This window comes from Oreochromis niloticus, linkage group LG1 (genome assembly GCF_001858045.2).
Source record: "Oreochromis niloticus isolate F11D_XX linkage group LG1, O_niloticus_UMD_NMBU, whole genome shotgun sequence".
Taxonomy (NCBI): Eukaryota; Metazoa; Chordata; class Actinopteri; order Cichliformes; family Cichlidae; genus Oreochromis; species Oreochromis niloticus.
In genome coordinates, this window is record NC_031965.2 from 35,767,145 (window position 1) to 35,826,794 (window position 59,650).

General features: G+C 38.5%; 3 protein-coding genes across 11 annotated transcripts; all 3 read right to left on the reverse strand.

Annotated features, from left to right (window-relative positions):
* Window positions 1–2,862: 2,862 nt before the first annotated feature.
* LOC102077352 (adhesion G-protein coupled receptor G1) lies at window positions 2,863–24,720 on the reverse strand. Of its 8 annotated transcripts, none has more exons than XM_019361091.2 (14): window positions 24,445–24,720; window positions 23,065–23,110; window positions 22,534–22,622; window positions 22,141–22,192; window positions 15,288–15,375; window positions 14,949–15,077; window positions 13,745–13,894; window positions 13,498–13,552; window positions 13,326–13,417; window positions 12,549–12,667; window positions 8,647–8,927; window positions 4,312–4,405; window positions 3,285–3,613; window positions 2,863–3,198 (listed from the first exon to the last, which is right to left on the reverse strand). In XM_019361091.2, the coding sequence occupies exons 3-14, from the start codon at window positions 22,589–22,591 to the stop codon at window positions 3,074–3,076; spliced, it is 1,572 nt and encodes a 523-aa protein (XP_019216636.1). In that variant the 5' UTR covers window positions 22,592–22,622; window positions 23,065–23,110; window positions 24,445–24,720; the 3' UTR covers window positions 2,863–3,073. The 8 variants fall into 8 exon arrangements, with proteins under 8 accessions (XP_019216636.1, XP_025763887.1, XP_019216635.1 ...); XM_025908102.1 differs by having other exon boundaries at window positions 22,534–22,811; XM_019361090.2 differs by having other exon boundaries at window positions 23,268–24,720.
* A 687-nt stretch (window positions 24,721–25,407) lies between these two features.
* LOC102077445 (adhesion G protein-coupled receptor G3) lies at window positions 25,408–36,921 on the reverse strand. Of its 2 annotated transcripts, none has more exons than XM_013264194.3 (14): window positions 36,849–36,921; window positions 35,629–35,688; window positions 34,731–34,952; window positions 34,454–34,613; window positions 33,966–34,116; window positions 33,661–33,783; window positions 33,366–33,491; window positions 32,869–32,917; window positions 31,106–31,212; window positions 30,788–30,903; window positions 30,430–30,698; window positions 28,409–28,514; window positions 26,008–26,336; window positions 25,408–25,919 (listed from the first exon to the last, which is right to left on the reverse strand). In XM_013264194.3, the coding sequence occupies exons 2-14, from the start codon at window positions 35,678–35,680 to the stop codon at window positions 25,807–25,809; spliced, it is 1,923 nt and encodes a 640-aa protein (XP_013119648.1). In that variant the 5' UTR covers window positions 35,681–35,688; window positions 36,849–36,921; the 3' UTR covers window positions 25,408–25,806. The 2 variants fall into 2 exon arrangements, with proteins under 2 accessions (XP_013119648.1, XP_025763901.1); XM_025908116.1 differs by lacking the exon at window positions 36,849–36,921 and adding an exon at window positions 35,902–36,322.
* A 203-nt stretch (window positions 36,922–37,124) lies between these two features.
* LOC109203026 (adhesion G-protein coupled receptor G2-like) lies at window positions 37,125–48,671 on the reverse strand. The gene is made up of 14 exons (XM_019362064.1): window positions 48,482–48,671; window positions 47,682–47,803; window positions 44,432–44,495; window positions 44,053–44,194; window positions 43,526–43,639; window positions 42,458–42,583; window positions 41,625–41,670; window positions 41,371–41,465; window positions 41,161–41,276; window positions 40,589–40,857; window positions 40,424–40,508; window positions 40,077–40,206; window positions 38,683–38,839; window positions 37,125–37,933 (listed from the first exon to the last, which is right to left on the reverse strand). The coding sequence occupies exons 1-14, from the start codon at window positions 48,634–48,636 to the stop codon at window positions 37,839–37,841; spliced, it is 1,716 nt and encodes a 571-aa protein (XP_019217609.1). The 5' UTR covers window positions 48,637–48,671; the 3' UTR covers window positions 37,125–37,838.
* Between the last annotated feature and the right edge of the window lie 10,979 nt (window positions 48,672–59,650).

Here is a 59,650-nt window from a genome sequence, read left to right on the forward strand (position 1 = left end):
CCAGCCGAGGGGGCGGTGTGGCAGCAATTTTCAACACCAGCCTATTAATTAACGAAAGACCAAGACAGACTTTTTATTCATTTGAAAGCCTGATGCTTAGCCTCGTCCACCCCAGCTGTAAAACTCAGAAACCAGTCTTACTTGTTATCATCTATCGTCCACCTGGGCCTTACACAGAGTTTCTCTCTGATTTCTCAGACTTTTTATCTGATTTAGTGCTCCGCTCAGATAAAATAATTATTGTGGGTGATTTTAACATCCATGTAGATGCTAAAACTGACAGCCTCAACATGGCATTTAATCTGTTATTAGACTCAATTTGCTTCTCTCAAAATGTAAAAGAACCCATCCACCACTTAATATAAATCACCTTGAGGCGCTAGTCTTGATCATTTATACAATTACACTTTTAAAAAAATGAAATAACAGTCACACAGAAACAAAAGTTAATTACTTGTAACTAAATAACTATTATTAGATGATGTTTTGAAGAAAAAGGAAGTACTCATATGTTACTGCTTTCCATATACGCAACAGATAAGAAGAAGTTAAGCCATAACTGTCAGGAACTGTTGAGAATTATAGGTTATCAAGGAAGTGAAACCTGAACCGGCATCTTATTGTTTTTCTAAAAATGGCAACCAGAGTGTGCAGCAGTAGGTCAGAGGGCTCTCAATATGTCTATCGCTCCACCATCGAGAGCCTTCTGACTCACTGCTGCACACTCTGTTTCAACTGCTGCACCGCGGAGGACAAGAGGAAACTGCACCGGGTGGTGAGGGCAGCAGAGTGGGCAATTGGCACCTTACTAACCCCCCTCAGAGAAATTTATACTGGTAGACTTCAGCAGAAAGCCAGCATCATTGTCAAAGACCCCTCGCACCCTGGACACTTGCAAAATAAAACTCTATATTTAGTATTTCCTGTTATTTATGCTTAGCTAGATTATTGCAATGGTGTTGTTTATTATGTTGCTCTCTTTTTTGCTTGTTTTCTCTTTTTATTCTTCTCTCAACAGGTGATCCAGGTGATTTGTTTTTTTTAAGTGCCCTTTCCCACTGTCCCTCTTCCCCTCTGCTTTTCTTTCTTTCTTTCGTTCTCCCTTTCCTATCCCCCAGTCATGTCTGTCCTATCTGTAACAACTGGAAATAAAATAAAATAAATAAATAACAACCAAGGTCAATCAAATGCACCAATATGGCAAGGCTGCGATGATCCACTTGGTAAAGTAAATTCGTTGGGCATCCTTCTTTGCCTTTGGACAGTAATTCTGATGGCTAAAGAAACAAACGGGACAGGCAAAAAAAAAAAGAAAAAAAAGAATTAATAAATCGTCTTATAGACAAGACAGTCCAGTGAGGGAAAGTCAGTGGAGTCCGTTCAGTCTTGTAAATATTGCGGAAGAATTCATGATTCAAATCTGAACTTTAAAAACTAGCATCTGTCATATTTCGGAAAAATTTCTACACTGATAAAAATGTGAGTATTCTATTTTATTATGCTTTTATTGAATGTGTTTTGTCCTTTCCCCTGGTATCAGGGCTCGGATACTTACAGTAGTGGTCAGAAGTTTACATACGCTCATCACTGGCATGAATGTCAGTGGTAAGTCTTTTAATTATTTCTTTGATTGTTCTTACAGTTATTCTTCAAGGTAAGTTATTCAGATGTGTCACCACTTTCCCGAGGTCTGAGAATACCTAATCTATCACCCTCATATGACAGGAAATTGGTCTAGATGATCACACCAGGAATCCTCACACAATAACATGCATACAGAGTGACATGTCAAAGATTATACTCAAGAGACAACCAGCACATGTAAGATTTCATTTCTAATACATGATGTGAATCATATTATGATATTTCTAAAAGATTTGATGAAAGCCCACAGTCAGTGTAGAAAACCATCTCAGAAGATGTGGACAGGGTCCTGTGTAAGAGAGACTGCAGGCTTTCTAGCAAACTGTTTCCTCTATTTCCACATATAACCTGAGACGTGTTTCTTGGTATTTCCTGTCCTAAGCTTAAACAGCATCATACACTGTTTGATCCAAACAGCATGTAGTATATACCAAGTGATGTTGCACTACTCCAGACAGTTTCAGGAGCTAGGGGTTTACAGTGGGTGATAAACACCTTCATCAGGAGGAGACAGAAGTGCATCAGAGGCCATCCAGGGAAAAAGCAGAGCAAGGAGTCATGCATGACATGCATGAGCAATTCATAAGAGTAATGCATAAAAAAAGAAGAAGAGTGTCTCCTGTGGTATTGCTGCCACCTGGTGACCAATGTTAAGCTTCTTATGTCGGGTCATGATGGTGCAGTTCAATATTAACAGCCTTGTCTCTTACTGAGTACTGCATTTTAGGAGTTCTTCATCTCTGTGCCCTCGTTCAAGACCGCTCTAAAGTAAATATTAATAAGCCATGAAAACCCTAACACACAAATTTTAACAGTAAATAAAGTAAATGCTTGTTTTATAAGAAAATCAGTTGAAAGTTGATTTTCAACTGACTAACTTTTAGAGATTTACTTTATCAATATCGGGGAAGAACTAACAAGATTAAATATAATGTATTTTAAAATACTGTTAGTGAATATAAATCATTCAGAGATTACTCTAGTTAGTTTCTCCTTTTACCTGAAAAGTGCTAAAAATATTAACTTAAATATAAATAGGTATAGGTAGGGTAGGTAGGTATGATGTTTTGGCAATGTCATCTCAAAGAGCCACTCATTGTAACCAAGTTATACAGAAGAGCATCTCTAAATGTACATCAAAACATGAAGAAGCCCACACTGGTATTACTCCTGTCAGAAAGTATAAAGAATTCAAAACTGCTACTCATTTTTTATCGAGTGGTTTTTATTGATGTTTGCGTGTTCATATCTCAAACAGGAAATCACAAGAATCTCTGTATTTTTTTTTTTTTACTTTCTGCATAGAAAAAGGAAGAAATAAAACATCTCTCACTCCCCCTCTCTCTATATATATATATTAGTTATACTGAACTACATATCAATAGAAGCCTATCACCTAATATAGGTCATAGATAGTACATTTGTCTTTTCAGTATCCGCTGTTGAAACTAGTAGTCACCATTTTCTGAGAGGAAGAGTCTCTGGTTGATGAGTTATTTGCAGCTTGAGACTTTGACCAGGCCAAAGCCACAGACCACAGGAAAATAAATAGACCTGCGAAGAGAAAAACATAGTTTGTCAGTTCTTCTAGTAAATGATCAAAGTTCAGTTCATCCTTGACATGAAGATCACATACTAACCTTGAAGGGAGTTCAATACGGTGAATACATAGATCCCAGGGAGTGAAACGTATGTAGTGCTGGCTAACCCCCAAGGTAACCCCAGCACACAGCTGAGGCCCAGCACTGTGACACAGTCCTTCCATAACCTCTTTCTTTTCTCTTTGTTTATCTTCTTCCAGTCACTGCTGCTTCCAAAGTTTCTATCACCTCTTCTTAGATCCCACATCTTAAACACCACCAGCCCCAGCATGCAGGCATTGAACAATACCACCAAGAAAGGAAAGGCCACGGTAGTGATGTAGCTGACTATGAGGAGCTTTTGTTCAGACTCGTTGCTCATCCAGCATCTGCTCATTATTAAAGACATGAAAAATGAATTTGCTTAGAAATAAAATCTCCTGAGGTTAGATTTGTATTGTTGATTGTCATTTATGCTTAGAAATATCTACTCATATATGCTTAGAGTTGTATAATCAATGTCATGTTGGTAGAGGGTTGATCCTTAATAGTCTGTGGAGACTCTGTGTGCCTCCCAGAGCACTCTGGCATGCACACACAACTTAAGGTCAGGAGAGAGGTTATATCTGCTTTTACATATGGTATAGCAAACACATGTATATCTGTTTAAGTCTAAGTGCCCTTTGTTTAGATGAACTGCTGAACTTCCAGACCAGCAGGTTTAGGGAAGTCCTTTATGGGGTCACATCTTGACCCCCCCCCCCACACACACACTTACACAACGCACAGGCAAGGTACTCTTTGTGTGTATGTATACATCCTATGTTAATGAACCTATGTATATTCATGTAACCTCAATAAAAGAGCAGTGTTACGGGGGAGCGGACGAGAGAAACTGGGGTCAAGCGAAGGAACGGCGTTTGTCCAGTTCTCTTCCGTGCACGAGAAACATAAAGAACCTTGCCTACTCGTGTCTTGCTTTGCTGTGTAATTACATTGTTTTCAACGTTCCAGCGAATAGGTTTAAGCTACAAACCTATCACCTGGCTCACTCTAATATAAAATGATACCAAAGATAGGTTCTTACATGTGTTGTGTTAAATTGCTGTTGCTGTAATTCAGAGTGTATTTGCCATAAACACGTGAAATCCCACAAACAGCTGCAACCACTGTAGGAAAACCTGAAAACATGGAAGACAGAATTAATGTCAGCTGAATGTTCTTTAGGACAGCGGAGGCATTATTATCACTGTAACTGCTTCTCAATGCTGCTGCTAGAGTCCAGAATGGTACATTAAACATGAACATATTCAACCATCTTTGTTAAGCTAACTACCTCTGTAAATCAAGGTTCACTGAAATGAGCTCATTTCTGAGTTTCGGACTCCTTAAAATTTTGTGCCCCATGCTGAATTCCCAGGCAATCTTACCAACAGCTGTTAATTCTAAACAACAGAATAAATTAGAATGACTAAAGCTGAACAATATACGATCGTCCAAATCAGATCGTCTGTTTCACGGTATTATTATCTGAACTTAAAACACATCTCTCTTAGACAGCCTTTTCAATTAAGGCCTAATTTATAACCGTGTCATTTAATTACTTTAAAAATACATTTTAAGAAATTTCGTGATTCATGATTTTTGTAAGTAGTTTTGTACCTATTTCAATTCAATTCAATTCAATTTTATTTATATAGCGCCAAATCACAACAAAAGTCGCCTCAAGGCGCTTTATATTGTACAGTAGATAGCACAATAATAAATACAGAGAAAAACCCAACAATCATATGACCCCCTATGAGCAAGCACTTTGGCGACAGTGGGAAGGAAAAACTCCCTTTTAACAGGAAGAAACCTCCGGCAGAACCAGGCTCAGGGAGGGGCGGCCATCTGCTGCGACCGGTTGGGGTGAAAGAAGGAAAACAGGATGAAAGACATGCTGTGGAAGAGAGACAGAGATTAATAACAGATATGATTCGATGCAGAGAGGTCTATTAGCACATAGTGAGTGAGAAAGGTGACTGGAAGGGAAAAACTCAATGCATCATGGGAATCCCCGGCAGCCTACGTCTATTGCAGCATAACTAAGGGAGGATTCAGGGTCACCTGGTCCAGCCCTAACTATATGCTTTAGCAAAAAGGAAAGTTTTAAGCCTAATCTTGAAAGTAGAGATAGTGTCTGTCTCCCGAATCCAAACTGGAAGTTGGTTCCACAGAAGAGGGGCCTGAAAACTGAAGGCTCTGCCTCCCATTCTACTTTTAAATACTCTAGGAACAACAAGTAGGCCTGCAGTGCAAGAGCGAAGTGCTCTAATAGGGTGATATGGTACTACAAGGTCATTAAGATAAGATGGGGCCTGATTATTTAAGACCTTGTATGTGAGGAGCAGGATTTTGAAATCAATTCTGGATTTAACAGGAAGCCAATGAAGGGAAGCCAAAACAGGAGAAATATGCTCTCTCTTTCTAGTCCCTGTCAGTACTCTTGCTGCAGCATTTTGGATTAGCTGAAGGCTTCTCAGCGAGTTTTTAGGACTTCCTGATAATAGTGAATTACAGTAGTCCAGCCTGGAAGTAATAAATGCATGAACTAGTTTTTCAGCATCACTCTGAGACAGGATATTTCTAATTTTAGAGATGTTGCGCAAATGGAAGAAAGCAGTCTTACATATTTGTTTAATATGTGCATTGAAGGACATGTCCTGGTCAAAAATGACTCCAAGGTTTCTCACAGTGTTACTGGAGGCCAAGGTAATGCCATCCAGAGTAAGAATCTGCTTAGATACCATATTTCTAAGATTTTCAGGGCCGAGTACAATAACCTCAGTTTTATCTGAATTAAGAAGCAGAAAGTTAGCGGCCATCCAGGTCTTTATGTCTTTAAGACATTCCTGCAGTTTAACTAATTGGTGTGTGTTACCTGGCTTCATGGATAGATAGAGCTGCGTGTCATCTGCATAGCAGTGAAAATTTATGCTATGTCTTCTAATGATGTTGCCTAGGGGAAGCATGTATAATGTAAATAGAATTGGTCCTAGCACTGAACCCTGTGGAACACCATAATTGACCTTAGTGTCTGAAGAGGACTCTCCATTTACATGTACAAACTGGAGTCTATTAGATAGATATGATACAAACCACTGCAGTGCAGTACCTGTAATACCTACAGCATGTTCTAATCGCTCTAATAGGATATTATGGTCAACAGTATCGAACGCAGCACTGAGGTCTAGCAGGACAAGCACAGAGATGAGTCCACTGTCAGAGGCCATAAGAAGATCATTTGTAACCTTCACTAAAGCTGTTTCTGTGCTGTGATGAGCTCTGAAACCTGACTGAAACTCTTCAAATAAGCCATTCCTCTGCAGATGATCTGTTAGCTGTTTGACAACTACTCTTTCAAGGATTTTTGATATGAAAGGAAGGTTGGAGATTGGCCTATAATTAGCTAAGACAGCTGGGTCTAGAGATGGCTTTTTAAGTAAAGGTTTAACTACAGCCAGCTTGAAGGCCTGTGGTACATAGCCGATTATTAGAGATAGGTTGATCATATTTAAGATCGAAGAATTAATTAATGGCAGGACTTCTTTGAGCAGTTTTGTAGGAATGGGGTCTAAAAGACACGTTGATGGTTTGGAGGAATTAATTATTGAAGTTAACTCAGAAAGATCAATTGGAGAAAAAGAGTCTAACTTAACATCGATGGTACTAAGAGTAGCTGTAGATAATATTACATCTGTGGGATGATTATTGGTAATTTTTTCTCTAATGATAAAAATTTTATTTGTGAAGAAGTTCATGAAGTCATTACTAGTTAACGTTAAAGGGATGGTTGGCTCAGTAGAGCTCTGACTTTTTGTCAGCCTGGCTACAGTGCTGAAGAGAAACCTGGGGTTGTTCTTATTTTCTTCAATCAGTGACGAATAGTAAGATGTTCTGGCTTTGCGGAGGGCTTTCTTATAAAGCAGCAAACTATTTCTCCAGGCTAAATGATGATCCTCTAAATTTGTGACACGCCATTTCCTCTCCAGCTTACGAGTTATCTGCTTTAGGCTACGTGTTTGAGAATTATACCACGGAGTCAGGGACTTTGGATTTGAGGCCTTAGTTTTCACAGGAGCTACAGTATCCAGAGTCGTACGTAGTGAGGAGGTAAAATTATTAACAAGATAATCGACCTCTGTTGGAGTAGCGTTCAGATAGCTGCTCTGCTCTATGTTGGTACAGGGCATTGAAGATGATAACAGTGGGTGGATTATATTCTTAAACTTAGTTACAGCACTTTCAGAAAGACATCTACTTTGATAAAGTCTACTCTCCACTGCTGTGTAATCAATTATTGTAAATGTAAATGTTATCAGGAAATGATCAGACAGCAGAGGGTTTTCAGGAAACACTGTTAAATATTCAGTTTCAATGCCATATGTTAAAACAAGATCTAGAGTGTGATTAAAGTGGTGGGTGGGTTCTTTTACATTTTGAGAGAAGCCAATTGAGTCTAGTAACAGATTAAATGCGATGTTGAGGCTGTCATTTTTAGCATCTACATGGATGTTAAAATCACCCACAATAATTATTTTATCTGAGCTGAGCACTAAATCAGATAAAAAGTCTGAGAAATCAGAGAGAAACTCTGTGTAAGGCCCAGGTGGACGATAGATGATAACAAGTAAGACTGGTTTCTGAGTTTTACAGCTGGGGTGGACGAGGCTAAGCATCAGGCTTTCAAATGAATTAAAAGTCTGTCTTGGTCTTTCGTTAATTAATAGGCTGGTGTGAAAAATTGCTGCCACACCGCCCCTCGGCCTGTGCTTCGGGATTTCTGGTAGTTAGAATGACTCGGGGGTGTTGATTCATTTAAACTAACATACTCATCCTGCTGCAACCAGGTTTCTGTAAGGCAGAGTAAATCGATTTGTTGATCAATTATTAAGTCATGTACTAACAGAGACTTGGAGGAGAGAGACCTAATATTTAATAATCCACATTTCACTGTTTTACTCTTTGGTTCAGATGTGGATACTGTATTGTTCTTTCTTTGTGATTTTTTATGTTTAAGTTGTTTATTGCTGGTTTTTAGTTTGTTTTTTGTCTTTTTGGGAGCTGACACAGTCTCAATGGAGATGGGTTTTTGGGGGGGTAGCAGGAGGAGAGAAGCTGCAGAGAGGCGTGTAAGACTGCAACTCTGCTTCCTGGTCCCAACTCTGGATAGTCATATTTTGGGGGGTTTAAGGCAAGGCAAACACTATTTGCCTTAGTGTTTGGTCAGTCTGTTGTGCTTAAATACGTTATGCAAATGAAGCGACTTTACTTGACCTTAAACCCTTTATTGTGATGTAGCACTTCTGCACAATACACTTTCATTTAAAGATTTGTGACAGTGTATTGCAGAGCAGCGTCCCACCTAAATGACACTCACCCCATCCAATCAGGCTGAGTTTGAGCAGGTACCTCCTCACATAGATATTAAAGACCCGGATGAGCAGAAGGTAGAGGTGGAACCCCTCCAGAGCACTCCAGGTCAGGGTGGCCAGCAGGGACCAGTGTAAAACCAGACCCAGTACCAGGCAAGATGAGCTGTCCTCTTTTTCCTTCAGTAGTTGGACCAGGAGACTGGACAGCAGGAAGGTGAGATGGAGGCAGAACATCGCCACTGTTAGCTGCATGTGCAGACTTATGGATTTCTCAGGATGCCGCCGACTAAAACAGAAACAGAATTATTCTCTTGTTGACAACTGTGGAGATAGTGGGCATTATTTTGCCTTTTTAGATGTTAGATCATGGTAACTCCACAATAATGCAGCAGATAAAACTATATGTAAGAAAGGCCATGAGGCTGTAGCCTCACTTCTCTAATGATCTCTTAACTAGATGTAACCGGCCAGTGAGCACAAAGTTGACTTAATAGCACACTTTGAGTGGCAGTCGCTTCATTTGCATAATATAATGTTAGAAATGTAACAGAATATGGGTCGAACACTGAAATGGGAAAATCAACAAATTCATTGAACAGGACATAGCAAACAAATTACAACAACAAACATGACAGAATCATTCTCAGACAGATATATTAATGTGCACGACATTTCTTTAATGAATTACTTTACAAATTTCAATCACAATCACATTTTTTTTTACCATTAATATTATGGATTTTGTTTATTGTTTTGAATGTTTTGGGAGGTTTTATGGCATTTCCAGGCCCTGGTAGCAGTGCTTCTTTGAGGCTACTTGACAGAAGATGTCTCTGGGGAAGTGGCTACATTTTGTTTATACCAGTATCAACATGTTAAAAAAATAGTTCCCAAAATGTAAGCAGCAACTGAGCTTTTGTGACGCAATCTCTGCAACCTCACACGCTCATCGTTCTTTGCAGAGACAACTGTTAGAGGAAGAGGAACGTTTCCTTATATAGGCCACCCTGACAAAAGTTAGCAAATACATCTATAGCAAAAGTTCGACCCTTTAGTTCATAAACAGCACAGTAGGCTCTCACAGTATTTGTGTCCTTAGAGGTTTTTGCCACAAACCACACTCAGATATATTTTGTCAGTGTATTACAGGGTATTATCCAGTGCTTTGGTGATGCAGAATATGAGTGCACTCTATTTTATTTTATGTAATTAGGCTGCTGTGGATACACACAGTGCACATAGGAATTAGTCTGAGTCAGGAGTTTCTTCTTTCCCTACAGAACTCTACAGATACCAGCTGTTTATGTAAATGGAAGCGGTGTAATACTGCGAACATCAGGATATGTACTGCTGAAGTGGAACTGTGGATAAATTCACTCCATGTATTCTATTTACAAAACAAATTTAAACTGTTGTTTTATACAGCAGTGTTTAATCATCCACAAGTCAACATGTCAGCTACTCCTCAGATAATCACTGACCTAATGCACAAACTGGACTCTGTTTGCTCACAAGGATCTAAATTCCTCCTTGTGAGACTTTAATCGTTGCAATTTAAAGAAGAGTCTGCAGTTAGCAGTACAGCTATGGTTTCATTTCATCAGAGTACTTAGGAAGAACAAACTGAGTCGAAAACAGCTCACGACTTTTTACAGAATGTTCTGTATCACAGTGTGCAACAGGAATTATGGCCTCTCTACAAGACTTACTCAACTCAGCAGGGTTGAGTAAATAATCTTGGATCTCACTTTTGACCTGTTGCCCCTGAGAAAGAGTGTCAAAAACAGTTTACTGAACCTCAATATATACTGCCTCGCCCCACCCTCTACTACCACCACCTTTTCCCACTCCTCTTCTTCCTGCAATAAGTTGTTTTCTGTATAATATCATAGCCAAAACTAATATTGTGAAAAAATGTGAAATACTTGCACAATGATGCTACTCCATTACATTTTATTAAATGTATGTATATTAACTGTATGAGTTCCCTTTGTTTGTCTTTGCCTGAAGGGCCACTGTGCACCTGGTGTCATGCCAAGCTAGTTTTCCCAGACAGAATTTGTTTCTCCTCCGCAGTGAGCGCAGGGTAAGCAAATGCTGTCTGAGATAACTCCCTTGGCGCGACAGGTGTCCAAGCACTGACAGCAGCCTATTTGTTCATTTTTTAACCCTAGAACACTATCGCTGGGTGATTTTCACCCGAGCAAATACATTTACATGATTTCTCTCTCCTGCCGCTGTTAGCGTGTCGAGGAGAGTGTGCCTTCACCAGGGAAGTCTCAAATGTCCCAAGATTGGGTGGACCAAAGACCAGCTTTCCAGTGTCATTATTTTTTTGTTTAGGAATTTTTGTTCTTGAATTCCTAATTTTTCTGTAATTTTGGAGCATTGTTTTAGGGTCCCCCCATGACACTTTTTTTCCATTTTGTTAGGCACGGCACAGTTGAAAATAAAAGAAGACCACTCTAATTTGTCCTGTGTTGTCATATTTTGATGACAAGTACTTCTTTTTGGTCATATTATATCGGGTAAAAATCACCCGGCATTAGTGATTGTGCTACTACGATAGTGTTCTAGGGTTAAATACTGGCACTGGATTGCCCAATCAAATTTCTTAATGCGACCGGCTCCTCCCCTACCTTCTCACGCACCTTGTGGGAAAGGTTTAGTGTGGAAGAAGTGGTGAAAAGGTGGAGCTGGAAAATTGAGAGGAAACAATACAAAATAAACTAAACATAAATGCAGCAAAATGTGTCTGTCATGGTCCGGGTGAGTGCGGGGCTTTTCCACTCTGCTGGGCTCCACCTTCAGGCGGAGACTCCAATCAGCCTTTACACCTGATTCCAATCAAGTCACCAGCATATAAGACCAGCGCTCACAACAGACCTCTGCCAGATCTACTGCTAGCTCACGACCCACCTGGCCATCATGCTTCACAAGCTGAACTACACGCATCTCTGTCTGGATGCTGGTTCTCTGTTATCAGGTTGCTCCCTTTTCATCGTAAGACTTCACCTGCCTGCCTCCCTGCCCTGGACCCTCTCTGGACACTTCTCACCCGGACCACCCTGGACACCCCCTCCTCGCATGACACTTTCACCTGCAATGCTGACTGTGTACCTGCCCCCTTTTTCCCTCCCCAGGACCCGTCTATGAAATCTTGCATCTAGTCATAGCACTCAGTCTGAGTTTCATGTTCATAGTTTGGCCTCATACTTCTCAGTTCATAGCTTTCACAGTTCACAGTTTATAGCATTCTCAGTTCATAGCCTTCATAGTTTCCTGGTTTGTAATTTAACTAGGCACTGTAAATAAAGCACTGTGTTCACGCCCGTTTTGCCTCCCTCTGTGTCTGCATTTGAGTCCTCACACACAGCCTGGCTCTCTCGGCCGTAACAGTGTCAAAGTAACGACATGTAAGCCGTCAGGGTTGCCTGACTGTGAACCAGCAACAAATAGTAACTAATCCTCACAGGTTGCTGGTGCTGCTGCTAACACCAGCTGTGGAGAAGTGAGGAAGCAATGGAGGAATGGGAATTTCTAATAAGGAAAAAAATGATTTTTCATACTAGTGAACCCTTCTCAGAATCATTTTGTCATATCACTAGAACAGGCTGAAACCATCTTGAAAAGGGTGAATATTAGGACAGCTGCATTGATATAGATGATGATAAGCTCATCGTTCTAGATCATGCAGCATATAAGCATTTAAAAAAACTAATGTGTGGGTGTTGTGGTCAGAGACGTTATCACTGAGCTGTCACTAACAAATTGAATGCTGAATATTAGACTATAGCTTTTATACAGTCACTTGCAAAGTGTATATTTTCTCTAGTTTCTTATTTTATCATAATTGGGAACTGAAAACAATAAAGTTTTAAATGTGAATAATATGACATCTACTCACTGTAGATAAATATAGATGAACAAACTGATCAGTGCGAAGGGGGCGGAGAGTCCTGATCCAATGTAAGTGATGTAGCTTAGCTTGTCGGCATCAGCTTTTGTCACCGATATTCCTGGATTCTGCAACATAAAAAGATGAAGTTGTTTTGAAATGTATTTTACATAATACATTTGTTTTTGTAATAGCCCAAAATTTGTTAATTGGTGAATCCCTAAATTTCCTCATCTCCATGTTAAAATGGCGAGATGTTTACATGTTGGTGCAATAAATGGTTGGGACTGTATCGGTTGGTTCACCTTTCATGACAATTATATGATGAGTGAATTATTTTATAAGTGATCCATGTGCTGGCAAAGCTTAAAATTAGAGCGACAGGTGTGCTGACATATGAACCCGTAGCCTTAAATTGTGACTTGATGCCATGATGGCTCCTGCGATCTTTTATACAGTCTATGTGTAATACACTAGTTTGCTTATAGAATAGAATATCCCTTTATTGTCATTGTACATGCACAATAAAATTATGGGTACAATGAAATTATAATTATAATTTAAATATCATAATTATTATCTTTGAGTGTATTGCTGACATTTCAGCTCTGGTCATTTGGTTGTGGAATGACTGGAATAAAAAACATCACCATATAAAGTATACATTTGAGACAGCCTCTCAATTTAAATTGTTTATCATCAGTAACAGTTGTTAAACAATAATTAGATTAAACATGGTGTTTGCCAAAGGATTTTATAATATGTAGGAAGAGATTTTCAGTTTACCACAAGCACAGCAAAGAAGCTCAGATGGTTGCAGCTGCAAATAAATTCATGTGCCGTGTAATTTGTTTCACAGCCTTGACCGCTCCAGTAACCTGTAAAGAAAACATTCTGAGTAACTGAGTCATTTTCATTTAGAAACAAACATACTGAAGGTTGACATCTCCAATAGTACCTGTTCCATCCTCTGCTGATGTTTCCTGCCAAAATACGCAAGTTCCACTTTCAACCTGGAATCAAAATGAAAGGTAAACAGATTTATTTTATTTAGGACAGTGCATGTTAATGAACATACATGTAAAAAAAAATTACATGAATGTAAACATACCAGATTATAGCCAAGGGCTAATTTCCATCTGTTACTGTAACAGGTTGTTACATTTTCTATTTAAGATGTTAGTCCAACAATTTTGTCTTTTTACCTCTTTGTTGTGTTTGAAGCTTAACGTGATGGGTTGTGAGAGATTCTCGACTGCACGGTTTCCTGCCCGCACACATACGACTGAGTCCCTAAACACTTTGCCATTTCTGCGGTAAATTTGTTGTATCCTATTTCTTGGGGGAGGACTCAGCTGAAAGAAGGACGGCACATAGCAGTTATGTTAAGGTGAGATTAATTTGAAAAAAATTATCTCAAATCTCAAAAATGAATCTAGCCTTTAATCCTGGCAGAGGACTTGTAGTTACATTTCCACATCACTTAAGATATTTTTTTTAATGTTGGTTGGTTGTAGCTACAGTATGTACAGCCACAAGTAGGGGGTTATGAAAAAGTATTTGCATTTTGAAGATTTCTTGTATATTTCTCGCACTTACATGTTTCAGACCATTAAACAAATTGTAATATTAGTTAAAGATAGCCAAAGAAAACACAACATTCAGTTCTTAAAAGTTGACTCCATTTATTAAAGCAGGTTTGCTATCCAAACCTACCTGCCCTAGGTGAAAAATCAATGCCCTCTTAACCTCATAACTGGTTGTACCATCCTTAATGCTTGGCTGCAGCAGAAACTGCAATCAAGCATTTGCAATAACTGTCAACATTTTTTTACATGACTGTGGAGGAATTTGTCCCAGTCTTCTTTGCAGAATTGTTTTCATTCAGTCACACAAGGATTTTTGAGGCTGAATTGTCTGTATAAGGTTATAAGTTAAAGGCACATTTCATTTCTATGTTCAGGCCTGTGAAACAGGCTCTGTAAGATTAGCAGACATCTGCGAAAGAACAAAACTAAACGCTCCAGAAACTGACATAATAATGCTTGTGAAGCATGTTGCTGTGAGTTGGCTGTACTGTAGACTTTTTATAGAACTGTAGTCAGAATGCATTACTTGGCTGAAATAAACATTTTAAAGTCTGATAAACTTGTTTGTTGACTGATTGAGGAATATATAATATAAGAGAAATATTTTTGATTAAATTAAAGCAAACATTTCTCATTGTGGCCCTTAGTGAAAACAACTCTTTATTAAAGGAGCAACTTTTAATCATTTTTCATAATAAGCAACAGCTGACTGAAGATACTCTGCTCGTGGAATGCAATGCACATCTGCATTAGAAAAAGAGCAACTTTCTGCGTATGAAATAATTAAGGTTTGTTTTCTGTTGCCTTTAGCATTACTGACCTTAAAATAACTGCTGTTAATTACAGAGGCCACCACCTGGACCTCCACCTCAGGCACATTTCCTCTGCTTCTCTGGAGAGCTGATGATGGGATGTGAACTCTATGTTCAAATGTAGGACTCACATCAACCTAAAAAGCATACATGAAAACATAACTTTAAATAATCTGATGTAGTTGGATATTAGAATTCGTTAATACAAAAAAACATTTTTACTTCTAAAAAGCAAAATAAAATAATCTATTGGTTGTACAGAAAAATTGAGAAAACACAACAATACAGAAACATAAAAATGTACTTATTTCACTTCTAACAAGCACTTCAGCCCCAAATGACCTCACCTCTTGACGCGAGTCTACTTTGAGTTGTTTAATGCCCGTCATGATGCGGCCTCTTGGTTTGCAGGTCATAATTCGATCTTCATAACAACTACCAACAGATATTTAACACAGTTCAGAAATATAAACATGCAAACAGGGATATAACTGAGGATGAAAATAACAAACTCATGGAAAGAGATCAGAAGTAAGACGAATTAATTATTTCATAGTGGGCATTTCTGTCTGATTTGATTACTTAATTTGTTCATAGCTATACATTTAAAGGAGAAAAAATGAAACTACAAGAATTTGAGGTGAACAGAAATAAATTCTGTTGTATTTGGTTTAAGCACCCTTCAGTGCTTTTCAATTTGCACAAAATAACACTGAGCTGTGAAAATCTCTGACGATAATTAAATAATAATGTCCATATTATCATAGTATCAAATTCTACAGCTTTGTCAATTCTTTTTGGCATCTCAGAATGTGACACTGTTATCTTTGGCATCAATGTTTATAAAATCTTGTTTTACATAGACTTTTCGCCATGAGCCCTCAGCATCACATTTCAATGCACTGTCTAACCTTAAGGGTTAGTTTTCAAAGTAAACTGGATTATTTTAACTTGAACAGTGAGAGAAAGAGGACACGCAGTCTTATGATTTACGTAATCTCCACCACTTCTGCCTATGTCTGAGCTCTTTAAATCAAGAAATATAAATACCAGCTAAAACTTTATCATTGTCATCCAAATAGTGTTTCTAGATGAATCATTAAGTATGTAACAAGTTTAACAAACACCAGCTTACACAATACACTTACACAATAATACAAAATTATGGTTACTCCAAAGTGTTACACTGTGTTCTTCTAGTTAATGTATTTGAACTGTGAATCAATCCTCCATTGTCCTCTCAAGTAAGACTGGTCTTGCTCTCAGCATTCAAGTATCAATTTGTGATTAATTTGTGAGAGGCTGTACACTAACACGCTAATGAGTACTACTACTGTACACTGTAAAATGTAATTCTAGATGTTTGTTATTTCAACATATTATTCTATATCAGTTTGACGATAGATGACTGAAGTTGTTGTTATAACATAGAATTACAAGTTAAAAACGTCCCAATTACACCAAAAAAAGCTAACTTGAAAACTCATGTCCAGCTAAATCAGCAACTTATGTGAACTTGACAATGTGGGTAAGCTGAGCACAGCAGGATTCAAAACTGCCTCACGTGACTGCTACCGAGGTGCATCATGAGGAATTGGCGGTTAACGACATGCTCACTTTACTTGGACGTTTTCTAATCGTCTTCTTTGGAATATGCTTTCAAGGTGAGTAACATTGGTTATAACTATAAGGAAAGAGAGCTACAAAAGTTGGAACATGTTTTGAATTTATGGCATGATGTGTGTTTTTCTCTTTTACCGAAATGTTTGCTTTAGCTAATGTAACTTTAGCCGACAAGGTCCAGCTTGTATGTCATGACCAAACTTGACCTAATAAACTGACATATGGCCTTTTTTATGGGTTTAATGTGGCACTGACCAAATCACAAGTATTGTGCCGCTAGCTTTAAGGTTGTGCACTCAACCACTGTTGCGATATTAGCAAGCTAACTCAGCTAATTAATAAAGCTTATTTCATATTGTCTCTGTACTTGTAAATTTCTTTCAAGTTCACAGGCTGTTGTATTTTGGTGGAAGTTCATTTTGGCAATATTTCCAATAACTGACTGGGTTCAAAAAGAACTTTTTGGCAGGACTCCGATGCTTGTTGTCATCTGTTTACCCCTATATAATTACTTAAGTTGTTATTAACTGCTGCATGCTAAGCTGCAAGAGTGCACTGAGGACTGAGACAAAATATGGTCTACAAACCAGCATTATATTAGTTTTTATCAGATAGTCCTCCAGTGTGTTTATTTTTTGCTTTAATTCTATTGTGCTGTTATTTGTTACCCTGAAATGCTTTATGCTTAACAACAGTTCACTATTTTGACTTATTTTTGAACTCTTGTGATCAGTATGACTAGATTGTGTGAGTTTCCATACTAAAAGAGCTGTAGTGATAAAATAATTGGCATCAGAGACACTGATTTTTGGCATGGTATACTGCAGAAGTTTTTTTTTTTTTTTTGCATAATTTACCTTTTAATTAAACTGCATTCTCTGTATTGTAACAAAACTAACATTGTTTATATGTCAGAAAATTAGCAAACATGAATAAATGGCGAAAACAATATAATTATAACATATATTTTTATTTTACTTATTTTAGGTCTGTGAAGCCAAACTTGATGCTGGGGATTTATTTTTGTCAGTGGAGTCAAATGGTAAGTTACAATTTGTGCATTTTGTCATACTGGAAACACCACAGATTATATTGTAACTTAATAGCTCTGTAGAACAAATGATATAAAGATTGTAGTGTCAGGGTACTTCTTAAGAAGTAATATGGCACTATTGATGATCACATGCAGGTGGCATAAACTAAATATTCAGACCTGTTACCAACAAGTGATTCATTAACAAAAGCAATGGAGCAGACTGTTTAGGTTCTTGTGGTTGTAATAACATCCATAACTGCAAGTTTGTCATTAATTTATTTTCACAGGTCTAGATGATCACATCTGTCTTTGTCATTTAAATGAGGTGGACTTGCAAACTTTGCACTCTTTTGGGTAAATTGCTGTCCACTACATATACACAGAATGTGCACAGTATTTCAGATCTAAAAAGGGAGTATGTAATGGACTTGCTGGCTTTAATGTAAAAAGCCTGTTGTGTAACTTTAATGAGGCAGTTGGACTAAAACAGTATTGCTCATCAAGGTAAACATCTGAGGAATAAGGAAACTGTTACTTGTCCTTTTAGTGTTCTTTTAATCGCATGTTTACTAAAGTTTTACATCACATAAGTCATTTTCACAATCATTCTACTTTAAAAGATTTCAAGACAGAGCTTATTGTTCTCTGAACTTCCTTGTTTGCTGAACGGCAGGTAAAGTGCATCTTTTTGTTTGTTTGCTTTTGTGTGTTTGTGTTTTCTCTAATGGGCCTCAGATGACTGTTTGCTTAAATTTGGGTCTCAAAGAATCTTTTTTTTATTCTGTCTGTACTCTCCACCCCTCTTCTTCTATTGCTCAGGTTGAAGCAGAATTTGCCCGTCTTACATCTGTTGACCTGAAAGGGTTCCTTTTTGCTGTGCTTGACCATTGTGGAGAGGTTCGTGGAGCTGTACAAAATCAAGAGCGGCATAGGAGGGCTAACTAGGCTCATAAGATGCTTCAATGATGATGTAAGTGTTCAACTGCGAAATCTAATCCTTTGTTTAAGTTTTAGGTTATCCAGTTCAACTGATGAACTCATTGAAAGAAAGCTGATAAGTAAAGTCTGTCATCATATTTCACAACTGGACATTTAGTGTGGTAACTTTTACAGAATCTATGTATATTGGTAGTAGGTTGGATATCATATTCTACTTGAATGTCCTGATAAGCCTGATTCAAAATCTCCAATGATAATCATATATTGATGGAATTATGTATCAAAAAGCTGTGAATTTGGAGCTGTCTACATGCTTCATAAACACTGTTTAAAAAGTGTTTTTGTTTTCTTTTTGACTTCTTTGACCAGAGCCCTACAAAAAGGAAGAGGACAGAGGACCTCATTTTCTAAAGGAAGATCCCTCACACACTTTCAAGACTGTGAAGGTTAGCATTGTTTCTTTTAGTAAATTTAATAATGACAGCACCACAGTGGATTTTAAATTAAAAAGTACATGTGTACTTTTTCCTCACCAAATGTATTATTACAAGATCTTTGACACTGGATTTGGTCTGGGTTTCAGAGAAACTAACTGGCAAGCTAGCATTGATATTATTAGTGTCTTGTGTTTATTCATGTCTTCACCAGGGTCTTTGACATTTCGCTGCTGTACTGTTCACTTCAGCTTTACGTTTGATTTCTCACATTGTATATTGTAATGGCAGAGATATTAGGATATTTAAGGGGCTGCAGTGGCTGCTACAGCTGTGGGGGGCAATACTTTGGTGAAATGTCCTGGACCCTGGAAAAGAGACTGTGTAGACTGGGTAAGCAATTAAAGGTTACTGGCCGAGAGTCATTGGGCAGCTGGGTAAAGGTGGATGTTGATATTCAGTGCCAATTATGCAACCTGTTCAGCCATGTCTATATGCTCTTTTTTCATGCTGTTAATATAGGGGGAAAAATAAACTTTAATCAATAAACTGATTAAAGAAGCATTGTCTATGGAGCCACAATCTGATCCTGTAGTGTAGCTGCAGTTTGCACATTTCATGTATTCTCAGCCAGATTTGGTTTAGAGCACAGCCAATATTTAGCATAAGTAGATTTAAATTCACACACTGGTGATGGCAAGCTACATTGTAGCCACAGCCGCCCTGGGGCGCACTGACAGAGGCGAGGCTGCCGGACACTGGCACCACCGGGCCCTCTGACCACCACCAGTAGGCAACAGGTGAAGTGTCTTGCCCAAGGACACAACGACTGAAACTGTCAGAGCCGGGGCTCGAACCGGCAACCTTCCAATTATAAGACGAACTGTCAACTCTTCAGCCACGATTCAGTCATCCACCCATGTGTGTGAATGACTGAATGTGTAAAGCGCTTTGGAGTCCTTAGGGGACTAGTAAAGCGCTATACAAATACAGGCCATTTACCATTTAAATTGAAAATTTTGTTTGAATTCTGCAATTGAAGACATGCTCAGTTATTTATGAACATGGTCTTTGTTTAAAGCAAGAAATGGATTTGTAACATGGGGGTGCATATCTCATTCTGAAAAAACTTTAACAACTAATAAGTGTTACCCAAAGCCAATCACCATCATCCAAAGCATCAGTATGGCTCTTCTTTGGAAAGACATGAATTGTTAAGCACAAGGGATATTGTGTAATTGTAATTGTGTAATTTTTTTTTTTTTTTTTTGTCTTTGAACCCTTTTATAGCCGACAGGTATTGAAGACACGTTTTCTAAGAGGACGAAAGTTGGCATTGCGATGGTGAAAGAAGAAGACATCATCGATGTGTTGGTTGTCCTTGAGGCGGCAGTAATCCTGTCTAATCTGAGGGATGTCTCAAGTGCCATTTCCATGCTGATGGGCCTTCTTTTTGCCCTCAACATAGACTATCCAAAGGAACTTAAGGACATCTTTGAAGTCATTCAGAACATCCTAATGAACATTGGTGGAAGGCAGTGCATCTCACTAGTGCATGGTCTAAGAAACAGACTCTTGCAGAAAGCCATGCAGAACTGTAATTGTATGCTCCTTAGTGTTAAGGACAGTTTTTATTTTACTGTTTGTTTTTTTATTTTTGCAAGTTCTCATTCTCACTTTTGTATGTCACTAAATGACTACACTTTACATTCCAGATTAGACAATTACTCATTTGTTCATGGTTTAAGAAACTTATGTGAACAACAATATGCTGGACTTTGCAGATGCTTATCTCATGCAAGTCAGTAGTTTTTCCTTTGTTTTGCAATTGAGCAGACTCAAACTGATGTTTCTGAAATATTCATATTATCAAATGTTTCAGAAGCATGCACTCATTTTCAGAGATATTGGTTCTGTGGAATTTGTTGCAATTGTAAACGAAGACAAATACAAGAGTTTGATGTCTTAGTTGTTATAAACTGATCTTTACTGTCACTTATCAAAGGTTTTGTACTATTTTAATATTTCAAGTTTTATGCTAACAGGTGTGACTGAGCACAATGAAGTTTAAAAATTTTGTAAATGTAAAGAATAACTTTTCTAAAATAGCAAGTGTTCCGTTGATACATTACATTAATGCAGACTTTATGTTGTTACTTCACAAGAATCACTACTGCTCCTAGAGTATTGGTCAGAATTTAATCTTCACCCAAACTGGGCTCAAGACCAAGTTCAAATTTATTGTTTCACAGGGAGCAGCCTTTGAGTTTTGATGGATTGTGAGCCTGATGAGCTACGTCACTGATTTTTCTGTTTCTCAGATGACTAAGATGGCACAATAAATGGTGAATGTTGGGTGCTCATGAGTAATTGTCTTGTCATGTTCTTAAAACAAACTTTCTGTATGAAATGATCAGATAGACTTTAATGGAATCTGTGGGGTTTTATTTTTTTTTCTGTAAACAACAGAAAATTAATTTAAAGGAATGTAGGTATTTAGACCTGAGCTCTAAGATGAACCTAACAGGTAGTTTTGCTGAAATGGATGTTAGAAAGCTAAAAAAAACAAAACAAAACTTAAGATGTTTAATACACATTTTTCTTTACATCCAGTCAATCAACTCTGATAATTAAAATGAAAATGATTTACAAGTTCACTCAGCTACCTTAAGGAGCTCAGTTAATTAATAAACTTAAATCAACTTAGCTAACAGATTATGTTAGTTAAGCTAAAATAGATTCCTAAGTTAAAAGAACTACTAAAGTATTTGAATTAACTAAAAAACCCAAGTCAACTGAACTAGGACAAGAGTTTAAACAATAGATTATTTTAATTTAGCTGAAAGGGTTTTCCCAAGTAAAAATGACAATTAAAGGAGTTGAACTGACTAACAAATCTCAGTCAACTAAACTAAGATGAAAGTTTAGACAACATGTGATTTTTCATTAAGATAACAATTGGTTGTGTTATAAGAACAAACTCTATTTCTTGACTTAACTTAAAATTTTAAGGCAGCCCTTTACCTCATATTTTTAAGTTGAAACAACAAGTTATATTTTACAGTGTAGAGATGAAAATATTTTAGCAAGTATTGACAGTATTTCATGTATCAGGGTTATACAATTTTTCAAAAACAGGAATGTGACATGTACAGTAAGTTGAATTACCCAATCCATGAGTCATGCTTTCGGCATTCATCTAGAACATTTTCACAAAAATCTGTCAGAGTGAAACACAGAGAAATGGAAACATCAAAATTAGCGTAATTAATACATTTAAATAAGACTTAAAGCTGATAAAATGTCTAAGTGGCATCTAACTCTAGAAACTCATGAGAGACAAGATGTTCTTTTACAAGTGTTTGATCAACACTTGATGAAACTGTATGAAGTTCTGTGAAACTTGTTGACTTAGAGTCCTTACTAGGTTTTGGTAACAAAGAAGCTGGGGTAATTTTACTTTTCTCAAGGATTCAATTACTTTGAGATATTTAGTGTGCTATTCACCTCACAAGCATACTCCTTTCAACATAAGAGTGATAACATGGTAGGTTTACTCACCACCAGCTTGCGACACAGAAAAACAGAGGGTTGTTGTGATAAAAAGTGTAGTCCACATCGCGTCTCACTCATCAACAGACACAGATTTGCTGTAAGAGATCCACAGGATATTTTTCTGCCTGGTTGATGTTTGCTGAATGAGATCAAATTGCAGTTTCACATCTACATATATCACATGCTTTAACAGACCTGTGGTTCACAGCTCAGATGAGGAAATGACTCACATCAGGCAATTTCTTTCAGTGCTATCACAATGATCAAGTACTTTGAAGCTTTTGCTGTAAATTTTCACAGAAATATTAACTGTGTAGAAAAACAGAGTCATTTAACAGTCTGTCTGTGAAGACAGTTCTAATATCGTATGTATTTTTAAAAATGAAAAAATAGAAACAGATACAAATTGTGTGCTGTAACTGAATGACTGACATTAGATGATATCTAGAGAAGGACCTTTCTAAAACATAGTTTTCCTATGTATGCAGAAGAAAACAAAAGGTCAAGTGACCGTGGTCAAGAAGTACTGATACTTACAACTTGCTGAGGAAGTGAAACAGGAACTTGCACCACACCAGTTGTTCTACAGGTTGCAGCACACATAGTAAAATAAAATGCAAATCTTTGAAAATAAAGTCTTTGAAGGTAACTGGACTCCAGTATTTCTTCTTTCCTCTATTTCATTTCTAATCAGAATAGCTAATGTGTTATTCCAAAAATTATTCCAATAATAAGCTTACCTTAGATCTAATGAGGTTTGGTGTGATGAACTTGTGGTATTACAGGTTTATCATTCTAAGTAATGGTAAGGAAAGTTTTCTGTGCATTCTCTGCTAGTGGGTAACCAGATCCACAAGAAGATGTGTCAGACACCTTCATAAAGACATGCACAAATTATTCAAAATTATTTTTTGAGGTCTAAGAACTTCAACAGATGTGTTGAAAAGTGTAGCACTCCACCTGTTATACTGAGTCTAAACCCTCCTACATCAGTTTAGACCCACTATGTTGGGTGTTGGGTTCGTTATTAGAACAGATTCCACAATGGTTTTGGTATGGACAGGAATCAGGGAAACTAACCGTAAACCCCTTGCCTGCAGGTTACACGTAAACACTAATGAAAGAATGGACCCCAGACAACTTAAGCACAAGAACAGAACATTTACTGTAGTTAGGTGCAGGATAAAAATCTACAAAAACACACATTTTTTAAAATTCAAATGATATCACAGTTCCTTCAGCAAATGAAATATGCTTTTTAAATTAAATAATACCGTTTGAAATGATATTAAGCAACACAAAATCAGGTTATCACCTATTGGTGATGTTGTGCCAAAATGTGATTGCCTGTCAAAAACTGATTTCCGGTATTTGCCAAGAAGCGACTCCCCATATTTACACTGCTATAAAAAAAACTTGTTGGCCTATACTATGTGAAACGTGTCAAATGTATCCCTCATGAATGATATCAAGTCATCTTGAGCCACAAACAACATTCTTATCACAAGGTAGAAGCCACAATCAGTTTTTGGCAAAGTGACTTTTATGTATCCTTTACTATCCTGTTAAAAAATCTCATTGACATTAAAAAATGGCTTTTTAAGAGTAATGTGGCCAAGAGGACAGCAGAAATTGCAACAAATATAGCAAGAGTTCTAAAAAGACATTTTAAGGGGCCAAAAAGGACTGGACTGGTTATGTATGTACAGTAACAGAGTCATAAAGATATAAAGTCATAACTGTTAATTTTTAAATTTTATGCATAACCCCTTTGTAAATCTTGTTTGCTAAGGTCTGTTGACCAATATAAGTAAAGACACTGCACATAAAAATGGAAACACTGGAAATCAGTTTTTGGTAGATAAACACACAAAAAGTCCGACTTATAGTTCAGTGGCTCTGTCGGTGGCTGCTCACCAGTCCCACACTGAATCCAGTTCCTCCTGAGGACACCGCGCTGTCTCTGCTACAGTGCGTCAGCAAGTCACTTTACAGCTCTCCGATGGTCCATAACAGCAGCCTCCGTTGATCAGACGAGTAGTCGCGACTAACCTTTAACCTCAGCAGTTGCAGCTGAAAACACAGTTCTACACGTGGTGCAAGTCTCGGGAATGTCACCCCACACTGTTAACGTCTCGTCACACACTAAACAAAACCAAGTGTCTTGCACGTGCTGAACTAACACTCGTGTCTCTCCGCCACGTTCTCTCCTTCTCAATCTCAACACACACACCGCTAGTAACTAATATGCTACCTTCACGGATCTCTAGAAAATTCGATGTTGCATATGAGGGAATCATTTTATGATTCATATAATAGTTTTGTTGCTCTAATTAACTACATTTACCTTTGTGACGTATTAAAATGCACATTACATTTAGATTATATTGGTGATATTAGATTATAAATGGTGCATTAAATGCTGTAATAATAAAAAATGAGTCTCCGAGGACCACACCAGTTCATTTCAATGGATCTATTATACGCTTTTTTTCCAGATCTATATTAATATTAATATTAGTTCACTAGCTCAGGTTTGCAAAATCCACAGTTCAGTAACTTGTTTATCATATACATGGTATTATATATCTGAATGAATTCTGAATAAATCAGTCAGACCGACTTATCACACTGATGACTTATCACTATATCATAAATCGGTCTTCTAAAGAATTGTTATCTATTTGACAGGGGGTTGTCCAAAGGTCGCTGGGCTATTGGTGCATGTGCTGAAATGAAAGCACAGTTAACTTAACGTTAACTTGGATGGATGCAGACATATTTTTCACTAGCATATTAAAATTTGAAGAAATGGTCTAATTCTTCAGTGTGTAGTATGAGAAACTCTGAAAAGGTCAAAGTTATTCATGTGTTCAGATCCATAGAAACTTAATAACAAGTCTAGTATATATCATGTAAAACTTTATTTAGAAGCATACATCAGAAATTATGTGGGTTATAGTTGCTCCAAGACACTAACAGTAGCAGACTAAAGTAATTAAATAACACAATATGTTACAGAGTTTTAAAAAAATTAAGAAATAACTCTAATATATACAAATTGCTCAATTATAAATATTAGGACTATTACAGAGGTGAAATATATATGATTGACTAAACAGAATGAATAAATAAACAGAATATAAACAGAAAAAATATTATTAAATCATATAGACAATACAGGCATACTAAAAAGAGATAGTATTAAAAGTTTCAGTGTGTTTTCAAGTCTAACATAACAGGAGATTACATGTAGAGCAGAAATGGTAGAGAGGAACTCTAATCAGATTTGATTTCTGTAGTCCTCACAGGAGCTGAAGATGTTCGGTCCTCCATAGCCCTCTTTCTCTGCTTCTTTGCTGACAGACAAATCCACAGGAAGATAAAGAAACCTTATGAAGAAAACCAGAAAAACAAATAAACAGATCAGACACAAAATGCTCAAATCACTTGCACACAAACACAAACCATTAAACTGACCTTGTGTGGAGTTGAGGATGCAGAAAAGGTAGAGAATGGGGTAGTTGATATATCCAGAACCCAGGAAGGCCAGGCCCCAGGTGGTACCCATCAGGCAGGTAAGACCAAACAATGTCAGGCCACTCTTACAGGATGCGCTAAGCCTCTCTCGGTCTCCCCACAACTTCCCCTTAGCTGTGGCTCCTGTCTTTAAGGTAGTCTGTAACACTTGTTTCATCTTACATATGCTGGAAGCCACTGCCATGAGAATGCCAGCGTTAAAGATAAAAACAAGGATGAAATATACCAGGTTCAAGGAGTAGAAGAAGGTGTCGTCAGTGATCCAACAACTGTAAAACAGGCAGAGCTGTCAAAGTACTGTGGCTACATAGTCTACCTACAGTCCAGCATACAAAGAACAGAAACAGTATAATGTCATAATGATATGAAACTTGTTTGTTGGTACTTTATGGTTTCAACAGTAAGTACTTCTTTGTAAGATATATCTTACTTTAATAGCCAGGAACTTCCTATAAAGTGTACCGTAAACCTACACATACGGATCAGTATCTAAGGTTTGACTCTCATCATCCACTGGAGCACAAACTGGGTGTCATCAGGACGCTACAACACAGAGCGAACACCATCCCCACTGACACAGCAGCCAGGGAGGCAGAAGAACAGCACATCAAGAAGGCCCTGAGTAAATGTGGTTATCCCAGCTGGACTTTTGTCAAAGCTGGAAAGGCACCTAAAGAAAGCTCCAGCCGATCCAGGAGAGAAGGACAACCGCTGCCCAAGCGAAAACCTGTAGTGATCCCATATGTGTCAGGAGTATTGGAGCAGTTGAGACGCATTTTTTCTAAACACCGGGTCTCTGTGGCTTTTAAACCCCAAAATACGCTGCGCCAAAAACTGGTCCACCCCAAGGATCGGGTCCCCCGACACAAACAGAGTAACATATTGTACGCTGTTAAGTGCCAGGAGGATTGCCAGGATTTATACATCGGGGAAACCAAACAACCTCTGGCTAAGCGGATGGCACAACACAGAAGAGCTACCTCGTCAGGCCAGGACTCTGCAGTCAATTTACACCTACAGGCCAGTGGACACTCTTTAAATAATGAGGATGTACACATCCTGGACAGGGAGGAACGCTGGTTTGAGCGCGGAGTCAAGGAGGCCATTTATGTGAAAAGGGAAAGACCATCTCTGAATCAAGGAGGGGGCCTAAGGGTACATCTGTCACCATCTTACAATGCTGTGATTGCAGCCATTCCCCAACTCTCTGTGAATGGTACTCATGGCCATTGATCAGTGGTTGTTGATCAATGGTCATGAGAATTTGCATAATTATGATTAAGGAACTGACCTCACAGCCCATTGTTCCTTCAGTGGGCTGGTTTCAGTCATTATGCAAATGTTATGTTTATAAGACTGGGGAAACCTGCAGTCAGCTGAGACTGAAGAAGTCACTTGGATGAGTGACGAAACGTTTCTCCCACAAAACGCTACGTCCAGATGAACAGAATCAACTTTTTGGAGATTCCTATAAAGAACATTTTTTCCAGTGCGTTTGAGATTTATTTGCTATCCTGATTACAAGTTACATAATGTTCAGCAGGTTTTTAAATATGTCTGCTGTGTGACATGAAAATTCTCACTGTGGCTACGTCTACACTAGCCCAGATAAATTTCCACACTATCGTCTTCATTCATTTTCACAGAGTTGTTCATCCACATTGAAACCGCCGAAAATGCTTATGTTCCAGTACTGCGCATGAGACAATTCGACCTGCCTCATTTCTGTCTGCCGTTTATTTACTTTCCAGCTCTTTGAAACGTCGCAGCAAAATATTGAGGAAAAGCACTGAGTTTTTTAAATGGACTAACAATGAGGTGGAGTTGTTGGTGCGAGTAACACAAAAGTACAAAGTTGCAAAAGCGAGTGAGAATTAAAGAGTTTGAAGAAAAGCTATGTGGAGGCATGTACAAACTTATATTAATCTTTAACAGGGCTGTCAAAATTGAGAGCAAACAAAACAACTGCTGTATAATGCCCTCCGCTATCTTAGTTTAATTGGTCACATGACTGCATCACATGACTAAAATGTGTCATCGTTTTCGAAAAGGCTGTCCACACTGTGACGCGAAAACGGCGTTTTCAAATGTATCCGCTTTGGAGAGCGTTTTCAAAATGCTCCGTTTTCCTTGGCTGAAAACGCCGTCTCAGTGTGGACGGAAGGCCAAAACAGAGAGAAAAAAATGCGGTTTCAAATAAAAACGTATTAGTGTGGACCTGGCCTGTGTCACTGTGTAGCGGACAGGTTGCCCATGCAAACCCAGTCATGGTTTTGGATTCATATTGCTAAAGGCATATAGTGCTAGTGTAGTCTTGCCAAAAAGCAGCTGGTTTACTTACATCGAACTAGTTTGGTTGGTGTCAGCCATGGTCATCTGTTTAACTCCATAAAACTGTTTGAAATCCATCACTCCTACAGAGACTGCCACAATTACACCAGGAATACCTAAGAATCACACAATAAGACACAGACACAGTTTAACACCAAGTTATTTACTATGAAAGACTTCATTCATAAATTTAGGGAAAACTGGCAGTTAAGTCAGTCTGAAGAAGTCACTTAAATGAATGAGGAAATGTTCTTCCCACTCAAAATACAACGTCCACATGAACAGAATCAGCTTTCTGGGATTTCCTTACCTGAATGATGCATCAGGACATATAAGTGGTATCATATTCAGACATATTTCTAAGAGATGTTGTTCAATTTTAACACTGTTCATTAATCATACAGTGAGTGTAGAAGGAAATCTCAAAAGGAGTGGCTACTAGGGCTGGGCGATATGACCCAAAATTCATATCTCAATATTCTTTAGCTGGATGACGATATACGACATATATATATTTTTTAAAAGCCATAAAGTGAGAACAAAAAGAGTTCTTAGTCAAAGCTGTGTCCCAGATCTCACACTGGCACTTTTATTAAAATACAGCGCAGATGTACATGAAAAAATTACTCAGAAATAAATTATCAGCATTTATTAAATAATAATGCTCCATAAATAAAATTAAACAATGTTGTTTTTGTGCATAACAAAGAGCTCACAATTGTGCAGTCAAAATGTAAACTAAGAAGACGCTGAGCATAATAACAAAGACAGACAGATTTCACAGCTGCTCTGTTCCCATGTTCTGACTGACAGCCTTGAGTTTGAAATCCGCTTTGTAACCTTATTTCTTAACAGGTGCCATTTGTGGTCATTATACATACACAATACGGTAATATTACGTTGAAGCACAGTACGTATTACTCCGCAAGGCTGCTGACTATGGTAGCCATAATGCTCCGACAATCCAACAAGCGGTGCGGCTACGCAGCTTACCAAATTCGTACTAAAATATTTTTTGACAGATTGCTGAGCGCCGTATACCACATAAAATTGGTTCGCGGTCAGTAAGCACAACCAGACTTCATAAATAAGGCGCACTGATTTTTGAGAAAATGAAAGGATTTTAGTATAAGCTTATAGTCCAAAAAATACAGTATACGAGTTTGGTTAGGTGGTTTTTTTCGGGGCAGGAGGCTGGGAGACTTCGTGGTCTGGAATACAGCATGCAGTTTCACACAGTCTTCACTTTGCACTTTATGGCGCTGTTGTAAATGGTGAAAATACTATTAGTGCTCCAGCCTTTAGTCGGGATGCTTTCCCGACATTCTCTACAGAATACATTATTCTGCTGCTCATCTGACACTTGAAATAATAGTAATAATAATTAGTGCTGTCAGCGTTAATCTCGTTAAAATGACATTAACGCCATAACTGCATTAATGCGGCAGATCTCCGTCAATGAGTTACCACGGATTGCCCAGTGCGTGGGGCTGCACGGCGTCAATGCGTTAGCGCGTTTAGCTCATTAACCCTCGTAAAGATTTGCCGCATTAATGCAGTTATGGCGTTAACGTCATTTTAAAGAGATTAATGCTGACAGCACTACAATAGTAATCTCCAAATGTTTTCTTTTTACCGACCAGCTCCTCTTTTATAGCTGCCGTGTCCATCTTGTCGCTGCCTGCAGGTGAAGCGATGGGATAGGGGGAGTTGTGTTCAGTGAAAGAGAGAGGCGAGGCAGAGTAACGTAGTGTAGAGACAAAACTGGATGAAAGAGAGGCGAACGTGCGGCTCCACAAGTATAATTATACGTAACACAGACTATATCGATATAAACGGTATTGTCACATCTCATATCTCGTATAAAAATATATCGATATATTTAAAAACCCGATATATCGCCCATACTTTCACATTCAATAGTGATTGCAGCCATTGTCTACGTGACCTCTGGTTCAGTTCAAGTTTCCTCATGAACCCTTTCCTCTTTTCTCACGTAGTAAATACCATTGATAATTTTGCAATACTCACCCCAACCCACAAGTGAAAGTTTCAGTAGGTAGTGTTTGTAGTAGGTGTTAAACACCTTGATCAGCAGTAGATAGAGGTGAAGTCCCTCTATGGCCATCCAGGTGAAACTGCAGAGCAAGGAGTAATGCATGAATGCTGCAACAAACACACACACACCCTCTAGCACCAGTGTAGCTCCCCACTCAGTCAGCAGGAAGGATGAATTGAGCAGAAACAAGGCCCCACTCAGGGATACGTGAATAGATAGGGAGTAGTCCAGTTTGCGGTTACTGAGGGGGAGGCAAATAAAAAAAAGACTCAGATATGTGAAGTCCACAGACAAGTACATTATTATGCACACTAATTTTATGATACATACCGACTGAAAGCATACATCAAAACAGACAAAGCAGTAAAGAAAGCTGACAGACCGCAGCCTATGTAACTGATGTATGACAATATTTTCCAGTGGACTGCTGCAATTTGACCTCTTATCTGCAAAAGTGATGAAGATTTTCTGTAGTTTACATATTTACTTTTACCAATATCTAAAAACAAGAGAGAAAATTCAGAAATAGGGTATTTTAGTATACCCATATTGAATAAAGATCATTTAGATCACTATAATTAGATTTATTTTCTTATATCTTAAAACTGAAAGCTCCTAAAAACAAGAAGTTCATCAGGAACAACTTACCAGAAGAACAGCAAATGGTGTTGCATGGTCACAATAGCACGCAATGTCCTGTTCATCTGATTGGTTGACGCTTTGAGTCTTACATCCATCTGTTTTCCAGGGTGAGCCTGAAAAAAAAGTAAAACTTTATTCTTTGTACATGAACAGTTTCATATTTTAAATGCAGTAATCTATACATCTGTGCCTTTTCATTACTGCTTTCTTAACTTCACTTAAGCATATGCAAAATTTTTAAAAGGCAATAGGTAGATTGTGGGGCAGGCCGCCAGTCCATCACAGGCCTAACTGAGGATGCACAGATGTGGATCCACACATCCACATCTAGAGATGAAATACAATACAATACAATACAACTTTATTTGTATAGCACATTTAATACCAGAGCTACACCAAAACGCTTCACAAAATCCAATAAAACAGTAGCAAAATACAAAAGCAGATAAGCTAGCAGGTGGGAGGCATTGATTGACCAAGCATACAAATACACAGATAAGCAAGTAAGACTTAAAATCGATAAAACAATATAAGCAAAACAGAGGAAAAAGGGGAGGGGAAGAAAGTACACTTAAAAGGCATTCTCTAGGAAGCCGGAAAGGCTAAACTAAAAAGGTGTGTTTTTAATTGAGACTTGAAGGTCTGGATTGAGTCAGACACACGGATAGCATGAGGGAGATTGTTCCAGAGGTTAGGTGTGACTGAAGCGGAGGCACGGTCTACTCTGGTTTTCAGCCGTGACCTAGTTTGCACCAAGAGAAATTGGTCAGATGATCTCAGTGTTCTACTGGGAATATACATGCTGAGGAGATCAATAAGGTAGCTAGGTGCGATATTATTTACGATTTTATAGGGCTTTGGAGTTGACGTCACGCCGCAATGTATTGTGGGAGCGCGGCACCATCTTCCGGGTCCACAAATCAAAACAAACACACTGTGTTGGAACGACACTACAAGAAACATGCTTAAAAGCAGCTCAACTGGATATCAGCTCGTCTGACGGCTGCTATCCAGGGTAGACGCATTCATTTGGTAAGGTCCGCTGTATGAGCTCCCTCATGTTGCTTCCAGGTTGGGAAAGAATTATAAGACAAACCCTTTTTAAGCTTATTCCCGTGCCGGTCGTGCGATCGAACACTGCAGTACGAACCATGGCTGTTGTGTGTGCCTTCGTTCCTTCTTCACTTGCGCTTTGTTTGGACCCGGAAAATGGCGCATCAGGCCAAAATACTTTCCACGCCCACCCCCGTGACATCACGCTCCAAAGCCCTATAAGTGAGCAGTATGATTTTGAAATCAATGCGGTATTTAAGTGGAAGCCAGTGAGCGAGTTGCAATTTATGAAGCAGGGCAGAGGGGGTGTGTTTGTAGTAGAAATGACTGTACAAAGAGGCTAGAGTACCTGATAGAACCCCCCATAGGAAGAACATGCAGAAATAAAACAGGAAGCTCTCAGCAAAAGATCAGATTTGAGGTTACAACGACTGCACCAAAATACAGTTATGCTTGTCTCTGCAGCAATGTTGCACTGTGTCTATTACACCGTATGTCCTAATTCACATACAAAGCTCCATTTACTTAGACCAAACTACAGGAGTTTTAAAACATCATGTTTATAAAGTCAGTATGGCGTAAATAAATCAAGCCAATACTTAATGATTCCCCAAATTGTCAGTTAACAAATAATTAGGTAAATAAATATTAATGTGTCCAATCTCATTACTTTGGTGTTCATCTTGAAGTAACCAACAAAACTGATATACACTTACCATGTTCATCAAATTCATCAAAATAGTGACAGACTAGCTGTGAGTCATTCTGTAAAATTAGAAGAATGTTAATAATGCAAGGTCAATAAGCTTTTCAAACAGAATAAAACTAGTAAAAGAAAAGTTCTATAAAAATTCTGATTATGAAATCAAGTCACATCTTTTTTTTTTTCACTTTTTCTGAGCCAGAACATTTAATGTTGCACAATTTAGTAGTTCAGTGTATGATTAGGCAACAGGCACAGAGATTATCAGACATAGTGACCTCAGCTGTTCTCTTAATCACAAGGGATGACTGCAGCCATGGAAGGGCATGTTTGATCTGACAGACTGTTATGCTAGATGCCTTTACTCACTTTACTTTACTCAACATCAAAGGGACCTTTGACATGTTGGACAAATATATAAACCATTACACCATGGAACCATAATATACATAATCCGATTACAAATTGACAATAACTAAAAGAATAAACATTTCCCACAAACAGACTTACATCTAGTTGGCCTTTGTCTGTTTTAACTCTAAAAGTCATCTTGATTGGAGAAGCCAGATTTCTGAGGTGCTCTTCCCCCAGCACCTCTATCCTGAGAACCACTGATAAAATCTTCTCCTGATCAAACTAACAAAGGAATGAACAGTAAGAGGGGAAAAAAGACCATTATTATGTGGTATAAATACAAATATTTTATGCAAATAATTTGTTTTAAATGGAGATAATGCTCATGACTGAGAATATAAAAAAAGTTCATCAAAACATATTGAAATAGTATAAAGGATATAGCACATACTTGGAAATGGCCATGATACATGTAGCTGACCAAACCAATAACCCTCTTCTCCTCTGGGATTGTCTTTAAAGCATCGGCAGGCAGCCAAATCTTAGGGATGAATGAATGGTTCTGAGGGTACAGCTAACAGTGGATGGGAAAAGAAGTCAATTTACATGTTTCTGCAGAACAATTTTAAGGGTAGTTTTAAACAACCATACAGTATTAGTAACCAGATAGAACACAGTACTTTCAAACAACCACTGTCATGCTATCTGAGTCCACATTATTCCCTTATGTTTTTCGTCAACATCTGGCTTGTATACCTGGGGAGCTTCTATCTCGATTATGGAATTCACCGGGGCCTTGCTGATGTTGATCACATTCAGAGACAAGTACTGCTGGTTGTAGGTACTGGACAATGCAACCTCAGTCTGGGTGTTATTTATGAGGGTATGGATGGCCTTTCTTTCTTCACTGTAGGAATAAAATTCACATGGAAGCAAATGAAAGAACATCTTCTGCAATCAGATTTATACATTTGCATGAAATGAACTAGCATTTGGCAACCACAAATGCTTGTGTGACATTAAGACAAAAAGCTGCAGGAAGGGAGGAAAATCTGTGCCAAGGTGAACTGATCGTCATTAAGTCTGGCCCAAAAGTGATGGATCAACCATCCTGTCTTCATTTTGGACATGGGGTTAAAGATTAACAGTACTAAAGGAAAAAATACAACAAAGGAAAAAAAGACAAACACATGTTCCTACTCAGCAGCATATGCAGGAGTGCCTGCTGCAGGACTCCTACTTACTTTATAAAGGTCCACTTGAGTTTTCGATTATTACTGAAGAGGTCTAAACACAAATTTCTTATGTTGAAGAGTGTTATCACATTTTTCTGTTTATAATCCAGAGAATCAATCAGTCGCAAGATGGAACTGTTCAGGCATGGGTACAGGGAGCAAGTGCGATCTAGAAAAGAGACATGAAAGAGATTAAGAAAAAGACAGGACAAGTGGGAATGGCTATGAATCAGCAAATCAGCAGAACAATTTCTGTCCTGATCAGACTAGATTTCAGCACACTTACTGTTTTCCAGATTATAAATTATTTCAGTTTCAGTAGCTGTTTTTTTCTTAACATCCAAGCAATCAGATGTACCATTGAACCATGCCTTTTCCCCTAAGTTGCATAGAAAGACGCAGGAAGCCTGACAGTCCATCTGACAGTCCACCATCTTATTTTGATGTTCAGTGATGTTTGCATCAGTTCCATTAATTTCAATAGTGTGATTAGAAATGGTGAGGCACACTGGGCACAGAAACAGAAGATAAAAAAATATATAACTCACATAAACTTAGACATATTCAGTCAGGGTTAAGTCTTTCAGAGAGAACGACTATTCCAGAGAGACCAAGTAGTACACATATAGTGCTGTGAAAAAAGTATATCCCCCCTCCCTGATTTCACAGTTTTTTGCATTTTCGTCACACTTACATGTGACCATATGTGTGACATAGATTGATTGGTAAAACAAGAGCATCACTTATATGCTCAGTTCTCCTTTTACCACAACAAACTGATACAGCATCCACATCACTGTAGCTGCAGCCCTGAATCATGTGTTACAAATATGCAAATAAAATCAGGAACCTTTATCTTTGATAACAACTTAATGTAAACCTGACAAGGCAGAAAAAAATTGAATAAATAAATTAATATGAGGTTAAAAAAATTATACAAAAATAGGTGGTGAGAAATCTAAAATTTTGACTTGATATGTATACATGTATATATATGTATATGTGTATATATATGTATATATATATATACATATATATATATATATATATATATATATACATATATATATATATATATAGATATATATATATATATATATATATATATGTGTGGATGTGGATATGAATAAATAATAAATAAATATCAATTTCTATGAGTGTGCAAACAAAGCAGACATTCATACCTTGGTCAGCCAGCGATTTGTACAGCTGTAGCAACAGAAGTAAGGTCAACATTATTTATCCTGTGAATATGTGGAATAAATATAAAATAAAATGAATGAGTTTGAAAGAGTTTCATTCAGCTTTATTCAAAATCAGTGTCAATTTACAGCCATATATGAAAAAGGTAGTAGAAAGCAAGGTCAAACATGCATATATGAAAGCATGTACTGATAACAATAATACACTTGCTGAATGTTTTCAAGTCCTTTAAAAAACTACAAATGTTTACCTACCATCAAGTTCTCTCATTTTAAGTATCCATTGAGATTTTGAGCATTTTCTGACTCTTTGCAAGTCATTTGTGAAGGTTGATTCCAATCACTGGGAAAATAATTGCTAAAGCCTCAGTCATACAGATGTAGAGAAATGTCAGTGATCTGTTTTTTCCCTCAAGACCAGCTTTAGTGATGCTGTGAAAAGTGCAACACAAACCAGAAATGGGGCCGTCATAGTGAAAGTTGCAGCTTTTGAAACCTATTAGCTCCGAAGGTCAGTCTTTTCCATTCCTGGTTTGCATTGCAGTCTCTCAAGATTTAGTAATGCTTGATTAGTAGTTAGCAAGTGTTTGCCGAAATGCATGAAAATCTACAGCCAGCCATGGAAATATGCTAAAAACCAAAGCAAACATTAGAAGGTTTTTGGTTCAGCATTTTCTTTGAGCATATTTGTCAGCCAGAAACCTCAAGTAACTATTTGCAACTAGTCTGAGAATATACATTTTTCCTTAGTGACTGGCAGACAAATCTGCATTATGTCATCAAACCTCAATCAACATTAAAAAAATTGTCTAAAAAATAAAAGTTCTGAAAGAGTACAGAAATCAAACTTGTTTTCCATTGATCTCTTAATATTCCCCATCTTATGAAGATTCCCCTTGAACATACGAGTCAAATCAACTGTGAACCAATAAAGTCAAATATGAAGTCACTTCATTTCTTCTCTTTGTAATACTACAATAAATACCATTCAAAATTCAGATAGTGGAAATCTCAGATACAGTTCCACTAAAACAGAAGTTTCCAGGCCATTTACAAGATTTCTTCTTCGATATATTTTTTTAAACTAATAAAGTTGTTAAGCATTTTTTCTTGGTAAAATTCACTTTTTGAAGTATGTCTTTTTTGTATTTGATACAAAGCACACCAAGAGATAAATAAAGAGAAAATAAAGAAAGACTTACATTAACATTCAGTGGACATCTCTGAAATGAGCACGATGGACCAGACAAACACCAGTGAACTGCCTGAGTGATTATGTGTTTAATGTTTAAAATACAGAGGCTCTTCTGTGTGGTCTTTGGGAGGTATTTGTTTTAGGCAAATGTTCTTTATGGGGTCAATATAATGACTGCAGTTCTAAACAGTGTTTTCATTGGAGTTTGGACTCTGGCATGAGTCTGTACTAAACAAGGTCTGCTAACAGAAATATTATCACATACAATAAACAAACAAAGCAAAAAATTTCATTTTTTTATTATTCATACTGACACTGTGGCTTTTATGAATTAGCAAGGCACTGAGCATGTTCAGATGTACAAACTGGCACAGAAAAGGTTCATATATACAAAACATAAAATAACTAAAGAAATTTCTAAGCTGGATTATAATAAAACATGCCATAAATTCACAATGTTGTAATCAACATAACTATATCAAAATCTCTCAAAGCACTATACCAGCGGAGGATGAACTGCATTTAAAAGCAAGATCAGCTCTGTGTGCAATCGAAAAAAGAGGACAGGTGACAATAAGGAGGATTTTTTTTGTAATTAACTCATGTCCTCTGGACAATCCAGTGCATCCCATTGGATCTATTCTCTTTTCCAGTCATTCTGGATTCTCTTCAGTAGGGCAACTTTTACTCTCAGACGTTTCCCCAAAATGAAAAAATCGTTCAAATGTGTTGCCATCCTATTTAAACTGTATTTGGGAATAAACTCTTACCACAAAGATTTATATCAACAAGAAAGTTTCAAATAAAGCAGCAGAACTGTCAAAATGTTCATACTATTATATTTATTTTCATCATTTAGAATCAGTTCCTGCCAGTTATAGTAAATTGTTGTGCATATAAAATCCAAAAGTAAAACAGAAAGGTTACTGTCAGATTTCAACATTGTGTTGCACATTCCACCAGCACACCTCTTGGTATTTTTCCAGTTGTATTTAATCTAGTTGCTTTTACTACATGTTTCACTGCTCGTCTGTGTAGCGGAGTTTTGGGACTTTTTCACTGACATCACAAACCACAGGAAGATGAAGAAACCTGTGTGGCACAAAGAAGAGTGTGTTAGGCAAAGGATCAGACTGAGTACAGGAAGTGTGAGGAGTGTGCAATTAATTCAAATAAAATTGATAAGTCAACTGTGTTAGGTTACTGTTCATCCATACACACAAAAAGGAAGAAGTCAAAATCTACTGCATACATGAATGCATTTTAACCCTTGTATGGTGTTCGTATTTTTGTTACTCAGCCAGTGTTCATGGGTCTGGTGGACCCGCTAGAGTTTTGGCTTTCCAATTAACACTATCAAACAATTTTATGTTAAATTACTCAACAGATGTTTACTTTATCCCAATTACAAGCCATGTGAACAGCAAACATGGTTAATTTTTTCCTTTTACCTTTGTTCGATTACATTTATGAATTAATGTGCTTCTCGTTTTTTGTCAATAAAATGTTATAAAAAAGATAAAATCAGTTCTAATCAAGTGTACATATCCTTATACCATATTTTGCAGGTTTTGATGGTATATACTGCCTAAAGGGGCAACGGCCTCTAAATGGCATGGGTCTCACAGACCCGAACACCATACAAGGGTTAAGTTAATGTCTATGAAATGGATAGTCTGTGCATTTTAACAAGTCGTCCTGTTGGAAAATTTTGTTCAGTTTCATATGATCAGAATAGGTTACATCATATGAGCTGTCTCATGTTTACCTACACTTTGGTAAAAAGCTAATCCTCATTATTCCCTTCAACAGAAACACACATAGTAGCAGACTGTACAGACCTTGCAATGAGTTCAGGACGCAGAAGAGGTAGAGACCAGGAGTGGTCAGCTGCCCAAAGGAGAAGAAGGCCAGGCCCCAGGTAAGGCCAAGCAGAGCGCCGACTCCCAACAGGCGACAAATATTTTTGATGACTTTGGTATGGTTAATCTCCCTAAGCTGATTTACCAGAATGAAACATGGCACAGCAGGTTAAGAAAAAGCACAGATGACCACAAAATGTTTTCAAAATTGTTTAAAATTGTGTTCTCCAGATGCACTTGTTCATTTATAGAGTCTGTTTTTAATAGAAATTTTTGAAGTTTTAAAAACTTATTTTAAAACATCACCAGTAAATAACTTTCTTTAAAATATTTAAAATTTAAAAAGCCAAATTAGAAAACCATTGCAAGAACATGGTTCACATTGCAAGAAACTTGTTCCCAGTCGGTGTTGGACTCAGGGCTGTCATTTTGTCACCAATTCTGTTCATAATTTTTATGGACAGAATTGGCATAGCCAAGTGGTGGAAGGCTTCCACACGGGAGATCTCAGAATTTTGTCTCTGCTTTTCGTAGATAATATGGTTCTGTTGGCTTTATCAGGTAGTGGCCTCTAGCTCACACTGGAGCGGTTCGTACCCAAGCGTGAAGCAGTAGGAATGAGAATCAGCAACTCCAAGTCTGAGGCCATGGTCCTCAACCTGGAGTGCCCACTCCGGGCTAGAGACGAGTTAATTCCCTAAGTGAAGGAGTTTAAATATCTTTGGTTCTTGTTCGCGAGTGAGGAGTGTGGGATGATCAACAGATGGATTGGTGCTGCGGCTGTAGTGATGCGGACTCTGTACCAGCCCGCAAAGCACTCAGTTTACTGGTTGAACTACATCCTTTCCCTCACTTACAGTCATGAGCTCTGGGTAGTGATTGAAAGAAAGAGATTGCGGATACAAGTGGGTGAAATTAGCTTTCTCTGAAGGGTGGCTGGACTCTCCCTTAGAAATAGGGTGAGGAGCTTAGCCATTCGGGAGGGGCTCAAAGTATAGCTGCTACTCTTCCTCGAAAGGAGCCAGTTAAGGTGGCTGGGCCATCTGACAAGGATGCCTCCTGGGTGCCTCCTGGGTAAAGTGTTCCAAGCATGTCACACCTGGAGGAGGCCCCGGGGCAGACCCAGAACACACAGGATATATTAGGCTGCTGTCCCCGTGATCTGGCACCAGATAAGCGGAAGAAAATGGATGGATGGATAGATTAGACAACTTGCCATACAGTATGCGTATCATGAACAAGAGGATAGAAATGTTACGTTAAAAAACGAGGAATAATGTTGGCAAGACCAGCTGGTCTGGGGTTTTCAAAGGACAGTCTGACATGGAGGATTTAGAAATTAAGTGATTTACAGATCCTGTTGACAAAATTACCTCTTTTCTTTGCCCAACACAGAAAACACGTTTGATTGTCACTGTAAACATTAACATGTTAAAGAGAAACACCAAGGAGAACAGTCCCTCTGTAGTCACCATTTTCACCACTTGATTGGTTACATAGCATCTAAAGAGAAAAGAAACAGATGATGATTTAATGTCTCGCATTGAAAAGCCAGAAAGGCATTCTGTAAGAGAGATGTAGGACACAGTGTATTTTAAACAAATTGGATACTTTTTCCTCCCTGACACGCAAATACATAGAAATTCTGATGCACATGCAAATCTGCTAATACAGTAAGTAGTAAGGTTAGATTTTGCATGCATGCAAATTTATTTCTTACACTGAAGTTTCAGGGGAGCTAGAGATGAACCCATAAAAGCGTCTGTCTATGATCACCACCACTGACACAATGACTGCAGGAACACCTGAAACATACAAATTGATCAGTCAGCCAAAGGTTTGCAGTTTGATGAAGACAACTTCCTGTTTGAAGTGCTCCACTCACCCCATCCCACCACACTGAGTTTGAGGGTGTATCTGCTGACAGAAATGTTGAAGATTTTGACTAAGAGAAGGTAGAGGTGGAACCCCTCCAAGGCCATCCAGGTGAAAGTGGCCAACAGGGAGTAGTGAAGGGCAAGAGCCATGTAAAAACAAAGCCATGTGGTGGACTGTACTGCCACCATGTGACTGGGTAGGAAGTGCAGATTGAGGAGAATCAGAGAAATTACAAGGTTGATGTGGACCTTCATAGAGACATCTTCTCTGAGTTTTCTGTCAGACAGGGGAGAAGGTAAATGCGGTAAGTGATAACTTTTGTGTAAAATTAATGGTCATATCATGATTGTAGGGAAATTAAGTCACACTAAGTGGAAGAATAAAGAATGACTTGATGAGATAAATAAAATAAAAAAGGAAAGAGAAGGGATGTAAGAGAGGATGACTGCATTGCCTTTTTAATTAATGAAAAGAAGAAAACCAACAAAAAGGCAAAAAGAAAAAGGAGCAGAAACTAAAGATACTGATTTCACATATTGAAAATGTGAAAGGGGGAAATGATGGAGGTGGGAATAATACCTATTTGTGATGAAGAGCAAAACAGCAGTGACCAGGGCACAAAGTGAAAGACTACAGCCAGTTATAGTAATGTATGATAAAATCTTCTGGTCTTTAGGTGAGATGGAAGCAGGTACCTGAGGAAAATACATACATTGTTACAGTTATTGATGCAGCATGGATACATGGATTGTAAAGCAACTTTGTATAATGAAAACAGGTAAATCCTACCATGAGCACAGCAAAGTATGTGAAGTGGTCACAGGAACAGGTAACCTTACCCTGACCACGTGTCCACAGGGTAAGGCAGCCATCCTGACTAAAATCTGGCAAGTTAAACAAACAGGTCCATTATGCACGAGTTGCTGTGATATCTGAATGACATCACCTCAAATTGCTGGTGCTGAGTGAAACCACAATCCAGAATTACAAACGCAGACAACGTGTTATGCATTACTATTGAATTGTGATCCTTGGTTACTCACTGTTTGCAGAAAAATCAAAGAACTGGCAGGATGGCACTTGGGTTTCCTATGACACAAAATATTGTGTTTATATGTATATATAAATACATATATGTGTGTGTGTCAAGAAAAGTACTTAAAGTAAGAAAGTAAACAGTAGCTCTTTTGAGAACGTTTCTACCACCTGTTTTGTATGGAAACCCAACTGAACCGTGTGCTATATTAATGTAATAATAAAATAATGTTAGTAGATGGGAATAAAAACTTCATTTCAGTCTCTATTTTAAGCAGTTCTAATGAAAAACCAGGGTCTGGTTTGGTACTTGCAAGGTGTCCTTACTGAAGTTGCTGGTGAGTGCATATCTTTTTTCTAACCTTTATGGATAAAAATATACAGTATATTATATGCCCAAAAAAGTTGATCCTGTTAAACTGAATGTAGCCTTTTTAAGTGGTAGAAACGTTTCATCATTCATCAAAGTGACTTCTTCAGCAGTGACTGAAGAAGGTTTCCCCAACCTTATAAAGAGTACATTTACATAATGACTGAAACTAGCACCACTGACCAACAATGGGCTGTGAGGTTAGTTGCTTGATTACTAATATGCAAATTTTGATGGCCATTGATCAACAACCACAGATCAGTGGCCATGAGTACCATTCATAGACAGTTGGGGAAGGGCTGCAATCACAGCATTGTAAGATGATGATCATTTTACATCTTATGCAATGCAACATACATACATATGTTTTACTCACTAATAAACCTTATGCTTCTTTATGCTGTTTTAACAATGATATAAAGGTATAGAAAGTAAGATTGGAGTAAAATATTAAATTAAATCAGTAGTTACATTTATTGTTGTGGTGAAATTCATGGTGATGTTGAAGCGCTCTTGTAGTCCTGATATTTTCTTGCCCTGCACACTCAGGCCAACCAGTCGCTGTTCATACACTTCATGTAAGGTTCCAAACATACTCTGCAATATAGCACAAGTTCATCAAGTTGGCTTGTGGAAAGTTTTTCTTTACTTGCTACGCTGTCTACCATTGTCTTTCTCCCATCTTTTCTCTATCAGTCTGTGTGTGTTTGTGGACATATTGCTCTTGCCCTGATATCCTTGTTTGACTGCCACTCCTTAAGGGAGTTGTCGATCTTCAGTCTTTGCTGGATTGTTGAACAATTTAAAGTTGGTGAAGCACTGGCTCCCTCAATACTGATACCTTTCTGGTCATGAGAAAACTTACATCTGTCCCCCTGTGTACAGGTCCTCATGGCGAAACGTGTTTTAGCATGTAGTGAGCAGTGCTTTGTGTTTGTTGGTGAGATTCTGTATAGAGACTGGGCCCTTGGTAAAACTCGCCTTTTAGAGCCTGGACTATTACTTATCTCATTCTTGTATTTTTGAACTGTGCAACATGCATTGTAAATGAGCTCACTGTACTGAACCTGCGAGTCGTGTCTGGTAGTTTTTTTAGTAGATTTATTAGCTTGCTATGATTAAATACAAAAATTGCAACAAAAGTGCTTATCTAATATTCAACATTTTTAAATAAATTAACTTTATTCATTTAATTTAATGTGGTTTGTTCTCATATGGTTAAAAGAAAGTAAAGGTGCTATGTGGTGGAGTTGTTTTTTCCCTAATCAGTGTATTTGGATGTATAGGAGAAGTGCAAACATAAGCTATAAACTAAACCACATTAAAAGACAATTCCAGTTTTAAAACTGATCATGTTCAAAAACCAAGTAAGGCATTACCTAAAACACCAATGTAAGTTAATATAAACATTGTACTTTTGTTAAAAATCTTACTGGCCAAACCAAGGCCAACTGTAAGTTATATTGTAGGTACACATGGGTAGGACTATTTGCTCATGTCTTTTTCTACAGAATTTTATAACAAAGTATAGTCTCTCACACTGACTGTTTCAGGAAACTTAAACATGGAAAAGATAATCTTTTTCCCCCCTTCTCCAACTTCTCTCGGTAGTCGAACGTGCACTCTCCTGTTGGCGACAGGCGTCAATCCTGCCTATATCATTGAGAGACAGAGAAGCATTGCATGTGAATACTACTGTACAGCTGAGAGTGATGAGATGGATTTTCTAGATTGTGTTTGATGATAAACAGTGACCTGACAGTGACAGCTAGAGGAATGGTGAGTTATCAGAACAGTTATTACAATTCATTCTAACTGTAATCAGTGTGTATACATAATTTCATGGCAATTTATCTGGGATATGAAATTTGATGTGAAGATTTATCCAAACTGATACTGCACATAGTGGAGCTACATAAAAAGTGGGTGATCACCAAAGCCATTAGGGCTACACAAGAACAATGTTAATGGGGCTTAATACAAAATCATGCATCCACAAATTATGTATCAAATAAACTGCCAGTGAGTGAAAATGTTATGTCAAAATTATTATATTTTTTTCATACCTCGCTGTCACTGGCGAAAATTTCAAGGTCGTCAGAGGTACGATTGGGTTTGAACAGGAGAACAACTAAATCAGAGGAATGCATCGATATGGCCCCTTCCACTTTTGTTTCCTCGAGAATCTTTTCTAGGATTTTCATGGTTCTTTGGGGGAGTGGGGGAGATAAAGAAGAAAATATTAGCATAAATCATTTTGATTTGCATCTTTTCAGTATTTACACAACACAGAATAGGTATCTTGAATATGATTGTTATCTTAATCCTCAGCAAATTGTTTATGTTTTACTCTCATATACATTTTTGAACAAAGACTAAAAAATCAGTCATAAATAAACAGAAACAGAAATATTCAGACAAGCATATATATGTCAAAATATTTACTCAATGGGGTCTTCATTGGTGCCATTTTGCACAGGGTTCCACACAGTCTGAAAACAGCAGTTAGCTGTTAAAGGAATAAAGAAAATATCATACTAAGTTTAAAAGATCCTTTAAAAGTACCACATATCCAAAGGTATTAAAGATTCAGCTCACAATAAAAAATGTTCATTCTACCATCATTTTATACCACAGACTTTAAAAGGTGATTTGCAAAAAAATATATCAAAGAGATGATATTGAAAGCTTTATATTTATGGAAATGATTTAGGATCATACACAATGTTCTACATATGTCATCACTCTACATGTTCTAGATTATCAAAAGGTTGAAATCACCACTTAGTGACCAATCAGTTCTTCAGAAAAATCACATCATGATTCTATGATTCCCACGATCCCTTGGACCTCTGTATGAGTTTAGTAGTAGGGTCTAACTTTTTTTTGTCTTTGGAGTTCTCTGATCAATTAAAAATGTTAAATTATAATATGTAACTTTATTACTTAATTTTTTTACCCATTAATACATGGCCCTAAAAGAGAGCAGCTATTTGTACTTGCTGACTTTGTATTAAATGTTCATGTTGAGTAAGCCTACATTCTGCTTTTTTGTTTATTCTTTACATGCCATGTACTTATATTTACATATACATGTTTACCTTGAGCAATATTATTGGAAGGCATGGCATGTGTATCAGATGATACCGAGCTCTATCTGTCAATGAAGCCAGACACCAGCAATGTCTTTAAGAAAGAAAGGTATGAATGACCTCCAATTTCCTGCTTTTAAATTCGGATAAAACTGTTATTGTATCTGGCCCTAAACATCTTAGAAACAAAGTGCCAGAGCAGATACTTACTCTAAAAGTTATTATATTGGCTTCCAGTAACACTGGGAGAAATCTTGGTGTTATTTTGATGAGGATGTCCTTTAATGTGCATATTAAACAAATTTTTAGGGCTCTTTCCTGTATTTGCTCAATACCTTTAACATCAGAAACATCCTGCCTGACTGATGCTGAAAAACAAGTTCATGCAGTTATTACTTTTAGGCTTGAATATTGTAATTCATTAATATCAAAACCTCCCTGAACCTTCCTGAAATACCTTCATGGCACCCTATCTGAAGTGTTAAAAACAGGTTTCAGTATTCTTGCTGAAGCTGTTTTAATGTGGTTGTGCCCCCTCAAATCACCTTGTTTTTGTTGTTGTTGTGACAATAGTTTGACATCATAGTACAGAGCAAAAAAGCTCATTTGCTCACACCTGATGCAGCACTTTTGCCAGTAGGTGGCAGTGAGTGGCTGACAAAGTAATCCTTTACAAAAGTAAGGCTGGCCTGTCATAGTAATGAAACCGACAGTAACACAGAACTGCTACTTTGCTCTTTTTCAGGTAAAAGCAGTATGCAAGCACTATATACATTTATGTCGATACTTCTTTAAAGTAACATGTTTGGAGTGTAATTGCTGTTTATAAGGTGTAAATGTGAACGAGTAAGGAATATAATGCAGGTTAGCTGTGATGAGTAATGTGGGTGTGCTAACTAAATGACGTTAGTCCTACATTTGACTTTTTAACTGTGTTGTTCCATATGAAATATGTTCAAAGATATTCACTGGACTCAGTAAATGTTATAATAAATGTTTTGGTAGATACCAGGCTACACATGCTATGTACTTTTTATTGTTTTATTGTCTATTAGTTATCCTGGTTACTAAAAACTGACCCAGGCCAGTTATCGTAATGGAAGCCGAGAGTAACACAGAACTGCTATTTTGCCATTTTAGAGTGATACACCTCAATGTGCACCTGGATGAACATTGCCTCAAGTAACGACTTGAGGAACCCAAAAAAGACCTCAAAATGTTGACCTGACACCAAACTCCTAGGACCTCAATCTGATTGAGAATCCAAATGCACTGGAGCAAGAACTGTCCACAGCTGTACCGCAGATGCCTCCACTACATCCCAGTATCACACACCACAGAATAGCCACAAGAGTAGGGATGGGTATTGATAAGATTTTCGGGATTCCAATTCCATTTTCGATTCTGTTTAACGATTCGATTCTTTATCGATTCTCTTATCGATTCTTTTAAAAAAAAGGAGAACACTAAGGTTGATTAGCTTAGAACTTTGTTTTATATCTTCTCTTTGAACAAGATAGAAATTTAGGAGTAACATGGCCTTACAAACCCAACAGTGAGATCTTAAGAGATCCACAGCCTACGGCTCTTCAATGGGGTGTCACAGGGTCCCCAGGAAAAAAAAAATTGTAAATGTAAAATAATAAAATAAATATTCTTCTGTAGCAATAACAAAGTATAACATAAATTATTCAGTAGCAATTACACAAGAATATCCAGTAATGTCCCTGCCTACAATTAAACACATTCACTTACCAAAAATCGGGGGCATCTGCTGTGGCAAATGGGTGACCACAAACTTAGTCACTGCTCGGTGACATTCGTCTATCCTGGCCTGAAAGGAGACGCTAACGTTGGACTGCAGAGAGAACTGCCAGCCAGACTCTGTCTGTCTCTCTCATCACTAAATGCAGCACACAGTAATGGCAGGTTTTGTAATAAGGCAGATCGCTAACATAATATGCACTGTTAGTTGATTATTTACCTGCCGTATTAAGGGGAGAGGACGTGCAAACGTTACCGCTGCTGCTGGGTTGAGATTCACGAGTCCGGAGCGGAATTACAAACACGACATTAATTTAAGGTTATCGCGTGTTTTGTAAGCAAATGCTTTTGCATATTCGTAGTGTTTCCTCCCTTAAATGAAATATCTACTTTGCAAGTATTGCAAGTTGCCCCGTTGTCATCCATTCTTGTAAAGTATAACCAAACTTTTGAGCGTTTGAGCCGCTTAGGCGCCCTGCCAGGTAAATGACGCTCCGCAACGTGGTGACGTCTTTCGGGGCGACTGGAATCGATAAGGGAATCGTTTGTAAAAATGGCAAACAATTCCAAGGAATTGAAACAGTGGGAACCGGTTCTCAACAAGAACCGGTTTTCGATACCCATCCCTACACAAGAGTATTGTCATTTTCAGACTGTGACATCACAGCTTTTTGGAAATCCTGATGATGTGTTTACAGTCATACACTGTTTACCATACACCGTTACTGGATTCAGGGCATTTATAGCAACCTGTGTTAGGATCAAAAGCTATGGCAATTTTCATAACTTGCTAATATAATTGTTAAGAAAATGTTAAAGAAAAATATTTACACACTTACTCATGCTTTCACCACACTTTTCAGCACAGGATGTACAGGCGCCATTTTCTGAAAAACAATTCTGAGAGAGCATGTCCAGAGAAACAAAAAACGCCAACCAGCAGAATACTGACCACTTCATCCTGTGAAGTTTAGAACAAAAAATTTATTTGCTTAACAGTGAAAGGCTATATTTGACAAAAACAAATAGTAGGTGCAATAAATTGGCAGTACTGTATCTACAAATGTGTATTAGAGTTAGGGCTCTGTAGGCCCCAGGAGTACACTTATATTTCCGCTATGAGGATTAAAACAGCACTATTAATTGTCTTCTTTAAGCAATTATGACAGGAGAAAAGGAGGAAATGTTTTGTTCCACAACGTCTGTGCAAAGAGATGGCCAGGGTGGATGGATGGGTGAAAAAAAAATTACTTCAAGATTAGAGATTGTGTTTCAAACTTCAGTATTTTTTTTCATATATCATGACATGACTGGAATTTCATATATGCTCCAAAGATGTAACAGGCTTTAGAAAAAAACACTGGTAATAATGATAATAATGATAATAATAATAATAATAATAATAATAATAATAATAATAATAATAATAATAATAGAAGATATGACTTAAATTACCTGTCTTTAAAAGAACGAAATTAACAAACACAATATTTACAGCTATTTATGTTTACATGTCATATTTGTATGCTTAGTTAAATATCAATATATATTTTAAGTATATCTAGAATACAGAAAGCTTAACTAGGTATCTAACACAAAAAGAAACACATAATAAAATGATTAAGAATCAGAATCCTACCTCTGCATGTTACTGAGAGTGAAAAGAATCTGAAAAGAGATGAGCTGATGTAACTGCAGGAAAAAAGCAAATGAATAAACTTCCTGGCTGTGAATAGGATCCTGGAATGAGAAAACAGCATGTAAATAACATTCTGACACCCAAAGAGGAAACATAACCTGACAGAAAGCTAAATGTACTCCCACTCCTCTTTTGTCACTTACTCCGTATCACATACAGACTAATAGGATTAAAAATATTAAGTGAAATTTAAATGTATTCAGTTGGTGATGCAGAAAATGTATAGGTGTTTTTCTAGCTGTACGTCCCACCGGAATTCCCAACACAAGGGCGGATGCAGGTTCAGTGATTTGGTTTGGAGATATTTACATGTTTCAGTTACAGCAACTTGTCCTTACAGGCATGCCGAATGTCATTCAGTTCATTTCCCATGCAGTTTACCATACCAGTGTGCTACTGCATAAAGTATGAGTTCTGATGTGTAGTTGTCATATTGGAAATGATCACAAAATTGATTATTTTTTATATTCACCTAGAGTTCTGTATTTTAATGACATATTCTATATATATATATATATATATATATATATATATATATATATATATATATATATATATATATATATATATTAAACAGCTGTTCCTCTGATAATTTCTGTGATTGGAGTAGACAGCACACATTTGATCCATTTTGTGCTGGAAGAGCGAAAGGACACCTCAAATGGACAGTTTCTTGTGAAATTGTGAGCTTGCTCAGAGGTCGAAACAAAAAGCCTCAGTTGGCAAAGAAAGTTGACAATCACTGTTGTAACACCCATTATTTCTGAGTGGGATTTTAGGTTTTGTCAAGATACAATAAATGTAATTGAGTCAAAGCTTATTGGCAAGACAAAAAAGATGAAAAAAAAAATAGTGAAGAGGAACTTACAAATCTTGGATCCAAGTCTGTAGCCTGTGTAGTTGCAGTATTTGTTAAGGAGCCCACAGCAATGGGACTTCAGCGGTGGTAAACGATTTACTTGATTTTATGAGATGCCATCAAGAACTGACATCAACTATTATTGAGAATTTTGTGTAAAGGTCAAGAATATATTATATATAATGAATAACTACATTACTGCTGTTAGCATTTACTTTGAATCTACACTGAATAAAGTAGATTATCTGTAAACCTTCCTTCTCAGCATTTAGCAAACGGTATAAAAATACAGATTGTATCTGAGTCGTGTCCATTACTTAAAGGCCCCTGTCTGAACTGACACAGTCTCAGCAGTGAAAGTATATTCACAAGTTAAAAAGTGTGAAACAATTAGGCCCTTTTACAACAGAGGAGGAAGCTACAGTTAACTATCAACTGATCAATGAGGAGAAATTATTTAGAAGAACTAATCTTGAATTACTGAGATACAGTATTTGATTAATAGACTCTTTGGCGAACAGACTCTTAGCCATCATAGCAGAATAGAAAAGAAATAAAATAATAAAAAGTAAATAAAATATATTTATTTATTCACATTGCAGTGGTTTGGGCATATGATTAGGATGCCTCCTGGACACATCTTAGCCGAGTGTTTTGGGCATGTCTTATGGGGACAGATCCAGAACTCACTGGAGAGATTATATTTCTTGGTTGGTTTGGGAATGACTCGGTATCCTCCCATATGAGCTGAATCGGGGGTCAAGTTAAGCAAAGTCTGGGCTTCTCTGCTGCCCCTGGGACCTGAAGCCGGCTAAGCAGCAGAAAATGGGTGGGTGGATTAAAATACTTTTATTTTGTTAAAAGGAAAAAAGAACACTCACTGTTTTAGTTACACTGCATTTTATCACCATCATTTACATCATGTTAATATTGTGGTTATGCCTTCCAGGTGTACCCATCTTCCTTCTAAAACGATTCCCTACATTTGGTAAATTTACATATTTTTTCCACTGGAAAGAAGGAAACACCACCCACCCCTGCACCATCTGTTTACGGAAACCTGCTCTTGTTTTGGAAATACATCCTGTTATTTGTATGAAAGTGATGGAGCAGCATGAGAAATTGCTATCTTGCTTTAATGGTACACACTTATTTCTTGCAATGTTGCAGTGGTGGCAAAAGTAAAGAAATTCTGTACTTAAGTGCAAGTAAAGATACTAGTGTTAAAAAAAAATACTCCAGTAAAAGTTGAAGTACTAATTTAACTTCTCAAATAAAGGTTAAAAAGTACAGGTTCTGAAATGTACTCAAGGTAAGAAAGAAAAAGTAGCTCTTTGGAGGACATTTCTACCAGCTACTGTTAGGAATAACATGATTAAATAAAGCTGTTTTGTGATTTTTAAAAACACATTGCAATTATTCTCATTTAGAGTTGGCACTCTGTGTAATAAGGATCAAAACCATCAATTCGGCGCTATGATTGAGCTGAATTATTGGGACTGACATGTTGAGCTGCAGACGGATTTGCAAACATAGATAATAAGATTAGATAATAGCTAAATTAGATAACAAGCAGAAAACAACAGGCTGAGAATTGCTAGATAATATTAATACATCAAGGTTAGGGAGTGAAATGTTTTTCTTTCTCTGTCTTTTTCCAGCAAGGAGCAGATGTGAGTCAAGGTCAGACGTGGATGAAGTGTAGAACAAGATCCAGTTGGGAGATGGCAAGACTGGCCACGTTGTTTCGCAGAAGAAGACAAAGAGATATTGGTTGAAAATATATACATTGTCTTTTACTTTCTTAAAGAAAGTAAAAGATTTAATTTTTTTTCTGGTGGTTGATGATTTGCACATTATAGTGACATTTCTGTTTAACTGATGATCCCAGACTGTTGTTGAACATCATCACCAATTGCTATTGCAGTTTTCCTGAGAGAAAAATTGATGTTAAAGAATCAAAGGGACTTTGTTCTTTGTTTTCAGTGGCACCCAACATGACCACACCACCTGTCTACACCCCAAAGTGGGGTATTTGCACATGTCTAATTCAGGCAGGCTGGATCAAGGGAAAGAGAGGTCAGGTCAGGTCAGGCAGAGCAGAGAATCCAGGGAGAGAGTTTGGTGATGTTAACCAGAATGTTATTGTGAGAAGCCTGGCTTGCAATCCAGGTGAGTGAGGACCAAGGAGGGAATCAGAGGAGAGGCCTTCAAATCACAAGTTACCGAGGAGAGGATGGACAAGCAGAAGGAGCAGAGGTGGTGATCCAGTGGGTGAGTATGAAGGGAGCAGAGAAAACGGCGTTCGTGAGTGTCTGGAAGCAATCTGACACTGGCTGTGTTACTGGAGAAGGGAAGAGAGACAGAATTATAGACTTGAAGTAGTATCATTAACAAGATCTAAACTAGCCCCTTTAACACTCTGAAAGAGCTGATAATCTGGTGGAGTCTGGATGGGCGCACTGGTCCTTATGTACTGCAGTAGACTGGTGATGAGCAGTGTTGGTCAAGTCAGTTGAAAATAGTAATTCGTTACTAATTACTTCTCCAAGAAAGTAATCCCATTACTCTACTGATTACTTATTTTCAGAAGTAATTAGTTACTTTATTACTTAGTTACTTTTTTAAAAACATGATGCACAACCTGAATACAATTCATTGTCATTTATTTAGCACCAAATCACAACAACTGTACTCATAATGCTCCTTATATTATAAAGTAAAGACGCTACAATATTTGAGAGAAAATCCCAATGATCACATGTGCATATCCATGCCCATCACATAGAAAGTGACAACAGGAAAGAAAAACTCTTTTAACAGTAAGAAAACTTCTGGCAGAGTCGGACTGAGTGAGGGGCAGACATCTGGTTCAGGTGAGGGGAAAGAAAAGAGAGCAGATGGAGACAAGAAAAAAGACACAAATGGAAGAGTTTAAAATTAATTACCAACAATTAAAGACTATAGGGACTTATAAACACAGGGAGAGTGAGAGGAGGTGAGTGAAAAAGGTCCCAGAAGCCTGGGCCTACTGCAGTGTAACTAAGGGATAGTTCAGGGTCACCTGACTGCACTGTAAATCTTGCACATTTTAGCTTTATATTTTGTCTTGTAGCCAGCCAGGACCTTTCTATTTGGAGTTTTCATGTTTGCCCTGTGCTTTCTTCAAGATATGCAAAATTTTCACCTAATATCTTCTATGCCTCTCAAACTGTGTTATCTTTCATATTTTTGGTTTTACAGAAATTAGTGAGGTTTCACTTATTTTTCATAGATCCAATTAGGAATGAGGAATTAATTATTGCTTTTTTACAACATGTTGCTGGTATCAAAGTGCCTAAGATACTAGATGGTTCTTTGCTTAGTACAAAATATATTAAGATATGATGGTGACTCAAGACCTTTACACTGTACTCTAGGTATTGGATCATGACATTGCGCTGCTGCTTGTATTTAAAGGAAAGCCTGTCACTGGGGAAAGTACCACAGCTGTGGAAGACCTACTGTGTGGTACCGGTACCAAAGACCTTCCATCCCAAGGACCTCAGCAGCTACAGGCCGGTAGCCCTGACATCGCATCTGATGAAGACCCTCGAGAGGTTGGTTCTAAACCATATGCGCCCCCTGGTGAGGTCTTCATTGGATCCGCTGCAGTTTGCTTACCAGCCTGGCATTGGGGTGGAGGACGCCATCATCTACCTCCTGCACCGAGCTCTGACTCACCTGGAGAAGCCTGGAAGCACTGTGAGGATCATGTTCTTTGATTTCTCCAGTGCTTTCAACACCATCCAGCCACGACTTCTGAGAGACAAGCTGGAGCTATCAGGAGTGGACCACCACATGTCCCAGTGGATACTGGACTACCTCACAGAACGTCCACAGTATGTGAGGTCACAGGGCTGTGTCTCTGACACGCTGGTCTGCAGTACGGGGGCCCCACAGGGAATTGTGCTGGCACCGTTCCTCTTCACCCTCTACACTGCAGACTTCTCCATCAGCTCCCCACGCTGCCACCTACAGAAGTTCTCTGACGACTCTGCCATAGTCGGCCTCATCACAGGTGAGGATGACTCAGAGTACAGACAGTGGACTCTGGACTTTGTTGACTGGTGTCAGCAGAACCACCTGCTGATCAACGCCGGGAAAACCAAGGAGTTGGTGGTGGACTTCCGGAGACGCAGACCCACCACACTGACACCGGTGAACATCCAGGGAGTGGACATTGAGATAGTGGACTCTTATAGGTACCTGGGTGTTCACCTGAATAATAAACTGGACTGGAGCCACAACACTAATGCTCTTTACAGGAAGGGTCAGAGCAGACTCTACCTGCTGAGGCGGCTGAGGTCATTTGGAGTACAGGGAGCGCTTTTAAAGACCTTCTATGACTCTGTGGTGGCATCTGTCCTTTTTTACAGTGTTGTATGTTGGAGCAGCGGTTTATCGGCAGCTGAGAGGAAGAGGTTGGATAAACTCATCAGGAAGGCCAGCTCTGAGTCTCCCACCCCATACATGTAAATGTTGCTGAACTGCAGAGCTCCTTCAGTGACAGACTGCTGCATCCTAGATGCATGAAGGGGCGTTTCCGCAGGTCCTTCCTCCAGCTCTCAGACTGTACAATCAGAACTGCTCCCAACAATCATAGATGTTTACATCAGTGCTGTAACTGCATTAAGTTAATCAACCGATTCGCACTACAACCTGGTTTGCCTCTTATCTGTAGTTATTTATATTTAATTTAATAACTGTACAGTACTCTGTTTATAGTAACCATTGTCCTTAATGTAAATATGTAAGAAAAATTGTGTATGTTTCTGTTCTGTGTCCTGTGTACTGTTTGTTTGTTTGTTTGTATATGTGTCTTTTTGACTGCTGTTACAACCAAATTTCCCCTTGTGGGACAATTAAAGGATTATTCTATTCTATTATTCTATTCTATTCTATTCTAAAGTCACGGTGTAGAATTTATTAAAAGTTGTATGCCATCTAGTGGTAGCATGAAGAATGACACTTTTTATATAGTAATGGCTACTGTTTTTTTGTTGTTGTGTTTTGTTTGTTTTTTAGAGGACACATCTGCATTCATGTTGAGGGTAACTTGAAGATATAATGACAGTTGTACTGCACATGTACAAAGGGATGCTTCCTTAGATGATTTTGATACATAAGTTAAACATAACAGGGTGAAATAAAGTGAAAACATTAGACATTAAGTTAAACGTGAACATTAGCTTGTAAATTACATATACATCCAATAGAACAATAATTCCTGCATAAACTGGCACTGTGATTAAAAATTTGCAAACCATCCACATCCGCATCTTATGGTTCTTGAGATGGATCTGCCTTACATAAAACAGTGATGTCATAGTTCCTGGGTCTTGGACCCAAGATTTTGAGTTTTTCATTTTTTTCTGCTTTTTGTTTTGTTTTGTTCGAAGAAGACACAAAACCAGTCTCAGCGGCTCTTAACTATTATCTATATCTCTCACCCAAGCCAATGAGAAGTCTGCATCTGGTGGAAAATGTGTGCCAAAAGTCAAACCACACCAGGGGAAATAAGGGAACAACCAAAACCCTTTTGCCTTCATTAACTTCATACTGCATGTACATGATAGTATATTAACAGGCATATAATACACTAATATCACATTCATTTTAGAATCAGTTTCCTTTGATAAATTGTTATACATGCAAGCATTATGAAATAGAAAAGAAATGTAACAATATTACAAAAATTTCAGTTATTATACACAAGGCCATTTCTTGGAGCATAGCTAAATTAAAGCTAGCTGCTTTTGCTATTTGTAACTTGTAACTGCATGTGACATTTTCCAAATGCCTTGAAATTCAAGCAACAACCCTTCCCCAAAACACACACACACACACACACACACACACATCTATATATATATATATATATATATATATATAGAGAGAGAGAGAGAGAGAGAGAGAGATATGTACATATATATATATATATGAACACTTCAGGACCTACAGTTGTTGGATTAATGCCACACAGATTATTTGAATTCATGATCTACATACCCAAATGTTAAAATATAACTACAATGTCTTCTTTGATAACTATAATTGTTTCAATATACAGGCAATCAAAGGTAGAAGATCAGACTGGTATCAAAATCTAGATCTAAAAGAGCCCTTTTATATGCTATAAACTGTGCTTACTATCCAAGTCATCCCCATTGGTGCAGTATTCCATTGAAAGTATGACATATCTCATGATATTGATGCTCAAACTTTAGAAAAAACCCCCCAAAACCTTCATTTCCACCCCTGTGTTTCCAGTGTCACCATAGACCGGACTGAATGAATGGAAAGTTCTTCTACAGACCTTGCAGTGAGTTCAGGATGCAAAAGAGGTACAGGCTGGGAATTTTCAGGTCACCAAAGGAGAAGAAGGTCAGGCCCCAGGTAATGCTGAGCAGAGCACTCAGTCCAAGCAGGGCACAGATAGCTTGGTTGATTCTGCAAGGATTAATCTGCCCAAGCTGAATTGTCAAATATAAAATAACACATGTGATTAGTGTTGGGTGTAATGCGTTACTAAGTAATGCGTTACTGTAATTAAAATACTTTTCCACTGAAAAAGTAGAGTAACTAATTACTGTTCATTTTAGGTATTTTAATTACAGTTACTTACAATGTACTTGCGTTACATTGTAAAATAATTAAACTCGCTGAATATCATTATTTAATTTCAATAATTTATCTTCTAAACGTAGAAGTAAACTCTGCCGCTTTAACATCGCTGTAGCTGCACGTCATTTCGCGCCAGTTTGCTGCATAGTCGTATTCTAAAGCGGCAGATGTTGGACTCGGCTGAAGCATGTGGTTGTTTTATGAAGTGGACATATTCCCGTCTCTTCACTTTTCTGAAACAAGCAGACAAGAATATTACAGTAATATGTAAGCTATGTCCTGGGGAGAAAAAGCTATCGGCTGCTGTTAATAGCACGAGTAATCTACTGAAGCGCCTGACACAAGAGCATAGACAAACACTTCTGATTGATTCTTGTTCATCATCCATGGATAACACCGCGGCAACTCCTGATAAGCAGGCAAAACTTGATTTTACTTCAGCAGCACAGAAAGCGTCTGAAGGTGAGCTTAAAAAAATGATTGCAGGCTACATTGTGGAAGAAATGCTACCGCTGCGTACTGTAGAGTCCACGTCTTTTAAAAAATTATTTATTATTTAAAGAGTTTACTTTCTATTGTTTGCCCACTCAAGGTTTATAGGGATTTTTAAGAAGTATTTAGTTAAATTACTTATTTAGTAATTAAGTTACTTTTCTGACACAGTAATTAGATAAGTATTTTAAATACAATATTGACTAAGTAATTAGTAATTAGCAATTAATTCCTTTTTTAACGTAACTTACCCAACACTGCATGTGATTATAGAAAAACTGAAATTAACAGAGATCTTGAAATGTATTTTAAGAGTGACCACAAAAAGATGCCAGACTGGCCCGAACTGGTCGTGCAGGATGCAGGACCGCAGTGATCGGCCGCTCAAGGTCTGCCCGGGAACCGCAAGGCAGACCGCCAGGGAGCGCAGCACACCAAGCTGCCAAGTAGAATCCCACTGGTCGCATAGGCCTACGACATGCTGGCAATGCCAGACAGAAAGTTGCGCTACAGGCTGGAGAACTCTCACTCGCCATAGCGAGGTACGACTGGTGCGTAAGCCGGCGAAGCGGGCAATACGCCAGGGGAACACAGCCAGCAACCGCAGGTCAAGCTAGGGATGTGACGTGTCCATCCGCAAGCCGAAACCGCGCCGAGCTGTCGACAGACAGGGAGGGCGGCTGGCAGCCTAGCCTGCTGAGGTGGAGGGCTAACGAAGGCGATGACCCGAAGGCCCACCCCCAGCACCTTCACCACGTGCTGTCCACAGACAGAGGAGCCTCAAGAGTGGACTCACAACGAGACACTCGAGGACAGACACAAGTCCCAGCTCACTGGGCATTCCCGTGCTGGCCATGTAAGCCCGTGTCCCAAAGGCCAAGACACAAAGACGGCGCCGCGTATGGATGCCCTGGTACTTCAGTGCGTTACTTCTGTTTTGTTTTTGTACATAACTTGTGTGTCTGGGCACTCTTCTGGATATTCTTACACCAGAGAAGAGCTTCTTAACTACAGGACTACAACACCTGTGGATTTACTTCCAATATTTGTCGCATCTGTGGCAGATTTGCTGCAGACTTTGATCAGGAAAGTGAGACACCGTAGGAGAGGAAAGCGAGCCGGCGCACTCATGCGTCTGAGGAGACGCGGACTGTGAACTGCTCTTCCTGGGATCTTCCTTTCCAACGTACGCTCACTCAGGAATAAGATGGACGAGCTGGCCCTGATGAGAAGCATGAACAGAGACTTTGCCTCCTCCTGTGTCTTATGTTTTACGGAGTCGTGGCTCTGTGAGGACATCCCGGACTGCGCGCTCAAGCTGGAGGGTTTTCATCTGCTGCGCGTGGACCGGCAGGCCTCTCTCTCTGGTAAGACCACAGGTGGAGGGGTCTGCTTCTACATTAATAGTGGCTGGTGCACAGATGTAACAGTGATTGCTCAGCACTGCTCTTCCTCTCTGGAATACCTTTTCATTCACTGCAAACCGTTTTATTCTCCGCGGGAGTTTGCTTCATTCATCTTGGCCGCTGTTTACATCCCGCCAGATGCGGATGTGCAGGCAGCTCAGTGCGCCCTCGCGGAGCAGATACTGCACATGGAGCGGACATTCCCGGACTCTCTCATTATTGGTATTGGGGACTTTAACAAAGCCAATCTGAGCCAAGAGCTTCCCAAATACAAGCAGTATATTAAATGCCCGACCAGAGAGGAGAGGACATTGGACCACTGTTACAGCACGATCAGCCGGGCCTATTGTGCGGTGCCCCGCGCTTCACTCGGACTTTCTGACCATGTCATGATCCACCTGATTCCCGCAGACAGAGGCTGAAGCTCTCCAAACCTGTTGTGAGGACTAAAAAACTGTGGAGCAACGAGGCTGTGGAGGAGCTTTGCACTAGTTTGGAGTCTACAGACTGGGACACAATGAAGGCTGCTTCTAACAGCTTGGACGAGTTTACGGATACTGTCACCTCCTATATCCACTTCTGTGAGGACAGCATTGTGCCATCACGCACCAGGGTGAGTTATAACAATGACAAACCCTGGTTTACTCCTAAACTCAAAAAGCTGTGGCTGGAAAAGAGAAAGGCGTTCAGAAGCGGAGACAGGGACTGCTACAGAGAGGCCAAGTACAGGTTCACTAAAGAAGTGGACATTGGCACTCTGAGAAGATGCAGCAGCAGATCTCAGAGAAAGACTCGGCTTCTGTGTGGAAAAGTTTTAGGAATATCACCAACTACAAGCCTAAAACCCCCCACTCCACTGATGACTTGCTCTTGGCCAACACCCTTAACGACTTTTACTGCCGTTTTGATGAGCCATCAAGCAGCCTTCACACCTCCAACGGCCCCAACAATAGAGACACTTTGGACACTCATTCCCCCGCCTCCCCCCCTCCATAGAGCCATCACCACCATCAAACACTTCACCTACAACACCTCCCTCCACACCCCACACCAAGGAGGATATCACACCACCTTCTCCCACTACAACCCTTCATATTCATGAAGCAGATGTGAGGAAGCAGTTTAAGAGTCTGAATGCTCGAAAAGCTCCTGGCCCAGACGGTGTGTCTCCTGCCACCCTCAGACACTGTGCAAGCGAACTGGCCCCAGTGTTTTCTGGCATTTTCAACTCCTCACTGCAGGCATGTCATGTGCCTGCCTGCTTCAAGTCCTCTACCATAATCCCTGTCCCCAAGAAACCAAGGATCACTGGACTAAATGACTACAGACCTGTGGCTCTGACATATGTGGTCATGAAGTCATTTGAGCACCTGGTTCTCTCCTACCGCAAGACCCTCAGGGCCCCCCTCCTGGACCCCCTGCAGTTTGCATACAGAGCCAACAGGTATGTAGACGACGCTATCAACATGGCTCTACACTTCATCCTGCAGCATCTGGACTCCCCGGGAACCTACGCCAGGATCCTGTTTGTGGACTTCAGCTCTGCCTTCAACACCATGCTTCCAGACCATCTCCAAGGCAAGCTTTCCCAGATGAATGTGCCTGAAAGTAATTATTAATGTAATGTTGTTCCTGACAGGACAGAAAAAAATCTCAATTATACATGACAGTGTCTTGTTGCATGTT

Excerpts from the sequence above, each read along its gene's own strand:
- LOC109203026 (XM_019362064.1), bottom strand. The coding sequence starts at position 48,636 with ATGTTTCCTCTTTGGGTGTCAGAATGTTATTTACATGCTGTTTTCTCA. Across the intron at positions 42,584-43,525 it reads AGTTTCCTGAAACAGTCAGT|AGTATGTTTGGAACCTTACA; the intron begins GTGAGAGACTAT and ends GCTATATTGCAG. Across the intron at positions 41,466-41,624 it reads CTTTGATTTTTCTGCAAACA|ATTTTAGTCAGGATGGCTGC; the intron begins GTGAGTAACCAA and ends TTAACTTGCCAG.
- LOC102077445 (XM_013264194.3), bottom strand. The coding sequence starts at position 35,680 with ATGTTGACCTTACTTCTGTTGCTACAGCTGTACAAATCGCTGGCTGAC. Across the intron at positions 33,784-33,965 it reads TCGAGATAGAAGCTCCCCAG|CTGTACCCTCAGAACCATTC; the intron begins GTATACAAGCCA and ends ATCCACTGTTAG. Across the intron at positions 28,515-30,429 it reads ACTTTCACTTGTGGGTTGGG|GTATTCCTGGTGTAATTGTG; the intron begins GTGAGTATTGCA and ends TGTGATTCTTAG.
- LOC102077352 (XM_019361091.2), bottom strand. The coding sequence starts at position 22,591 with ATGTGGACTACACTTTTTATCACAACAACCCTCTGTTTTTCTGTGTCG. Across the intron at positions 13,895-14,948 it reads TTAACAGCAGTTATTTTAAG|CTGAGTCCTCCCCCAAGAAA; the intron begins GTCAGTAATGCT and ends TCCTTCTTTCAG. Across the intron at positions 3,199-3,284 it reads CGTATTGAACTCCCTTCAAG|GTCTATTTATTTTCCTGTGG; the intron begins GTTAGTATGTGA and ends TTCTCTTCGCAG.